The 69,555-nt window shown below is 39.4% G+C and overlaps 7 protein-coding genes and 1 long non-coding RNA gene across 12 annotated transcripts; 4 read left to right on the top strand and 4 right to left on the bottom strand.

Moving 5' to 3' along the window:
• Positions 1-20,167: 20,167 nt before the first annotated feature.
• LOC126602789 (dehydrin Xero 1-like) lies at positions 20,168-21,018 on the top strand (the record flags this gene model as incomplete). The annotated part of the gene is made up of 2 exons (XM_050269658.1): positions 20,168-20,326; positions 20,653-21,018. Coding segments are annotated over 2 exons (477 nt in total), but the record flags the coding sequence as incomplete, so codon positions are not given.
• An 11,385-nt stretch (positions 21,019-32,403) lies between these two features.
• LOC126601662 (uncharacterized) lies at positions 32,404-34,877 on the bottom strand. Its single transcript, XR_007615779.1, has 3 exons — positions 34,442-34,877; positions 34,213-34,341; positions 32,404-33,047 (listed from the first exon to the last, which is right to left on the bottom strand). It is a non-coding gene; the product is annotated as an uncharacterized LOC126601662 (long non-coding RNA).
• Positions 34,878-35,031: 154 nt separating this feature from the next.
• Positions 35,032-36,666, bottom strand: LOC126602788 (uncharacterized). The gene is made up of 5 exons (XM_050269657.1): positions 36,629-36,666; positions 36,429-36,553; positions 36,263-36,344; positions 35,370-35,502; positions 35,032-35,193 (listed from the first exon to the last, which is right to left on the bottom strand). Exons 1-5 carry the CDS (start codon positions 36,664-36,666, stop codon positions 35,032-35,034), a joined length of 540 nt encoding a protein of 179 aa, XP_050125614.1.
• Positions 36,667-39,455: 2,789 nt separating this feature from the next.
• LOC126601655 (pentatricopeptide repeat-containing protein At5g44230) lies at positions 39,456-41,884 on the bottom strand. Its single transcript, XM_050268397.1, has one exon. It carries the CDS (start codon positions 41,837-41,839, stop codon positions 39,884-39,886), a length of 1,956 nt encoding a protein of 651 aa, XP_050124354.1. The 5' UTR covers positions 41,840-41,884; the 3' UTR covers positions 39,456-39,883.
• A 2,758-nt stretch (positions 41,885-44,642) lies between these two features.
• Positions 44,643-48,639, top strand: LOC126601653 (protein FAR1-RELATED SEQUENCE 5-like). Of its 3 annotated transcripts, none has more exons than XM_050268396.1 (3): positions 44,661-44,816; positions 48,073-48,251; positions 48,329-48,639. In XM_050268396.1, exons 2-3 carry the CDS (start codon positions 48,084-48,086, stop codon positions 48,527-48,529), a joined length of 369 nt encoding a protein of 122 aa, XP_050124353.1. In that variant the 5' UTR covers positions 44,661-44,816; positions 48,073-48,083; the 3' UTR covers positions 48,530-48,639. The 3 variants fall into 3 exon arrangements, with proteins under 3 accessions (XP_050124351.1, XP_050124353.1, XP_050124352.1); XM_050268395.1 differs by having other exon boundaries at positions 48,047-48,251; XM_050268394.1 differs by lacking the exons at positions 48,073-48,251; positions 48,329-48,639 and adding an exon at positions 45,378-47,567 and having other exon boundaries at positions 44,643-44,816.
• Positions 48,640-49,130: 491 nt separating this feature from the next.
• Positions 49,131-53,306, bottom strand: LOC126601656 (uncharacterized). Of its 2 annotated transcripts, none has more exons than XM_050268400.1 (7): positions 52,736-53,306; positions 51,341-51,483; positions 50,762-51,033; positions 50,524-50,678; positions 50,052-50,296; positions 49,726-49,788; positions 49,131-49,625 (listed from the first exon to the last, which is right to left on the bottom strand). In XM_050268400.1, the coding sequence occupies exons 1-7, from the start codon at positions 52,983-52,985 to the stop codon at positions 49,368-49,370; spliced, it is 1,386 nt and encodes a 461-aa protein (XP_050124357.1). In that variant the 5' UTR covers positions 52,986-53,306; the 3' UTR covers positions 49,131-49,367. The 2 variants fall into 2 exon arrangements, with proteins under 2 accessions (XP_050124357.1, XP_050124355.1); XM_050268398.1 differs by having other exon boundaries at positions 50,052-50,314; positions 52,736-53,303.
• Positions 53,307-54,345: 1,039 nt separating this feature from the next.
• LOC126601657 (uncharacterized) lies at positions 54,346-59,291 on the top strand. 2 transcript variants are annotated; one of them, XM_050268401.1, is made up of 17 exons: positions 54,346-54,527; positions 54,635-54,726; positions 54,817-54,855; positions 54,983-55,036; positions 55,285-55,359; positions 55,465-55,530; positions 55,681-55,723; positions 56,216-56,261; positions 56,695-56,788; positions 56,878-56,930; positions 57,022-57,106; positions 57,203-57,305; positions 57,384-57,476; positions 57,726-57,792; positions 58,070-58,136; positions 58,259-58,312; positions 58,748-59,291. In XM_050268401.1, exons 1-17 carry the CDS (start codon positions 54,449-54,451, stop codon positions 58,892-58,894), a joined length of 1,257 nt encoding a protein of 418 aa, XP_050124358.1. In that variant the 5' UTR covers positions 54,346-54,448; the 3' UTR covers positions 58,895-59,291. The 2 variants fall into 2 exon arrangements, with proteins under 2 accessions (XP_050124358.1, XP_050124359.1); XM_050268402.1 differs by lacking the exon at positions 55,285-55,359.
• A 1,672-nt stretch (positions 59,292-60,963) lies between these two features.
• On the top strand, positions 60,964-62,898 carry LOC126601658 (peroxidase 72-like). The gene is made up of 4 exons (XM_050268403.1): positions 60,964-61,262; positions 61,342-61,533; positions 61,636-61,801; positions 62,332-62,898. Exons 1-4 carry the CDS (start codon positions 61,038-61,040, stop codon positions 62,742-62,744), a joined length of 996 nt encoding a protein of 331 aa, XP_050124360.1. The 5' UTR covers positions 60,964-61,037; the 3' UTR covers positions 62,745-62,898.
• The last annotated feature ends 6,657 nt before the right edge of the window (positions 62,899-69,555 follow it).

The raw sequence follows: 69,555 nt of genomic DNA, 5'->3' as shown, positions 1-69,555 counted from the left end.
CTATCTTGATCAAGATAGTGTGAAGCTTTTGTGTTGAAGTTTTGTAGGTGAAGCTTTTGTGGGTCAAGCTTTTGTAGGTGAAGCTTTTGGGGGTCAAGCTTTTGTAGGTGAAGCTTTTGTGGGTCAAGCTTTATTGGGCACCATGAATTGATTTTGCTTCACACTATCTTGATCAAGATAGTGTGAAGCTTTTGTAGGTGAAGCTTTTGTGTGGAAGTTTTGTAGGTGAAGTTTTTTGGGTCAAGCTTTTGTGGGTCAAGCTTTTGTAGGTCAAGCTTTTGTGGGTCAAGCTTTTGTAGGTGAAGCTTTTGTGGGTCAAGCTTTTATGGGTCAAGCTTTGTTGGGCACCATGAATTGATTTTGCTTCACACTATCTTGATCAAGATAGTGTGAAACTTTTGTAGGTGAAGCTTTTGTGTGGAAGTTTTGTAGGTGAAGCTTTTGTGGGTGAAATTTTGTGGGTCAAGCTTTTGTAGGTGAAGCTTTTATGGGTCAAGCTTTTGTAGGTCAAGCTTTTATGGGTGAAGCTTTTGTGGGTGAAGCTTTTGTAGGTCAAGCTTTTGTGGGTCAAGCTTTTGTAGGTGAAGCTTTTGTGGGTCAAGCTTTTGTAGGTCAAGCTTTGGAGTTGAAGCTTTGTAGGTGAAGCTTTGGAGTTGAAGCTTTTGTTGGGTACCATGAATTGATTTTTCTTTACACTATCTTGATCAAGATAGTGTGAAGCTTTTGAGAATTTGTAGTTGTCTTCCATTGATGAAGCTTTTGTTGGTGAAGCTTTTGTGTTGAAGCTTTGTTGGTGAAGCTTTGGAGTTGAAGCTTTTTTTTGGGTACCATGAATTGATTTTGCTTCACACTATCTTGATCAAGATAGTGTGAAGCTTTTAAGAATTTGTAGTTGTCCTCCATTGATGAAGCTTTGTTGAATTTGAAAATGTGGGAGAGACAACATATGCAAATTTTTCTTCCACACTGTTGAGCAAGAGATTGTGATGCAAGCCACACCTTGTAGTAGTCGAAGGTTTAAATGAACCATATAAATTGAATTTGCTTCGTACAGTCTTGAATTTGCTTCGAAGGTTTGAGAATTGTAGTTGCCCTCCATTGATGAAGCTTTTGTTGACACCATAAATTAGTTTTGCTTCACACTGTCTTGGTCAAGAGTGTGTAAAGCTTTTGAGAATTGTGGTTGAACTCATTTGATGAAGCTTTTGTTGGCATCATAAATTGGTTTTGCTTCACGCTGTCTTGATCAAGAGTGTGTGAAGCTTTTGAGAATTGTGGTTGCCCTCCATTGATGAAGCTCTTGTTGGCACCATAAATTGGTTTTGCTTCACACTGTCTTGATCAAGAGTGTGTGAAGCTTTTGAGAATTATGGTTGAACTCCTTTGATGAAACTCTTGTTGGCACCATAAATTGGTTTTGCTTCACACTGTCTTGATCAAGAGTGTGTAAAGCTTTTGATAATTGTGGTTGCCCTCCATTGTTGAAGCTCTTGTTGTTGGCACAAATTGGTTTTGCTTCACACTGTCTTGATCAAGAGTGTGTGAAGCTTTTGAGAATTGTGGTTGCCCTCTATTGATGAAGCTCTTGTTGGCTTCATAAATTGGTTTTGCTTCACACTGTCTTGATCAAGAGTGTGTGAAGCTTTTGAGAATTGTGGTTGAACTCCTTTGATGAAGCTCTTGTTGGCACCATAAATTGGTTTTGCTTCACACTATCTTGATCAAGAGTGTGTGAAGCTTTTGAGAATTGTGGTTGCCCTCCATTGATAAAGCTCTTGTTGGCACCATAAATTGGTTTTGCTTTACACTATCTTGATCAAGAATGTGTGAAGCTTTTTACGAGTTGTAGTGTTTGCATTGTTACAGAGGGGAAATGTTTGAAGCAAATGCAAGAGGGCTGAATAGCTTGATCTTCGTATGCCATGCACTGAAGTTGTTGTTGGCTTGCAATAAGACTTTGTTGGTGACTATAACTCTTGTTGGGCATAAGTGCTCCTCTAGTTAAGTTGTCAAGCTTGAGGGTTTTTTATTATTTGTGAATGCTAGGAGTTCACATGTACAAGTTGTACCACTCGTCTTCTAGTAGGTGGAATGAATGGTGAGTTGCTTTCATCATTTGGTTGGTGGTACGAAGGTGAGTTCCGTCTTCCCCTGGTTGGTGGCATGAATGGCAAGTTGCCAAATGATATTAGAGTACGGGTTGTACATTTCATCACCTGGTTGGTGGCATGAAAGAGAGTACAGGTTGTACATTTCATCACCTGGTTGGTGGCATGAAGATGAGTTCCTTCTTCACCTGGTTGGTGTAATGAAAGAGAGTACGGGTTGTACATTTCATCACCTGGTTGGTGGCATGAAGAAGAGTACGGGTTGTACATTTCATCACCTAGTTGGTGGCATAAAGATGAGTTCCTTCTTCACTTGGTTGGTGGCATGAGTAGAAAGTTGCCAAATGATATTAGAGTACGGGTTGTACATTTCATCGCCTGGTTGGTGGCATGAAGGAGAGTACGGGTTGTACATTTCATCACCTGGTTGGTGGCATGAGTGGCAAGTTGCCAAATGCTATTAGAGTACGGGTTGTACATTTCATCACCTATTTGGTGGCATGAAGAAGAGTACGGGTTTTACATTTCATCACCTGGTTGGTGGCATGAAGATGAGTTCCTTCTTCACCTTTCATCACCTGGTTGGTGAGAATAAGGGCAAGGTGTCTAGGCACATTGTAGCAAATGTCAAATGACACAAAATATGTTGAACTCTTTCAAAGCACAGTTGGCTTATGTATGAATGTGTTGGAATGTATAATTGATCGAATATACTGTGAAGCTGTTCATTTATTTGTATAGTCTTGTTGACATATACTTAGACTTTGTTTCATGTTGGAAGCATTCATGTTAAAGCTTTGAACCCGAGTGTTTCATTGCTAGGAATGTAAAAGGATTAGGATCGAGTTGTCTAAATCACCTCTTTATTGAATTTATGCCAAATAATCTTCATTACATAGGATGCCGAACGGCTGAAGCTTAACACTTGTACAATATGAGTTTACTTGTAATAGTACTTCAAGTGATCAGCGTTCCATGGATGGCCAAGGGTCTTGCCATCGGAGCTTCTAAGCTTGTAGGAGCTAAGGCGACTGATGCCAACAACTTCAAACGGTCCATCCCAGTTTAGACTAAGTGTTCCTTCACTTGGGACTCTGTCGCAGAGTAATCTTTTCTTTAATACCCAGTCCCCCACTTTGAAAGAACGAGGTTTGACCCTTGAGTCATAGTAGTTGGAGATGCACTGCTTGTAAGCGACATTCCTCAAGTGAGCCCGGTTTTAGTGTTCCTCGGCTAGATCCAAGTTGAGGGTAAGTTGTTTGTCATTTTCGCTTTGCACGTAGTTCTGGACTTGGAACGTTGCTTGCTCAAGCTCAACTGGGACAACTGCCTCTGTCGAAGATGATGATTGGTAAGCACGATGATGGAGTGTGCTTGGAAGTAAGGGTGAAGTTTTCAAGCAGACATGACCAATGCTAGAGGCAATTTCTCAATGTTCGAGTATCGTGTCTCTGCATCTTGTAAGGCCTTGCTAGTGTAGTAGACATGCCGTTCGACATTACCATTCTTTCGAATGAAAACGGAACTTACTACTGAAGCCGATACCGACAGATAGATAATGAGAGTGTCACCAACCTCAGGTTTGGAGAGCAGAGAGGCTTTACTCATGTAGTCTTTGAGGTTCTTGAATGCCTCAGCACATTCATCAGTCCATGTAATGTACTTCTTACTTCCCTTAAGTGCTTTGAAGAAAGGAGAACATCTGTCTGTGGCCTTAGAGATGAACTTAGTTAAGGCTGCCACCTTGCCAGTGATAGGAGCATATTTATGAAACTTAGTTAGCTTGTTTTCTTGCATTTTCATAGTTTGTTTGTGTTTATTATAGTGTTTTAAGCTATTTTCGTGTGTTTGTAGGTCCATATGACAAAGTTGGCAAGAAAGTGCATTTTGGAGCATTTTTAGGCAGTTTTGGGCACCAAATGGATAACTTTTGAATGGAGCAAGATGGATGGACGAATTTGAAGTTCAAGAGGCTAGGAATGTGTTGAAAAGAGTGAAGAAATAAATCCAAGTCAAGGAAGATAAGAAATCAGCTCAAAAGAAGGAACATTATCCAAAACCTTATCCAACCTTATCTTATCTTATCCTTGCCTAACCTAACCTTATCTTATCCTATCTTATCCAAGTCAATTTGTGACTTAATTCCAACTATTTCTAAGGGATAATTATGCATTTAAACTATATATTTCAAATTCTAGAACCTTTATCCTTCTAGAACCCCTAAATTGGTGCTAAAACATCTTTTCTAGAAGCACCTAAAAATCTGGCCTAGACCCTTTCTAGAAGCCCTAGAACCTGCAATCATTTTCCCTTAGGATTGTGCAATCATTTTCCCTTCAGATTTTGGTGAACCCTAGTCCTTTTCCTTCATGAATTGTGCCAAATACACATTATTTTCCTTCAGAAATTCGTGGGTTTCCCTAGCCCTATAAATACAACCCTTTGTGCAACAATTAAACCACCACCCTCAACCAAAAATCACCTACATCCATCCACCACACCATCCACCACAATCCTCTTGTGCCGCAGCTAAGGAAGGAGAAGAATGAGCCATCTGGAGTGTTTCTAGGTGTATTCTATCTTTGTTTTCAATGTTTAATTCAAGTTATCTTTGTCTAATTGCGAACATGAGGAACTAATTTCTTTATAGTTAGAGGGGAATTCGAAACCATGATTATACTTGCAATATGAATTGATTACTTTCAATTGCGATTTGATAAATTGTGAATGCAATTCGCTTAACTGTTTTACTCAAAACTTATTCTTGTATGTTGATTAAGGTGGCCAACTTAGTTTGCATGCATGAATTTGATGCTAGAATATAAGGGATTTTCACCTAATCGTTATGAACTTATATTCACAAGTAGTGAAGGTTGCCTGTCACGATCGTGTTAAGTGAATTCTTGGCATAAGTTTCATGCAATTCATAGTTACAAGTGCCTCGTCAATGCTTATGATTTTCATAGAACTTAATGATCTTTGCTCGTATCTCTATTATGCAATTCATGTAGGGAACTTGTGGAGAATAATTTGGGTTGTTGTATACAATCATCCAATTCAATGAAATTAGGAAAATCTGAGGGTTAATTAGTGCAATTCATGGTTAATCTGGGGCGTTGAGGTTCATGGTTTATTGAAAAGCAATTGGAGATTGATTTGTATGCAAGTGTGTCATGTGTGGAGAAGGACCTTCTAGCTAGACCATCACCCATCCAATTTCCCAATTTTCGTCCAAAATCTGTTTTAGTCTTTAATTTGTTTGTTTTACTTTATTTTCGTCCAAAACCCAATCCCCATTTACTTTGAAGTGTTAGATTAGTTAAAATCTGTTTTGGTTTGTGTTTTTAAGTGTCTTGAGTCAAGTTAAAACCAATTTTCATCTAAATAATTCCCTAGAGACAGTTTTGAGTCTATTTGGTTGTTTCATGTTGTTTTGAGTCTTTTAAGTTTGTTTGGAGTCTTGTGAGGCTTGTTAAGTGTTTTTAAGTTTATTTTTGTGTTTTTAAGTCAGTTTCAATTAGATTAGCAATCCCTCATAATCCCCGGTCCAGAACGATCCCTACTTATACATATACTACAATTGTCAAAAGAAGGTTTAATTTGTGTGCTTAACTTTTATTGCATCAGCCAGTAAGGCTCTGGATGTCTTTTGAAGTTACCGGTTCCTTCATGTCGAGGATTGCTTTGATCTTCTCGAGATTAGCCTCAATGCCTCGTTGGCTTATCATGAAAACTAAGAATTTGCCAAAGCCTACGCCGAAGGCACATTTGTTGGGGTTCAACCTCATTCGATACCTCTTCAGAATGGTGAAAGGTTCAGATAGGTTAGTAATGTGTTGGTCAGCATGTTTGCTCTTGACTAGCATATCATTAACGTAAACTTCCATGCTCTTCCAAATCTGTTTGGCGAACATTGAATTGACCAGTCTCTGATAAGTCGTTCCTGCATTCTTTAGGCCGAAAGGCATGACTTTATAGCAATATAGTTCTCTGTCAGTAGTGAACGCTGTGTGTTCTTGGTCCGGAGGGTTCATGAGGATTTGGTTGTATCCTGAGTAAGCATCCATAAAGCTCAGAAGTTCATACCTTGCCATAGAGTCTATAAGTTTGTCTATGAGAAGAAGAGGAAAACTATCATTCGGGCATCCTTTGTTTAGGTCGGTGTAATCGATACACATTCTCCACAAGACCTTTTGGAGGATGAGACTTTCCTTAGTCGGATTCTTCTTAACAAGGACAACATTTGCTACTCACGTTGGATAATTGACTTCGCGGACGAAGCCTATGCCTTTGAGTTTTTCAACTTCTGCCTTCATTGCCTCGTACCGTTCAGCGTCATAAGATCTTCGCTTCTGTCTTACTGGCTTGGTCTTGGGGTCAATACTTAAGCGATGACAGATGATATCGGGAGAGATGCCTGGCATGTCCTCGTATGTCCAGGCGAAGACCTCAGTGTTCTCTTGCAAAAAAGAGATCAATGCCAACCGAATGGGTGGTGACAAAGTGGTGCCAATCTTCACCATGCGATCCAAATAATCTTTTGAGATAGAGACCTTCTCTAACTTTTCAGTGGGTTGTGCTTGCTGGGTGAAAAAGTCATCTCGAGGATCGGCGGGTTAGCTTCGTCTGGGCTGGTCTTTATGACTTGGTCATGTATAGAAAGGGTTTCCTTGGGCACAGGCAGGTACTGTTTCTTGACCGAAGTGTTGTAACATGATTGTGCACTAAGTTGATCTCCTATGATGTAAACATTGCCATAGGGGGTTGGAAATTTCATCAACAACATATGTGTAGATACCATGGCCTTGAGATCATTAATACCTGTGCGTCCGAAGATGACATTGTATGCCGTTGGGCAATTAACCACCAGGAAGTTAGTGGTAATGGTAGCTGTGTAAGGGCATGTACCAATGGTGAAAGGTAAGTGTATGCTCCCCAAAGGTTGCACGATATCCCCGGAGAAGCTTATCAGAGGGAAAATCGAGCGATCGAGCAAGTGTTCAGCTACATTAAGTGCCCTGAAAGCTTCAACAAACATGATATTGACCGAAGCCCCCGTGTCTACCTGGATTCGTCGTACTTCAAAGTTGGCTATGTGAGCTTCCACGATCAGTGGGTCGTTGTGAGGGTAGATGATACCTTTTTCTTCCTCAGGGTAGAAACATATTGGATCCCAGTTAGGTTTTGATGCTTACCTCCCCTGATGTCTTCCATGTGAAACACTTGGTGGCCAGACCTTAATGCTCGTTCGCTATTTTTCATGGCCCTGTTGGAAGATTTAGATATGGGTGTGCCACCACTTATGGAATATATCACATTCACCTAGCATTGGTTACGGTTACCCCTTAGAGGGTGAAGGAGGAATTGATCAATTTTTCCTTCACGTGCTAAAGCTTCAATATGATCACGAATGGTGATACACTTCTCGCTATCATGGCTGTTATGCTCGTGGTAGCAGCAAAACGTGCCCGTGTTCTTCGTGGGCTTATAATCCGAGTGCCTTGGCTTTAGCTTCGGTATCAGGTGTGCTATGCTAGGGTTAATGGCCACACATGTGGCGTTCAAAGGTGTGTATGTCTCATACCTTGGGGTAGGGGTTGTCCTGACACGTGATTGACCTACTGTGTTGACTGCCTGATGTCGAGGATTATCATGGCGATACCCTTGGTTATCGCGGTAGTGTCCCTTACTCCTTTTACTAAAATGAGACTGGTGAGGATGAAAATCTTTCCTTTTGCCCTGAGATTGATATGTATGTTGACTTGGCAAAGTATTAAGTAAGGCAGGGGGAGGTACCGCTGCCGTTTGGAAGGTCGAGGTCTTCTCATTTGGTTGGATTTGGCTTCCACTCCCTACTTGCTGATAAGGGGTGGCTGTGGGGGTTTCCCTTGATATATCTTTGCCTCGGCGGAGGCATGGTTGTAAGCCTGTGCCATCACCTCAGAGTAAGTCTTCTAAGTGTTGGCATTGATCATGTACTTGAAGAAACCATCACGTAGGCCTACCGTGAAGGCCTTGAGGGCGGTCTTGTCATCTGCCTCAGCGCAGTGAGAATACTCATGGCTGAAACGACTGGCATACTCTCATAGTGACTCGTCTAGCTTCTGGCGAATAGTGTACAAGTCATCTGTAGAATACCAACGATCGGTCTGGAAGATGTGTGAAGAAATAAACAGTTTCCTCAGTTTCTCAAATGAGTCTACTGTCTCAGGTGGAAGACGGCAATACCAGTTTAGAGCTCCGCCAGAGAAGGTGGAGGGGAAGATAAGACATCGCTATTCGTCGGTGTGCATCTGATATGCCATAGTGGACTCAAAAAGGTTAATGTGTTCAATTGGGTCTTCCCTTCCAGTATAGAGTTGTAAACCAAGCTTTTGTTTGGTCTTTGCTTGAAGAGGGGGTGTCGATGATCCTCCTTATGAGAGGGCCAGGCCTGGGTTGGTTCCAGTCAGGTATCTCGGCTTGACGTTTGGCCTTCAACTTGTTTACTTCCTCAATGAGCCGTAAGACAAGGGGGTCCTAAGTAGAGTCATGTACCACTAGGATTTTCTTTCGTAAGTCTCCATTGCCTCTTGGAAGTAGGAAAGTTTGAGCAAGGGCATGTGATTTTTCCATGGACTCGCCGTACTGACTTCTAGGGTGAATTTGTTGGAATACCTCATAATCCCATGTACCTTCATGTTCATCTGGGACCTGTCTTTCCTTCCCTAGATTAGCAGCTGGCCTGGGTTGTGGGAGGGGACCGAGTCTTTCAGAAACCCTTGGGTCATTGATCTTCGAGCATATGTGGAGGGGATTCTCTCGACGTTGCTTTAGGAAGTCTCGGCAGTCACGATAAACGGCTTTCGATCCTTGCAACCCTTCCGCAAGAAGGTCTTCCTCCACTTCTCCTACTTCGGGTCAAAACAGCTGGGTTGAGAGAAGTCTCATATTGATCAATGTTTTGATGATTAGCTCGTTCCTCATTAGGGATACCCATGTCGAAGGAAGGTGACCTTCCGTGTTAGGGGGCACCCAGATGATGGTTGATATCCATAGGGGCAACGAGCTCGCATGTCTTAGTACGCCTAGTTTTGTGGAACGTCTCAAAGAGCTTCTCATACTGCTCATGGAGGACTTCATTCTTCATTGCTATCTTGTTATTCTGAGCTTCTAGCTCATCGACTTTAGCTTGAAGAGCAACCCTTTTTCCTTTATTTTTTCTTTGCTTCGCACTAGGTGCAAGAGGAGTGTCATTCTGTGTGTTGTAGCTTCCTTCGCTCCCCATGTTGGAGAATGATGCCTAGTCAAAAGAGAGTGTACGAATGGTAGAAACCAGCTTGACAAAGCTGAAGAGAGTGGGAATAAATGTCGTTTCCCACAGACGGCGCCAAATGTTGATGCACAAAACCAGAGGTCTTGGAACAACTAACTCCGACCGTGAATCTGCATGAAATGTAAATAACACAAGATGTATCGTGGTTCACCCCAAGGTTTGGGCTACGTCTACACTAATTGTATTTCTCTAACTGTATGTATGGATTACAAGGGTGAGGAGGAGTCCCCTAGAGAATGAGAGTGTTGTTGTGTTTGTGAGGGTATTGCCCTCTGTTGGGTTTTTCTCCGTCCCCTTTGTGAGGGGGGGAAGAGTCGTCTTTTATAGAACAAAGGGCTCCTCCTTTTACATAATCATATGGGCTGGGTAATGAGGCCCAATGTATCAAAGTCTGAGGACCATTATGTGTGGTACCAACAAACTACATGTCAAGTATGGTTTTGATACTTTGACTTGTCAGCTAGCACCTTCACCTTATGCTAATTGTGAACACTGCAAAAATTTTAGGGAAATACCCCAAAATGGGACAATTTCTTAATCTTGAGAAAGAAATAGAACAAACTGGCCTGCACACCACGTACAAAACCGAAATTACTAAAATACCCACATATAAATGGGTTATTCCTCCCATTTCTGACTCCTCTCTCACTACTCTCTCTCCCTTCCTTTCTCTCTCTTCTCTCACTTTCTCTCTCTCTACTCTCTCCCTTCCTCAGATCTTTGAGCTTCGATTTCGAAAAGATAGAAGTCCAAAGAGAAGTGAGATGAGTGAGCTGGGTTTTGGGTTCACCTCATACCCCTGATTTCGAACAAAGTGATGTGTGAGAGAGAGAGAGGTGAGAAGAGTGAGTTGCCATATTTTTTGTTTTGGCTGAAAATTTCCATTTTTTCCAGCGACTGAAGCTTCGGCAGGCATATTTAGGTAGGGTGTTTAGTTCCAAATTCCTTCATCAATGATTTATGGAATAAATGGGTTGTTTGTAAGATGAATTAATACTTAGAAGTTAATTAGGGTTTGTGTTTCATGTTAGGGCATATGGGTTGTGGATTAAATTTCACGTTTTGACGTGCTACAAGATTGGGATGGAACAATTTCTAGTTCAAGTGTTCACTTGTAGAAATTTGTGTGAAATTTTGTCCGTAATGTGCATATGGTGTGCATGGCTACACCTTAATATAAGAAGCGGGCAAACCTGTTGACACGCCCGACCCTGATATTCTCCAACATACCAATGTAGGCATGTGCTGGCCGACACCCGAAGGTGACGAATTCATAATAGGATGCATGACAACTAAAAACAAATAACCGACATAAATAAAACTTGTAAATTTAATTATAATGAGTGTGCAATTGTGGAACGTGTTCAGAGCATATAACTAATTCGAGACACTAAAAAGGAATAATATAAAATTGAATAAACAAAGGAATGGATCATACACCGAGAGGATTCGAAGATGTCGACAATGAAGTGTCTTGATGCCAGGATTATACGCCTCGATTCTAAGTCCTGAGGTGGCACAAAACAAAACATAAGTGGACCAAGTTGATATATAAGTAATACTAAAACAGTTATTCTTCAACGTAATAACCCCCAAAGTTTAAGAAAACTTAATAGTATAATATGTAATAAGTTTTCCGAAAACCCTAGCATGCCATAAAACTTCATAAAACATATATCATATATAGTGTGCTTAGTAGTGGTATCAGTATCGCCCGAAGGCATATAGAACACTTCATTCGCCCGAAGGCATATAGAACACTTCATTCGCCCGAAGGCATATAGAACTCTTCATTCACTTGAAGACCTTCATTCACTTGAAGGCCTTCATTAGCCCATAGGCCCTTACAGCACCCAACCAAAGCCATATATAGATATCATTTGCCCCGTAGGCATATAGTGACCACTAGATAAGCACAAAAATTATTGAATATAATCTTTCCAAAATATATCTTATAGAGCTCAATAGCTCAAACATCATATCATAAATCATGTTCATAAATATCTCAGTGAAAGTAAATCCAGTTGTTTGGGCCCGAAAAATACTGTTTTGGGCCAAGTTAGATCTTTTCCGGCCCAATGTGGGATAGGCCGAGTTTAGATTCATCCTCGACCCAGAAGTTGTAAACAGGTGTCATTAGAAGATATTCAGCCCATGGGTCGCGCGGTCGAAATGGGCCATATCCTATTGGAAAGTGGAATGTGGACGAATCCTGTTATGAGAGGGAGTCTCGACGGGATCAGGATGCTAAGATTGAATACGATTTGATAATGAGTTGTGTTCAAAGTCCTAGTAGGAATAGGATTGGTCGAGATAAAGTTGGATCATGAGAAGGTGTTCTATTCTAATCGGAGAGCAAATGAGATTCAATACAGGTTGGCTGTTATAAATAGGGAGGGAAGACATCGAAACAAGCACCTTCAATTCAACACACAAAACTGCCCTGAGCAAACTCTCTAAACAACTTTTAGATTTTTTTATTTTCTCTTTTGCCGACACATCTTCAGTTGGCATAAACAGCACTGTGGAGGCAACCGGTGATATCTTCAGTTGGCATAAACAGCACTGTAACCGTAGAATCAGCCGATCTCGCAACATCTTCAGTTGGCATAAACAGCACTACGTCGAGGCCGACTGGTTACCTATCCAAGTCTCGGTCGAGAAGGATTTTTGAATCCTTGTTGGTCGAGGTTATATCATCAGCCTTCTCGGCGAAGTGAGGTGTTACGAGTTATTACATTCGGCACATTGGAAGCCGAATTTGATATTGAACTTCGCTAAGTTAGCAGCCTTGTCTTCAGGCTCTAGAACTCGAAGGCCGAGACAAGTTCTTTCTTCGGCCCAGTCGCAAGATCAAGAAGTCAGCATCGCACCCAACGCGACATCAACATATTTTACTCCTCGGCCGAGCTCAGCCGCCGAGTTGGCACGCCCCGCACACAACCGAAAGACGTAGTTAGCTCATAGATTACTCGGCCTGTGCGCCAAGTAGGTTTGGTAGTTTTTAGGGTCAACATTTTGGCACGCCTAATGGGACCTAGTGCTAAAACTACGAAGTTTATGCCAATTGAGACACGATCGGTTAAAAAGAAAACAACTATGGGAAAATCAACAATCGATTTGCCAATTCAAAACATAGGACAAAATGTATCACATGCATATAATCCCCTTAACGCTATGACACCTGAGTCCACAAGCGCGACTCGCCGAGAAAATTGAGTTGGTCTCGGCGATCAACTTCGCAGTCTAGAAATCCCTAACAAAAACACCTATGTTATCAATAAAGGGATAGTAGAAGACTGTGATGAGGATGGTGGTTAAGGCTCTAATCCACCAACAAGATCGTTTCTTCAAAGACAACTTGACGAACAATCTCGGACGGTTGAACAGACATTTAGTCAAGGAATCGATAAATTGCACGACGTGATACGCAGTACCAGTGAGACGCAAACCGAATTGCTTGAAATACTGGTTAGCAAGGTCTACGACGACATGTCCTTCGATTTTTCCTGGTAATTACCACAAAAAAATAATCTGTTACCAATAGTACAGGCCGAGCCAATCCCTGCTCAGCTCAAGCCAATTGACTTAGAAAAAAGAGGAGGATCGAGTAGCAGGTCAGATAGATCCGACCAGAAAGTGAAAGCAACATCTGACGATATGACCGAGGTCCAGCGGATGATTGATTCGGCCATGAAAAAGAGGCTGAAGTTCCCTAAATTCATCCATCCATATCCAGCTTACGTGGAAATGTTCGAATATCCTAAAGGTTTCAAAATTCCAGATTTTAGCCTTTTCGCTAGAGAATCGTCTTTATCATCATTAGAACATGTGGCTCGTTTCACCACGCAATGCGGAGATGTTAACAGTGATTTTCACAAGTTGCGACTGTTCAATTTTTCATTGACAGGCTCAGCATTTGCCTGGTATATCAATCTCCCACCTAATTCCAACCAAAGCTGGGAGGAGTTGGTCGAGAAATTTCACGAGCAATTATATCGGCTAGGGATGGAAATGTCAGTTTCTTCATTGGCGAGGATGGCTCAAGCATTTGATGAGTCACCAATGGATTATCTTACCAGATTTAAATCGGCTAGGAATTGGTGCCGAGTACCTTTCCCCGAAGTTGAGTTTGTTAGACTTGCTTTGAACGGACTCGATGTAGATTACAAAAAGAAATTCTTGGGGGTAAACTTTCGGGATATGTATGAATTAGCCTAGCATGTCGAGCAATATGATTATTTGCTCCGAGAAGAGAAAATATCGAAATCCACGTCCCGAGGGATAATTTACAAAAATCCCATGGTCAGTTATGCATCGACCGAAGACGAAGAGTCTCAATACGTCAGCGTGGACGCGGCCGAGATAGTAATAGATAAACCATACGTTTGCAAGGCATTGACTCAAATTAATCCCAATGAGGTCAAAACTCGCTTGGCCACTGAAGAAACAGCGAAGATATCAAAAGTTTATACCTTTGATATCACCAATGCCGAAGTAATTTTTGATCAATTGCTATCAGCAAAGATCATCAAACTTCAACCAGGGCATAACATTCCCAAGGCCGAAGAACTTAAAGGAAAGACATATTGCAAATATCATAATTTGACCAAGCATGCCACAAACAATTGTGTCATATTTCGTGATGATATCCAGAGCTGGATTAACAAAGGCAAGTTAAAGTTTCTTGACAAATGCATGACAGTTGATACGGATCCAATCCCTTCAGCAACAGTTGGCATGGTAGACTCCCGTTTGCCCAAGAGCAAAAGGAAGGAGAAGGTCGAGTGTGCCCCAGTACAACACATCCTAAAGCAAAGCTTCCAGCCTCGACTCAAGATCGACCTATTTTCCAACGCGCCACCTACCGAGCTCTCAAGACCGATCATAGTTAAATCCATGTCAAACTACAGCGAAGAAGAAAATGGCGGGCCAATAGTACAACACATCCTAAAGAAAGGTTCCCAACCTCGACTCAAGATCAACCTTGTTGGTGCACAAAACCGGAGGAGTCTTGGAACAACGTAAATTCTACCATGAATCTCCAACAAAGTAAATAACACAAGATATATTGTGGTTCACCCCAATGTTTGGGCTACGTCCACACTGATATTGCATTTCTCTGAGAGGATTGTGAGGGAGAGAGCCTCTGTATGTGAGGATGAGCATCTCTGAATGTGAGAGTAAGGCTCTAGGGATCTCAGGCCTAAGAATTGGCCTCTCTTAATGAGGAGACTAAGGGGTCCTTTTATAGACTAAGGGTTCCTCACTTATTACATATTTTCCCCTTTATTTATTACATAATTACATTTGAGTCATCCGAGTATTTATACGAGATCTAAATACGGATGCCCTAAGTATGGTACAAACAATAGTCCCCCAAGTCTTCAGTCAAGAGAGTCTTTTGGCTAGAAACTTGAAATCCAGTTCATGTGTGGGCCGAAGTAACTAGATGTTGTCTTGAACTGATGCTCGATATGAAACGGTGCTTAATCTGAAATGATGCTCAACTAGAAGTAGCACATGTTGCGAGGTTGCTCGGTTTGTGGCTTATGTTGCATTGGTTGGCTCGGCTTGTGGCATTGAAGGTAAGGGAGTCCCTTTTACAGAATAAGGGCTCGCTTCTCAATACATAAGTGATGGGCTAAGAGTTGATGCTCGCGGCGAGGCGGTTGCTCAACAGGCGGCGATGCTCTCTAATGATGGTGAGGAAATCCCTTTTATAGAATAAGGGCTCGTTCCTCAATACATAAGTGATGGGCTAGAGTTGATGCTCGCGGTGAAGCGATTGCTCAGCAGGTGGCGATGCTTTCTAATGATGGTGAGGGAGTCCTTTTTATAGAATAAGGGCTCACTCCTCAATACATAAGTGATGGGCTAGAGTTGATGCTCGCGACGAGGCGGTTGCTCAGCAGGCGGCGATGCCCTCTAATGAAGGTGAGGGAGTCCCTTTTATAGAATAAGGGCTCGCTCCTCGATACATAAGTGATGGGCTAGAGTTAATGCTCTCGGTGAGGCGGTTGCTCAGTAGGCGGCGATGCTCTCTAATAATGGTGAGGGAGTCCCTTTTATAAAATAAGGGTTCGCTCCTTAATACATAAGTGATGGGCTAGAATGATGTTTGCGGCGAGGCGGTTGCTCAGCTGGCGGCGATGCTCTCTAATGAAGGTGAGGGAGTCCCTTTTATAAAATAAGGGTTCGCTTCTCAGTACATGAATAATGGGTGCTCTCTAATGAAAGTGAGGGAGTCCCTTTTATAAAATAAGGGTTCGCTCCTCAGTACATAAGTGATGGGCAAAGTCCCCCAAGTATTTTTCATGAGACCCAGTTGAGGCCCAATATATGGTACATAATGTAGTCCCCCAAGTCATCAGTCAAGAAAGTCTTTTGGCTGGAGACTTGAAAATTCAATCCATGTATAGGCCGAAGTGGCGGTTGTTCAGAGGCGGTATTTGTATACCCTGCACTAAAGCTTTGTAAGTGAAGCTTTGCAAGTGAAGTTTTGAAGCTGGAGCTTTTGTAAATGAAGCTTTTGAAGCTGGAGCTCTGTAAATGAAGCTTTCAAAGCTGATTGACATAAGTGATGCTCATGAATGTTTGATTGACATGAGTGATGCTCATGGATGTTAACATGAGCGATACTCATGAATGTTGACATGAGTGATGCTCATGAATGTTGACATGAGTGATGCTCATGAATGTTGACATGAATGATGGTCATGAATGTTGACATAAATGATGGTCATGAATGTATGTATGATTGACATGAGTGATGCTCATGAATGTTTATGTATGATTGACATAAGTGATGCTCATGTATAATTTTAGAGTACTGGACGTACTTTTGATCACCTGGTTAGTGATAATAGCGACAGGCTGCCAAATAATTTTTAGAGTACAGGGCGTACTTTTGATCACCTGATTGGTGATAATAGCGGCGGGCTGCCAAATAATTTTTTATAGTACTCGGCGTACTTTTGATCACCTGGTTGATGATAATAGCGGCAAGGTGCCGAATAAATTTGGAAGTACTGGGCGTACTTTTGATCACCTGATTTGTGATAATAGCGGCAGGGTGCCGAATAAATTTAGAGCCATAAGGCCTGGCTCTTTTGGGCATATGGGCCTTCGCCCTCCACATAACATTGCAGCCCATTATTTTGGGCTTGCCTTTTTTTTTATTTTTATTATTATTACCCTATGATGGGGTTTATACAGATGTCTCCGAAAGATAAGAAAAATAAATCACACCATTCAAAAACAAGAAAAGTAAATTACATCATTCTGGTGGGGTGTTTATTCCTTGCTTTTGCAGTGTGATGTTTATTCCTTGCTTTTGCTTTCTGCTTTGCAGGCTTTTTCTACTTTGCTTTCGCTTTTGTTTCCCATTGCGCCTTTCTCTTTTGCTTTTATGCCGCAGCTCACTTGATTACTTTTGCTTTTCCTCCGCACCTTTGTTGCTTTTTCCTTGCTTGAACTGACGAATATGACTCATTGGTGACAGCTTACACATCTCTCTTTTGCTTTTGTCCTTCTTTTTTAAATTATTCTGTTGCCGCTCCTCTTGCTGCTGAATCCCACCAGAGAACGACTTTTGGCTTGTTTGAAAACGACCACTGCATCCCTGAAGCCAGGTCATCGTAGAGCATCTTGGCTAACAGGCCGCCATTGTTTATCATTTTCACGGAAGAAGACAAGGGTTTTATGATAGACTGGTGCTCCTGCAACCAACAACTATCTCTCTCTGCAAATACAGAACACTTGGTTTAGTAACCTGTTGCAATGCGGCAGCACAGGTAAAAATGGACTCAGCTTGTGAAGCTTCCCAAGCAGCTCAGATAGATATTTTTCTTTCTCGGCGGCAACGAGAGCAGCGGAGGAGGAGGTGGAGCAAAGGCCAGAGAGGTGAGGGGAGTGAAGTGCCGATGGTGACGACGAGTACACCATGTACCTTCCACCGCCCGATGATGACGTCATTTCCATAGCGACTCTCAGATGTCCGATCGTCTTCTCCTTCTTCTGGTCGTCTGAGGGATCTCTCTTTGTGTGTAGGTCAGAGGCTGGCTGGCGGGACGATCGTTACTGGGCACTTCAGGTTCAAACTCCATGGGCAAACCCAAGAACCCATTGAACCTATCAAATGTGACATGTGCAGCGTGTCACACATTGGTTGGCCATTGCAGACAGGAACTGAGCAGATTGGGTTGGGCTTGAGTAACTAACACGCCCAACTAGCGCCTAGCGGATTTTAGAACATTGACTAAAACAAAAAAGAACAAGGGCATTTTAGTAATCATATTGATTTTTATTTCGATTTAAGTGAATTAATAAACAACTTATATAAACTCAATTTTATTTCTACTCCAATTTTAGAACATTTAAGTAAACAGCTTCAGCATGAATCTGATTCTTACTCTTCCTTTATTTAATTCTTCGTCAATCCAATTCTTATTATTTTTTAGGTAAACATGCCACAAATCTTCAAGTTCACAGACGCAGTGAAGTGTCTCGAGCTCTTCATCTCCACGACAAGACGTAGTAGGACTCGCTTTCAAATTTCCAAATTTTCGCTCCCTTTGCTTTCCTTTTTTCTCACATTTTTATTGTATTTATTTGCTTATAAAAAAGTCACATGAAATCAGTGGCGGAGCCAAGATCTTACATCACGGGGGGACTTTCACAAATATGAAACTTTATTTTTTAATGCCTAAAATACGAGATAGATTGGTTGTATTTCGATTTATTTATCTCAACTCAAAAAAATATCATACCGCATCAACCATTAGGTTAATATGCAAGATAGGAGTAGATTACCCATACCGCATCAACCATATAGTCACATAATCCAACTAATATTTAAGAGCATATGGACTAGAAGTTCAAGCCAACAAAGAAAAATATCAGCCAACATTCTTAGAGTAAGTGATAAATCCTGACAATTAGATTCAATTACCGCGGTCAAAAACTTCGACCTAAATTAATCTCCTCTGCCCAAAGATGAACGTGAAGTAATTAACAAGTTGAAGAAGCTACATCATTATAACTAGAATAAGAGAATCCCAAATTCATGAATTTCAAGATTGCAACTAAATTTACCAGAAATAAAAGGAGGTTATGCTATATCTTATACATAAAAAAGGAAAAAAAATTGCAGGATAGGCCCATGACTGCCCTTGTCCTTTAGTGGCTCTGCCACGGCATGAAATATTAATTTTGCTTAATTGTGACTTTTTAAACAAAATAGATTAAACAATAGAAAATTTAGAGAAAAGAGAAATCCTATTCCGAACAAGGTTGACACTGACTCATCTCATCAAAGCCATGAATATTCGGAAGAGATTTTCTTCGGATCTCTCCTACCAAAGTTCATAAATTAATTAATTCGAATTTTTGAAATTTAATCTAACGGTTACAAATAGAGGGCTCATTTAAAAGTTATAATAATTTTAGCCGTTTGATCAAATTTTAAGAATCCGGACTAATTGATTGTTGAGCTTTGGTGGAAGAGATCTAGAGTCTTGAATATTCTATGCCGACATGAACATACATTTTTCCCTTGCACACACCGCCACGTTTCTCAGTAGTCAACGTGTTGACAGGGCACCGAAGTCACTATTCACGTACGTGTAACAAGTAAGAACCCCACTGTGACATGCATGACTGTTCATTTGCCTACATAAACTGATCCAAACTTTTAACTCCATAATCCATCAAATCCGATCAAATTACATTCAAAATTTTCAAATAAAAAGAAACGGTTTCATTGTGTTTATTGAAAAATAGCACATTACCATAACCAGTTCGGGCCACCACCGACCAATGCCCACAGAAACCCGACCCAGGCAACCGACGAGTACGGCACCCCAATGGGTCCCCGAGTGGACAAGTACGGAAACCCTCTTGGTCATCACAGTGCTAATTAGATCTGGCATTTTTCATCTGACTCGTTAACCCGACTTGACTTGATCCGTTAAAATTAGTATTCGGGTGAGTGATAAACGGGTTCGGTGGTTAACGAGTCAACCTGTTAATCATCCGTTAAATAACGGATCATTTTGGGTGAATTCGTAAAACCCGTTAACACCCGTTAGTTGTGCTCCTTCCCTTCTGTTCTGGTTATCTCCCTATCTTCTTCCCCAAAAAATTTTACTGAACTCCACTACTCTCTCTCTGGTAAGCTCCGATTCCCTTCCACCTCTTCTTTGAATCAGTCACACCTGCTAGCCAATGGAACCACCTCGGCCATAGGAGTTGACAAGGGCGTTTGGATTGGAGACATTCTGCCGATAGGACACGTAGGGTTCAACCGCAGCCATGGATCAACGCACTTGAGGTGGAAGAGGTGTCTACAATCTGAATTCTTGATGTTCTTGCCTTCTTGGTTGCTCCAATGACTTCCAGGCCAAGAGGATCCGAGTTCTTGAGCTTTCCTGCAGGCAATTTCCTAATTCCTTTCTTCTTATTCCTTTTTTTTTAATTTTTAAGTGTTTTTAAACGTTATAATTCTTAATTATTGGTTGAATTAAGAGCAGCAGGAGGCAGAGGAGTCTTTTTGCAGATTGGATGAACTATTAAAAAAAAATTGTTAACGGGTGTAACGGATGATCCGTTTGCTTAATTGGTTAAGTTCGGATGATCCGTTAACTTAATGGGTTGGATTTGGATGATCCGTTAACTTAATGGGTTGGATTTGGATGACCCGTTAAATTAATGGGTCAGATTGAACCCAACTCAAACCCAATAAATCCGATCCGTTTACAGGTCTAGTGCTAATACTAGCATCACTCCTTCCATCGCCAGAGAATACAGTGCTCAAGACACGGTTGGTCACGATTATGGCAGGAAAGAGCACCATGGTGCCACTGGCATGCTTCATCGCTCTTGCAGCTCAAGCTCGAGCTCTGTAAGTAGTCTCTTTTCCCCATATAAAAATGCGACACTAATTTTACATAAGATTTTGTTATTTGTACCATTATTTTGTTGTCTAAAAAGATAACAACCTAGCCAAAAGGGTTAGACTTAATTGGCCACATTATTTTCACACAAGGGAACGTGTGTGTGAAATCCTAATACAATTATTGTTTATTTGTATCATCTCAAATTAGTATATTTTTAGGGAGGTGGTATTCCTAATATTTCAAGAGACAAAAAAAATTTACCTTGAAACTGTTTAACTTATATTTTCTCCTGGAATTTATATATGTTGGGTATGTAATTATTGTGGTGCAGTCATCTGAGGATGATGGGCTTGGTGGGAGGAGGAAGAAGGGGCTGAAACAGAAGATAAAGGAGAAGCTCCCAGGTTCAACCACAACTGACACAACATACGACACCACCTACCCCGGAAGGCACTACCAGGAGAAGGGAATGAAGGACAAGAACAAGGACAAGCTGCTGGAGGGCCACAAGGATGACCCCTACTACTCAACACCACATACCACTTCGACCACCAGTACTTACGGCGTCACCACTTACATGGAGGAGCACCACGAAAAGAAGGGGATTATGGACAAGATCAATGAGAAGCTTCCTAGCGGACAGCACTAGCGATTATAATATTATTCCTGTAATATAAGTCAATTATAGTATAATGTAGTGGTTTAGCGTTGTTAATCATGTAATAAGCTATAGTAGTGCCTAATATCAGAGTGTGCAAGGAATAAGACTACAAAATAATAAGAATATTATTAAACAAACTGAGAATGCCGAAACGGCTACAAAATTTCAAGAGGCTACATCGTGACTAACATATTCACGACCGAACAACAAGCACGCTATTTATAATAAGCTAAACCTGACTCTAATGCTAACAGGCTAAGCTTAAGAAACCAAACATTAAAGTAAACATAAATGCTAATAGTTTTCAACATCCTCGTCAAACTCATGGCGGTATACGACATGGGTTTGCAAACAAGCAGATGCGGACGAGCTCTGTTAGATGGACTGGTAAGTGTGGATGCAAATTTCTTCCTTCTTGATCTTGGACAAAATTGCACCTACAAAACAATTAACACCTTAGGTCAAGGCTAAGAGCCTCACGTGCCCACGATGAATGGGGGGGCTTTGGCCGAAGAACCTTCGATGCCAAAGTTAGAATTTAGAGAGAAAAAAGTGTTTGGGAATTCTATAGGATTTTAGCAAGAGTGTTGGATTGGTCTTTTGGTGAAAATGGGAGCCTATTTGTAGGGATAGGGTGTAACTTATGGTTTAATGTGTGATTTAATGGATTAGGAAATTAGTCCATTAATTGGTTAATCAACACATTTTGGTATAAATATTTTGGGGGTTATGTGATTTATGTGGAATATTTTGTAAGTTATGGAATGATTACCTTGTGAAAAATATAGGATTAGGATGGATGAAATAATTTTGAATTTGTTACCTATTTTGGGCACTTCTGTTTTGATTGACGGATGAGGGTCCGTTGCTAGCGTGTAGGAATCCCGGTATGCCTTAAAGGTATTTTTGTCCTTTTTACCCAAAAATTCACGTGTCGTCTTGTGATTATTTTTTGCTCCACAAATGCCCCCACACCTGTTGGGCTGCTCGTAGGAAAGGGCAGCAGGTGTAGAGATCTTCTTGCTTTATGAAACATAGGACTGCTTCCTTTTTTTTATGTAGATTCCCTCTTTAATAGGAAATTAGATCCTTCTAGGAAAGGGAAATAAATTTCTCTCAAAGTCTATTTAAGTCCACCTTAAGTGGGTTATTAAATCAACTTTGGAGAGTGATTTACTCTACCCTACAAGAGAGAGAGAGCTTAGAGGATATTTGTTCCCCTTCCTCTAGCAATCTTCTACATCTTGCCCGTGCCGCACCGATGTAAGAAAAAATAAAATTTTATTTTCTTCTTCTTGGATAGTGTTGTCGTGGAGCAGCAATCAGGGTGGTGCACGTCGACTATCAAGGGCCAGGAGTCAACTTGGTATGGGCCAAGGAGGTGTTGTGGCAGGGACCACTGCTTTAGGTTGCTCAACTTGGCTACAGCCATGGGCAGCTTGTACGATTAGGACCTCAGATTAAAGCGCTGAAATGTGGTGCTAGGTGAGCCGCATGGCTTATGTCATTTGGGCTCTTGGACCTAACACGGGCCAGGCCGACAATTGAGAGAAATGAGGAGGTGGCGGGCCTTACGAGCTGCTAGAATGTTGGGTATACAGGCCTCCTGCCTGCTGGAATGATAGGTTGAGCTCCCCTACTGAGTACCGTGAATGGCGTTGGCTGCTTAGTTCTTTTTGCTGGGAGAAAAGTGGACTGCTCTCGAAAGATGAGGTAAAGAAGATCAAGGCGGATGCATTGGCTCGTCTGATCGCTGTTGTGGAGCTAACTATGAATGAAGGTGGAAATAAGATATCTTCCCCGCCTGCTCAAGGGATGCCGGTTAAGAAAAACTGAAGACTTCCTCCGCTGCTCATGAGGGTCTGCCTGCTGCTGAGATGCTTATGATTGACATAACTTCTTCCAATGGGAAGAAAAAAATGAGGCTGCTAGATCTGTGCCTATGGCGCCTGCCATGTCAAGAATGGCTAGTATGATTGCTGATAGGATTGCTCAGCGTAAAGGTCCTGTCATGTCCCCAATGCCGAAGTCTGTACCAAGATGTCTGTTGAGAGCTAAGTTCGGTTCACCTTTGGAGAGGCTTGCTACTATGAATAGCAATAAGGTGGACTCTATTGCTAAAGTGGCGCCAAGGCCCACTCCCTTTACTGCTGAAACTGATTCGCCTGCTAGGAAAGATAAGACTGTTCGCGTGGGCAGCTATGAGAAATCCACTAAGCTTGCTTCTGAAGAGGCTGCTGAGATCTGTATGCTTTTGAAACTAAATCTGCTTGAAGACATAGAGCTTATGCCAAGTTTGTTGATGGCGGTAGAAAGGTTGTTTGCCCAAGTTCCTTTGCGAAGCACACGACCCAATATAGAAGGACTGCTCTGTTTGCTATGATGCATATATAGCAAGGCTGCCAAGGAGGTGGCGAAGACTATGGCAGCTGAAGCTTATTCCTCAGCCGAAGAGATCAAGAGGTTGGATCATGAGCTTGTTACTTTGAAGGGTCTAATATTTCTGCCTCCACTTCTCTGCAGTTTGAAACCGCTCACCACGAGATCGTTAACTTGAAGACTAAGCTTGACGCGATCCAAGTTAAGTATGAAAGTGCAGAGAAGGAGATTGGATATTACATACCTCATATTCAAGATCCTGAGTTTGCAATTTATGAGCTTTGTTTCACTGCTTATGCAAATGATGAAGAGTTGATTGTTGCTTATAATCAAGTGATCCACTTCAAGAGAATCGTCGATAAGCTTAAACCCTAAATGTTGGAACTTCAAGGTGTACTGAAGATCAACGAAAGTTTGAAAAAGGAAGTGGATGAGCTTCTCTATTTCTCCGGAAGACTTGCTTGCTTTTACTTTTGAGGCTTGCATTGGGGAAGTAGTTGGAGAAGTTAGTGCCCAGGCTGGGGCAGCCGGGGGTAAAGCGCATGATAATGCCGCTGCTAAGAAAGTCGCAGCTGCTGAAGGTGTGGTGACCGAGTAGTCGTGGGATGACTAAGCTGCTGTAGTCTTCTAGGTAGCCTTTAGGATTTTATTTGTTTTTCCTTATAGCTCTTATTTTGCTTGAACTCTTTTGGCCTTTGCTAATTGTTTATACACATGCTTCCTTTGCTTTTCTTCATCTTCGCTTATTTTGTTCATACCCTAACCTTTAAACTTGATAGACCAGTGGCAGGCATGCTATTTTTTTATAAGCAGACAAGCTCGCGTAGCCTATGCAGCCGTAGATGTTGGTATAGAACTTTGCAAAGTTGTTAGCCTTAGGGTTGGCAGCCGAATGCCTTACTTACAGAAGCAGACAAGTTTGCGTAACCACTAGACTATTAACATTGGCTTTCTCCAATTCCGTAGGTTGCGTAGCAAGTATCACAACACTTTAGGACTTGGTGTAGGTTGTTCCGCGCTTGGCAGAGGTGAAGTTTATCAACCATGTAGCATGTCGGCAGTGGATAAAACTTCGTATATACATGCTAGCTTGTTTAACCTTTCACAAGAATGTGCGGCTATATAAGTCTAGCGTGGTTTTACTGCTCGAAGGGCAAGCCGTAGGCAGTCTTCCGAAAATCGTAGACTACCTTAGTGCACTCAGTAGTAGCTTTAGGGTTCTAGGGCAACCGTCTGTAGGGCGTACTGCGTAATATGCCCCCTCCGTCTCTAGGGCCCGGTTCCCCACGGATTAGGCCAAGAGACTCAAAATCCTTCAGTTAGCTAAGCCTCGAAAAAGACCATTATGGCTACTTCTAGGAATCCCGGCGCAAGCCATTATGCATCTAGTTATACTAGGGTAACCAGGCTAATCCACGTTTGGATATTCGGAGTGTAAAGTGTATCCTCCCCTCTTGGAGAGCTGACCCATATGGGTGTCGGGGAATTGGTTTACCCTCTCGCACTAGAGAGCAATTAGTTTACCCTCTCGCACTGGAGAGCATGGTTGGTCCCTCGAAGGGCGCAATTCCTGCGATGAGTCCCTAAAAAGGGCGCAGTCTTCTTTTGAAGTGCATGAGTGATCAGTTGTTGTAAGTATGCAGCCGAGCCAATTTGTGATTACTTCTGAATTCCCCATTGAAAAACGAATGAAACGAACGAGAACTTAGCTGTAAAGTAGGAACTGCATAACAATTGGATAGTCATCGGCTTGTGAGGTGGTGCCCGTCGAGCTGCTTGAGTCTTCGGGCTTTGATGTAGCGGGAGGTCACACATGGTACTTCCTCAGATTGTAGGCGTACCACTGCTTTTCGATCTTTTTGTCGTTTCATGGTGGCAAGGGTGTAATTACTCTTGTTGCCTACTCTGTTGATCTTGTACTGACCTTTCCATATGGGATCCATCTTTTTAGAGCCTTTTCTGTGGGCAGTGATAAAGGATTTTCTTATGACTAGATCTTCAGGCTAGAACTACCGGAACTTGGCCTTTTTGTTGTAGTTGAAAATGAGTTGTTGGTAGGCTGCAATGCAAGTGATGGTCTGCTCGCGTTTCTCCTCTGCCAAACCTAAGCTTGTGGCCATCTCTTTACTATTCTGCTCAATGCTTGGTAGTAGAGCGATGATAATTGGCTTAATGACATTGGGATAAATGATTGCTTCTTAGCCAAATGCCAAAGAGAAAGAAGTCTCACCGGTTGCTCGTCTTTTAGTGGTGCGATATGCTCATAGACATCCGGGGAGTTCGTCTGGCCATTTTCCCTTCTTATTGGTGAAGGATTTCTTGAGGCAGTCAAAGATTGTTTTTTTTGGATACTTCGGCTTGCTCATTGCCTTGAGGATATATTGCCATGGACATGTGCTGCTTAATGCCATACTTTTGGAAGAACTTCGCCAAATCTCTGCCCATGAATTGCAGGCCGTTGTGGGTGACGATGGACTGAGGGATGCCAAAACGGCAAATGATATTCTTTCATTTGAAGCGCTCTATGTCCGTCTGAATCGTGGTTGTCATGGGCTCTGCTTCTACCCATTTGGTGAAGTAGTCGGTTGCCACGATCATCATGTCTCTGCCCCTAGTAGTAGGTGGCATAGATCTTACCAGGTCAATTTCCCACTGCATGAACGGCCAATGACTCATCTGCGGGTGTAGTTTGCTAGCAGGCAGTGCTGGTACCAGCTTGTAGCGTTAGCAGCGGTCGCACTTTTGTGCTAATTCCTTAGCATTTTGGTGCATGGTAGGCCAATAGTAGCCTGTGTTAAGAGCCCTTTGTGCCAAATTTCGACCTCCGAAGTGATTTCCACAAATGTTTTCGTGGATTGAGTTTAGAACCTTTAAGTTATCAGGAAGCACTCAGCAGCGGAGACGTGATCTGGTGCAGGATCTTCAAATGAGAATGTCATTCCACATGTAGAAGCGTGCCGCTTTGATTTAGAGTTTCCTAGACTCCAATCTTTCGGTGGGGAGTGTGCCGTTGACCAGGTAGTCTATAATAGAACTTTGCCAGTTGGGAGTTACACTAACTTGTGACACTTTGGCTACCAGCTCCGTCTTTATGCTTAACTCAAGCTGTCTGGCTAGTGATTAACTGGGAATCAGAATGAATTGTGAGCTTTTTCACCGCCAAGTCTTTTGCCATTCGGGGGCCTGCTAGTAAGGTTTAGTACTCTGCTTTTTTGTTGTTTGATGCTTTGAAGTCTAGAGTGATTGCTTGCTCGAGCATCTAACCGTCTAGGGTAACAAAGACTACACCTGTACTCAAACCTTTGGATGCACTGTCGACATGCAAATGCCAGAAGTCTCTATCGGGTGGAGCAGGCGTGGCTAATGAGTGCTCGACTACCTCCAGGGCATTGTTGGGCCATTATGTTGCATCGTGAATGCGTGGTAGGGAGTCGTGGAGCTGGGGCCATGTTACATGTAGTGCTCAACTACCGGTATTGGACCACTCTAGAGCTAAATTATGTATCAATGGTCAGCTGGGGCCATGTGACACGTAGCAGGAGGTGGTGCTCAACTGCCAGTACATGTTGCTTCTATGTAGAATCTTTTGGGGCGACGAGGACAAAACTTGTTTCCGAGTGTGTCCTTCCAATGTTCGTCTGCCCTTGGCGTGTCTTTTGAGCCGAGTTGTTACGTTCGTCATAAAACTTTGCATCCGCCAGAGTCTACACCTTTATCGTCACGTGTCTGGATTGGGTGGAATAGTGCATCATAAGGATGACTGCATGTGTTTGAAGGTAAAACTTGAGCTTCCGGGTTGTAACACCTATCACCAAAGTTAACTTTTGAATTTCTAATAGCATCGAGGTTAGCTTTTGAACTGTAGAATACAGGTAGTCGGGCCCCCAGCTCTTCTCGTATGATGATAGAGTTTATTGCTGCTTTAGATACCGTCAAACATATGAATAAGTCCTCCGCTGCTTCCGGTTTAGATAGTAGAGGTGATGTCAGGTACTTCTTCAAGTCCTTGAATGTGCATTGGCAAGCCTCGTCCTAAAGTGCATGCTTCTCTGCCAGAACGAAAAAGTTAGCCAGAGTTAGATCTTCTTTCATAATCAATTTTTCGAATAGCGGGTGGTCTGCTGGAAGTCCTTTTTGAAAGGCTGCTCTAGCTATCGAGTCGTTACATCCGACTATTCTTGCTTTCTCTGCTTTGAACCTCTTCACATAGTCGCGAAACGACTCTTTTGGGTTCTTCTTGACGTTAAACAAATGGTTAGACTTCTTTTTTATTGAGCGATAGGATGAATATTCTTTGGTGAAAACCAAAGAAAGTTCGTCAAAACTCCGAATAGATTGTGGCGATAGGGTGTGGAACCAATATTGTGCATCGCCTTGTAAAGTGGTGGCGAATATCTTGCACATGAGATCATTGTTATTTCGATATAGGATCATTGCTCTTCAGTGGTGTTTTAAGTGTCTCTCCAGGTCTTCATCCTTTTTGAAAGATGTGAAATGTGGTATGCTAAACTCGTGTAGAGGCTCTGCCTACTCGATCTCGTCTGTGAAGGGTGACCTGCTTATGTTGGTCATGTTCTGTCGTAGTGCCTCGTCGGTGACCTTATTGCGTTAGAAATTATGCAATTGCTTGGTCAAGAGTTTCTCTACTTCTTCCTGAATTTGCCTTTGTTAGGGGTAGCGGAGCTCTCAGCTGCCCACAGCCGTAACTTGCTGGTCTAGGTTGCTCTTTCATGTGTTTGGCTCGTCTATGCCGCGGATGCGGTGCATGTGGTGTGTTCCTAGCAGGCGAGCGAGTTCTTCGCAGGCTGCCTGTTGAACTTGAGCCGGATTAAGTGACTACTTCTCTCCGTTCATCTTGTTGCCTACTCCAATGTAAGGTGGAGGATGTTCCTTGCAGGCTTAGCCGCGAATGAACACTTCGCCTGGAAGGTTGCTCATGTTGACTATCGGAGTGTAACCCCAACCGTGAATGTATGCTCGTCCGTGGGCCTAGTCAAGAGTGCACGCTCCTCTGCGCGCTAAGACAGGAGTATACGCTATCTCGGGGGCCCAATCGGGAGTGTACACTGCTCGAACACTTGGTTCATGGCTGCTTGCAGGGACACTGCTGGAGAGGTTCTTTGTCTGCCTTTGTCCTACTTTGGAACACCTCATCTGGGGCACGTTGCATCTCGGTGCGCTGCAAGAACTGGTTCACTAAGGTCGTCTGTTGTGTGAGGGCGCTGGTCAACTCTATGACTTGTCGAGACAAGTGTTGTTCTCCATTTAGGTTGGAATAGCTTGGAGGGAATGCATCTCCTTGAGCAGTGGAAGTGTGGTAGACTCCGGGTGTGAGATTTAAGTTGGGAAATGTCAAACCCGCATAAGAATGTGGTGAAAATGCTCCATGTTCAATCGTCGGTCTGAAAATTTAGAGCCGAGACGATTGAACTAATCTTGAATCGATTCGAGCCACTTGGAAGGCCACGAGAGCAGACTGGGCCGCGGAAGCAGGTTGGGCCACGAGAGTAGGCTGCTCGGTGAGAGCAGGCTGGGCCGCGATAGTGGACTGCTCGGTGAGAGCAGGCTGGGCCGCAAGAGTGGGCTGCTTGGCGGAAGTAAGCTGCTCGGTTCCCGGGCCACGAAAGTGGGCTGCTCGGCGGAAGCAAGCTGCTCGGAATGTGATGCACATGGGTGCGAGGCTTGGGCTCTGCTTGGCAATGCATTGAGTTCACGTTGGGCTTGGAGTGACATGGCTTGGGCCATAGCTTTGGTGCCGTGAGCCTTGGATGGCATGACTTGGGCCATGGTAGCGGTGCCATGAACCTCGCCGCAGGTAATGGTGACCGTGGTGGCCACCGCGGTGGTTGCCATAGTGGAGCCCGGTAGCGATGGTGCCACTTCTATAATTACATTTAGCCTCGTGGATCGCCATGGTCCCATTTCTTGAATATTTGAATTTTCACTTGTGGAATTTTCTAAATTTCTAGCCATTATATTTTTCTTATACGTTTTATCAAAGAACCTTTGCAAATAAAAAATTCTAATAATAAGAACATATGAAAAATATTCAAATGGACTAGAAAATAGAGAAAAACTTTTTTATGGGAGAGTCTTCTACGAGTATGGATCTCAACTCTCAATGAAAGCACCAATTTGTGGATGCAAATTTCTTCCTCCTTGATCTTGGACAAAATTACACCTACAAAACAATTAACACCTTAGGTCAATGTCAAGAGCCTCACGCGCCCATGATGAATGGGGGAGCTTTGGCCGAAGAACCTCCGATGCCAAAGTTAGAATTTAGAGAGAAAAAGTGTTTGAGAATTCTAGAGAATTTTATCAAGAGTGTTGGACTGATCTTTTGGTGAAAATGGGAGCCTATTTATAAGGATAGGGTGTAACTTATGGTTTAATGTGTGATTTAATGGATTAATTAGGAAATTAATCCATTAATTGGTTAATCAACACTTTTTGGTATAAATATTTTGAGGGTTATGTGATTTATGTGGAATATTTTGTAAGTTATGGAATGATTACCTTGTGAAAAATATAGGATGAGGATGGATGAAATAATTTTGAATTTGTTACCTATTTTGGGCACTTTTGTTTTGATTGACAGATGATTGTCCGTTGCTAGCGCGTAGGAATCCCGGTATGCCTTAAGGGTATTTTTGTCCTCTTTTACCCAAAAATACACGTGTCGCCTTGTGATTATTTTTGTCTCCACAGTAAGTATGCAAATTTGACTTGACTTAACTTGACAGGCGAAATTGACTTAGACTTGATTTGACTGATGAACTGGACTTGATTGGATTGGCAAACTGCCAGCTGATTCTAATTCAGACTGGTTAGTGTTGAGAGAATAGAAAGAACTCGTCATTAAACGAACGAGATTTCCATATCTCAATTGTAGCAACGAATGAACAAACACAAACACCATCACTTATGTGGTCACAATTTCAAACACTCGAGTGCCGGTCACAAAACAATCTCAAACAAGCCAACACCAACAACAAAAGATTTCAACAACAGGCCACATTGCCCATGTGGGCCTCTCAGAAACTCAAAAACTAATAATTTTTCTCCTTGCCCATGCAGGCCTATCTCACTTTTTCTTTTTGTTTTCATTCCAAACATCACGTCTTTTTTTTTTCTTTTTTTTTTTCTTCCTCTTCCTTTCAACCTCTCTTTTTGGGCAATGTTCTCCAGAGAAAACAAATATGAGTGCAGGTATGGGATCTCAATTCTGGGATTTTGGACGCGATGGGATAGCAACGGCGGTGAAGTGCAGATCAAAGCGGCAGCGAGGATGTAGGTATGGTGCGAAGGTAGCACGGTGGTGGGTAGACAAGTTCACAGGTATGGTAGGGAGGTGCAAGTTGTGGACGGAACTGATCAGGTTTCGGTGCAGTGGAGATGGCAAGTACGGTGCGGAACATAAACGGTGGGTTTATCAAATCTGATTTGCAGGAGTTCAAGTGGAGACGAACTCAATCCAAGTGGTTCTCGGGTCAGAGCTTCGTCCAAACGTGCAGGTGACCAGAGACAAATACGGACGGAAGGGAAGAAGCAGAAGGCCGTCAACACAACTGAAAAAATTAAACACGACTTTTTCTTTGCAAACTGTCAAACACAAGTAGACAATCTGAATATGAACAGTAAACGGACACAAGCAAACGGATACCAACCCAAAGCAGATTAAATCCCAAAGGATGAAACCTACTCTGATACCAAATTGAGAATATCAGAGTGTGCGATGAACAAGACTACAAAATAATAAGAATATTATTAAACAAACTGAGAATGTCGAAACGGCTACAAAATTCGAAGAGGTTACATCGTGGCTAACATATTCACGACCGAATACCAAGCATGCTATTTATAATAAGCTAATCCTAACCCTAATGTTAACGGGTTAAGCCCAAGAAACCAAACATTAAAGTAAACCCTAATGCTATTCATACCATGTTTTTGTACCACATTCCTATATCACCTTAGGTGGCATCTGATGCGAACAGCCACATCATTTGAACAATTTGCAAAACCTAAGGAAAGAAAGGAGAAAGACTTCTCGTATACCAAACTTGGTATGAATAGCATTACTCAATACTAATAGTTTCCAACAGTGCAAGCTCAGCACTTCGCAGTGTCGTTTGTCTTTGTGATATGTAACTTTGTCTGTCGTTTATGTTTATATATTTAGCTCAGTACAGTGATTCTGGTTTAATTATTGTTGCAGAATTGGTTTTATAACATCCTACAATTGTGTGTACGGTGTGACAATAACAAGAACATGAACATGTTATTCAGCAACGCCAACAAAGGAAACAAACGACTCTCATCACCATCCAGAGTGGGAGTTGCTCTAAGAGACAAAAGACACAAATCAAAGTCCGTGGCCAGTTTTACAGTGCTGTTAACGGTTAATTCATTTGAAATACAGTGACGGCAAATGCTGGGGGCCTGGCTCTGCCCATTTGAAATACATTTGGCGTATGGAAAAGAGGTCACAAACATGCCTAAAGAAAAGGGGTTATTTTTCGTGGATCATTGATTATTTTTTTATATTTTTATCGATGTGGATCATTGATAAAATTAAGGATGTGTGGATAACACGGTCCTTTTTATTTCACACACATTCTCTTAATTTACGGCCGTTGAATCGACTGATTTAAAGAATATCAAATTATAGAAACTGGCAAAGGGTGTGTGAAAGCACACCCCTTAAATTATCAAATGATAGAAATTGACAAAAGGTGTGTGAAAGCACACCCCTTAAATTAAAGATAGTATTGGTGCAGTTAGACATGTAGGTAATGGAGCTCAATTGATCGAGTTGAACATGCAATCATGTATTGTATTAGATGCAATGTTCATCAACCATCTTCATAAGCATATGATTGAGAGTGAGATCTTTCATAACATAGAAGGAAATCAATATCATTTGCTGGATTGTGATGGCTAGACAAAATTCCCCTTAAAAGATGTGTACATTTTTTACCACGGTCATATTATTCCTTTCAAATCTTAGCACGTGTTTGTCGCTTAATAGTAATGTCACTTATTTGTTGCTTAAAACGGCAACGTCATATGGCGATGTCTTGTGGGGTTAATAATTCCATATTCATTCGAACCAATCCATACGCTCCCATTTTCAATAAGATTCCAGCTAAAAACATACAAATACTGTAATGTGTCTTCATGGTGTCTGGTAACTATGTATGTAAGGGTAAGATCGGTGATTTGATAGCAAAAGCAATAATAATTCCAATATAGAATATTACAAGCAAAGACGCCCGCGCTTTGCTGCGGGTTTTGAAACCGTACTCACAATTTAAAACACCCATCTTCTAATAATTTAGAAGCCAATCAAAGCAATTGAGTGATTGCAATCCAAAGGGGAAATTGCTAAGTTACATTTACATACACTTCCAAAAGTCTCCCACATTGATTAGTCGTTCATTTTGCACCTGTATTTTACTAACTCTATGTTAAAAGTTCTATGTACAACCAAAAAACACAGATCTGAACGACTAAAAGGATGGAGCTTCAAGTCCCAAATATATACAATTTCAAAAATTGCCCACATGGTTCTATTTTTCATGTTGCTTCTCTGTTCTTGGGCAGCTGGGCTCATCAAAAAACATCTTCCATTTGTTCTGTATTGTTACAGAGAACTTCAGTCATCTTTGCACTTGTTCTTGCTGTATATTGAAATTAAATTCTTTGCATAAGAAATATGATAAAAAGAAAAATTAACCTACAAAAATGTAATCCAGTGTGAGAATTGTAAGCAAACCCCTTTCATAAATTAAACTTAACAATGACTGATAGTTTGATATTGGTTAAGGGAGATAGTCAAACTAATGTGCTCGCTACTTTGCTCTTTTAAGTTTGAATGGATCAGAATTATTATCTTTGTAGAAAAAGAACTATACGAACCAAATCTTTTAGAAGCTTTATCAAAATAAACAAAAACACAGAAGAATAAATTCTTATTTTCCTTTTATGGGAAGAGCCAAATGTTTCAGTAGTTAATTGTTAATATTTGTTGTGACCTTTGTGTGAATTCCAAGTTCAATAGTTACTTTTGGAATAAATGGACAAAAAGGAAAATTAACAAATTCTGCCTATTCAGGTTCAACTCTAAACAAATATAAACTTAAGCATTTGGACTTTTTCTTATGTTTTCACTAAGTTGGGAACCTAATAACAAAATTTCATCCCAATAAGAACCAAATCTTTAAGAAACTTTATCAGAATAAACAAAAATAAAGAAGAATAAATTCTTATTTTCCTTTTCTGGGAAGAGCCAAATGTTTCAGTATTTGTTAATTGTTAAAATTTGTTGTGACCTTTGTGTGAATTAACCCAAAATTCAACACACATAAATAGAAATAAAAATTCAGAAACCTTTCCCAACAATTGAAAAGAGTAGGTTTTACGTTCAGAAGTCAAGCCTACAAAGATAAGCATGTTCATTAACTTCATTAACATCCTCCATTTATGACAACCCTATCAAAACCTCACAAAACCATAATATCCCTGGACACCAATCCCACCCACCATTGAAACAATTTGACCAAACCCAAATCAAACTAACCAAATTTTAGCCAACAACTGATCAAAATAACATCGCACAAACCCCAAAAGTTGCACCAATTCCACACATAAGTGTAAACTCGTACGGCAAGCCTATCCAGGTTCAACTCTAAACAAATATAAACTTAAGCATTTGAGCTTTTTCTTATGCTAAGTTGGGAACCTAATAACAAAATTTCATCCCAATAGTCCTAACCACAAAGTAAAACCGTACTTCTGGGACCTAACTAATAGTTAAAGCATTCATAACAAATAGATGTAATGTACCGGGTTTTGGAAGCAGCAAACACTATTTCAGATTTGTTTGGAGACACTTTGTTCCTGAGAGATTTAATGGGAAAATCTTCAATGTTTGAAGCGTTTTGTTCATCTATTTCTTCGGTAATTTCAGTTTCCCTTAAATCCATATAAACAGAAGAGGGATTAATACATTAGTAAATATCAGGTCATTTGAAAATATAGATACAAATGAAATAGTTACTTTGAAAACTCTTACCTTTTTTGTTTTTTTCTATTCTCAGAGCTGAAGAGACTCTTCCGAATTGAACTTTTTGTATATGATGTGACAATAGTAGGTAAAATGGTGGAAGAGATAGGTTTTAACTCTTTATCAAAAAGTGGTGGGGTAGATGAAAAATTCTGAGTTGTCGTATCTTCCTCCTCAAATTCAGCCAATGATTCATAAGAAGCTTTGGAACTTGATTGAACAGCTTGTATTTTGTCGTCGAAAATCGCTTGGATCAAAAGATCATTTCTGTTGAAATCATTTTTCAAATTTCCAAATCGAAGTTGAAAAATTTTGATCTGCCCTTGACATTGGAGAATTGCATATGGTAGCTCTTGTTGATCAGTAAACCCTTTTTCGACAACTAAATCATAACATGAAGTTCCAAATAAACGTTCAGCCGGTTTACCAATGATGATAGCATTGGTCTCATCGTTGGCGTCTTCGAGGATTAAATTTACTTTGAACCTAAGTATATGAAGAACAATATTTCAGTACAAAGATTATGAAATTAGTTGTAAACATTTGGTTTACCAAATGAGGGTACTTAAATATTATGAAATTAGTTATAAACATTTGGCTTACCAGGGAAGGGGAATTTGAACATTGTGCTTTACACAAATTAGCATGTCATTATTTTCATCCTTTCTAAGTTGTTTGTAGCAGCATGGACATGCTTTGTACCACCAGCCAGCATGCGTGTCAAAACGTGTAACAGCTGCTCTACATAAGACTGAAGTGTTCTGAAATATATGTACAGACAGTAATTAATATATGGATCTCTAATAATGATATATACTTAACTAATGTATCATATATCATATGAGGAATATAATTTATTTAACAATAAACGATGCGTATTAGTATCACAGCAGGTGCACATATCTGATTTCTAAAACATTGAGAAAAATTTGTTTACCTTATACAAATCTGGATCCAAAATATTCAAATCCTGAACAGACATTTTTTCAGCGTTTTCTAATTGTTCTGATCCCATTAATTGCCTTGCTGATGTTGACAACATTTTTACAGAATGAGCCGGACCAACAAAGCTGCATATATTTTTGTATTAAAATAAAATCGAATAAGAATCTAAACCATGAAGGGATACTAAGCATTTATCAATTGAAAAAGAAAATTTCACATATTATACCATCAGAAATTTGCAAGAATAATTTTCATACTTCTATAGATTTATTGCATCACCATGTAATGCATATACAAACATGGCTTGTGTTTCTAAAGTGTGGTCTCTCAAAAGTTTGTCCAAATGTATATGCAGATGTTGTTATGGCAGACTAAAATGAACACGTTCTTATGAGAGATTTTTTTTACGGATAAGGGGAAAAAAAAAGATCATGAATTTTAATAAAACAAAATATTTTGACCTTAAAGGGAGACAAATTCCACCTCATCTACTGTACAGCAACAACAACAATGAGTTGTATACATCATTTTTTAAACAATTCTAATCAACTTGATAAACCTTTCCAAGTTTGCATATAGCTTGCATAAGTTTACAATATTACAAAAACAGGTATGCTAGTTTGTAATGTACAATTTTAGGTAGTTGTAGCAAATTATTTAATCAAACTTACACTCAAAAAAGCTAGATCATAGCCTTTTTAATTATAGAAACATGTAAACTAAAAGAAATATAAAAACATTGTATTCCCAGATGTGTTTAATTGAAATAACAGTTTCATATTTATATGCATACCATTAGTAAACAGGTATATCCATATTTTTTCTCTCATACTCAATTTCAACATGAAAAAAATATTTTCAACAATTTGAAATATAGGAACTGACATTGCTTTGTAAGGTGCTGCCTCAGGAATGTCTGGATTGATGAAAATCATTGTGGAAATACTGCTGTTCAGCACAATATTTTCTAGTTGTTTATAGATGAGGAATTAAATCATTATTTTATATAATAAAAATGAACAATTGAACATAGAACTAAAAAATTTCATACCTCTGAATTGTCTAACTTTAAGGCTTGTAAAAACACCCAAAACTGGTGGTGTCAAGTGTTCCAGAGCTTTGAAATCAAAAGTCTTTGCAGTGTCACCCCACAACGTCAGGTTAACATCTTCTTTCCTAAGTGAATGAATATTACGAAAAAAATTAGTGCAACAATTTTGAGAAATTCAGATGTCTCGACAAATTATTTACCTGATATTTTGCAACTTAACTTCATATATTTTCTCCATTCTCTCATTATTGATCATTCTGTCCTCCAAAGGCTTTACTGCAGTGATGCGTCCCAGAACGTCTCAAAATTTATCCAAAAAGTGTAGTCAGATCTCAAAATGCTTGAAAAATATTGACAAAATGATACTAAATTGATGTTAATTTTTTTTATTATATATATATATATATATATGATTACCTGTGAGAATATCATATTGATCGATGCGAGAAGACAATTGGGAATAATCAAGTAAGTAAAACCGATGTGAGGGAATGTTTGGATGAACACCTGGCAACTCTTCAAAATTTGTTCTTGTATTGAAGCACACTTGCGCCTCATGGGGGACAATTTTGTAGGACAGTTTACAACGACTGGTAGAAAAGCGAGTGATCTCATAAACATGATTAGCTTTAATTTTTGGAGCAACATTCTCATAATCAATTTCTCTCGCAGAGGCTTGAATTGCATCTTTCTACATGATTACAAATAAATTTACAAAATTAGGTAGATAAACATGCACAGTACATCATTTAAATTCAAAAAATATAATCTAATAAAATGATATACATCAGAGCAAAAGTTTGAAATCATAACCACAATTTAAAATTGAAAACCTAAAAAAACAAAATACTTACCATTTCGTCAACCAATATACATTGAAGACCACCAAACGCATTATCCTTTCCTATAACCTTAGGTCTCCAAATTCTGCATACACGGACTCTGATCTTCTTATCAAACTGAAAAGGTGATAAACTTCGGATAGGATCTATCATCATTCCGCTACAAAACTGCAAGTCAATTTACATGACATTAGATGTCAGTCGCTCGGGGCGCTTCGTTTTATAATCTTGATCCACTTTAAAATAAGAGTGGTATACATTATTTATCAATGCAGACATCTAAAATAATAATAAGCAGAAAGAATGAAACAGGGAAATTGAGGACGAAATTGAGCATGAAATAAGCAGAAAGAATGAAACAGCTAAGTTCTAAAATGATAATACTTGCACAATAAATGAAATAGCGGAACGAATCAGCAAGCTATAATTTCAAGGACTACTAAAAGCAAACAGTCACTGTCCTATCGGACCTGTGCCTTATTGAATATAAAATACTATTCATAACATACTCAATTTGTTTTGTTCACATTTTTCTCTATTCATTACATATATGATCTGGTTTTGGTGTGTGTAGTTTCATAATAATCTAGTTTTTGAGATATTTTTTTCACGTAAAACATCATGCTTTCTTGACGTCCAAAACATATAGACTGAGGGCAGGATCAAACCAACTAATTGACAAAAATTAATCTATCATCATTTAGAAGCACATACTCAAATTAACATCTGAGCGCAAATCAATCCAGTTGGACTTGATCATCCGAGGACTTCAAATCCTGCTGTTCAGATATAATCCATTTGTTAAGAGTTGTATGTATATCTATTATATGAAACCAGAAATGATAAATTAAGGACTTTTACTCTGTAATCTATAGTATAACTAATTAGCTTGGAAAGATGGAGAAGAAGGTGAATGCTACCGTGTTTTGTTTTCTGGTGAAAGCTAGCTAGCTGCTTCATCTGCAATTGACTGTAATCAGTGAGATTGATGCACCAAGACTAAAGCAAATAATATGTATTATATGAAACCAGAAATGATAAATTAAGGACTTTTACTCTGTAATCTATAGTATAACTAATTAGCTTGGAAAGATGGAGAAGAAGGTGAATGCTACCGTGTTTTGTTTTCTGGTGAAAGCTAGCTAGCTGCTTCATCTGCAATTGACTGTAATCAGTGAGATTGATGCACCAAGACTAAAGCAAATAATATGGTCAAAATAATACGATATCGAAAAGATGAATTAAGAACAACTTCAATAAAGAAACTAATTGATTCAAAACATAAAATTCTTACAAACCAACACAAACGATACATTTGATTCCCAAGCAGAACCCAGAATCTAAAATCGAAAAAATGGTAAGGAATATTGCGGATTACCGTCGACTTGCTCGAACGCCTTCACCAAGGATTACCGTCGACTTGGTCGATCGCCTTCACCAAGCTCGCGTGATCGTACAGATCACCCTGTAAAGTAAAAAAAAAAAAACAACACACACACACACACATGAAACCAAAAATAATTTCAGGGAAATTGATAGATAATCAAATTTATTTGAAGAGATGAAGAGGTAACCTACTTTACTACAATTTACCTCTACCAAGTTAAATGGATTATACCTATCCAGCCATCTTGCCCGCTCTGATGGAGCAATCTTTCTTCAATTAATCTACCTTCGTTGGGCAACTATGACTGAGTTTTGGGTTGTGGATTTAAGATTTCTCTTTCGGGGAAAGGAGGAGGATTCTAGGTTGGGGAAAGCAAGGAGCAGGGATAAAAAGGAGGGTGCCCAAAAACAGCAAAACGATTTATAGGGTTTGATAGAGGAGCCTGCAGCCAGTTGAAGGAAGATTGAAGCGGTGAAAAGGAAGCAACGAAACCGTGAGAGAAAAAAATTTAAAAGGGAATGAAACTGTGAGAGCAAGATTGAAGCGGTGGAAAGGATGGACAATGAGTCGAAGAGACAGAGGGAAGAAGCTGGGAAAACCCACGCGTCCCATTTTGTTCTCCGTTTGACAGCAAAGCAAATGTTCTCCGTTTGACAGCAAGCAAAAGGGGCAAAGTTGCAATAAAAGAAAAATGGGCGAGGGCAAAATCGGAAATTCACTGTACTATGAATAGTGATTTAGGCGTTTTTCCCTTTTAGTATATATATAATTTCCAGTGCTACGATTGATCAGCTGATGTTTCAAAATTGTACATACAAATTCTCTTATTCCGAAAGGCTGAATTGATACAAAATTTTAACATAAAATAAAAGAGTGGAGATACTCAAATATTCTTCGTATATGAAATGAAATGCCAAGGGCTCCAGCGACGGTTCTGAATTGTCATAGCTGCAAGTCTTCGAGGCTTCATGTACTTCTAATAAATCTCTCAAAACTCTGTTACGTCGTGAAAGCCTCCAATACCACGGCAGCAGACCAGCAAAATCTTTGCTCCAAAATCCAAATGATGGTTGAACTTCGACTGCATTGGCTGTCACGTTTGCCCAAGGAGCAAGAGTAATTTCCCATTGTGTTCCATAAATGCTCATATTGCTTGAAACCGGCCTTCCGCCTTATCAATCATTGCTCTGTAATCTTCTTCCAACAATCTTCATCTGCAGGTTCAATCACCAAAAGTTTCCGCAAGAGCATGTCCCGTTGTGGAAGTGGTGGAATCTCATGTTATCTCTCACGACAATCTCCCTCCCCGTAACTTGGGATGCACCACACATAAACGAATGACAGTCTTCACAAATCCTAATGTTCTTCATAATCTTAATGGTGGAAACAGAATCTGTACTGAGCAATGCATACGCTAAAGCTAGCTTTTCACTATGAGACATTAATATACGCGTCTTTTCATCATCTCCCACAGCATAAGCCGCGGAATCCAGGTTAGGCTGGTAGCCATTAGCCAGTAATCTGTCCAGAAGGTCCTCCAACGTCTTCTTAATCTCGGTGTACTCTGGATGGGTTGTTTCACCTGCACAGAACTCGTGAATTACACCTTTCTTTGTTTCAACCCAACTATATGCAGGTTTCTTTTTCAGACCCTTTTCCCTCATCAACTTCCTCACTCTTGAAACCTCATCCCACCTTCCTGCTGATGCATAAATGTTCGAGAGCACTACATAGTTTCCAATGCTATCAGGTTCAAGCTCAAAAAGATGGTTAGCAGCAATCTGAGCAATGTCGGGATTCCCATGGGTACGACATGCCCCTAGTAGAGCTCCCCACACGCCTCCATGGGCATCTATTGGCATTGTTTCAACAAGGTCAAGAGCTTCTTCCAAGCGCCCAGCTCGACCAAGTAGGTCTACCATGCAAGTGTAATGATCAGCTGTTGGAACAACATCATAGTACTTCTCCATGGTTGCAAATAACTGCCGACCTTGATCAACCATACCAGCATGGCTGCAAGCTGTCAGCACCCCTATAAAAGTAACCTTGTTAGGTCTTATCTCGGTCGTCAACATCTCATGAAATAATTCTATCGCTGCACTTGCACGACCGTGCATTGCAAACCCCAAAATCATTGAGCTATAAGAAAATACGTTTCTTTCCTTCATTCCCTGAAAAACCTTGAATGCATTATCCAAGCTTCCACACTTGGAGTACATATCTATCAATGCAGAACCCACAAGAACATTTTCAGTAGGCCCAAAACCAGATTTCTCAGCAATGTCCCGAACCCAATTAGCATATTTAGACGCACCTAATTGTGCACAAGCCGAAATGAGACCAGCCAATGTAATCTCATCAGTTCCTACACCAGCACACTGCATTCTCTCAAAGCAATCCAACGCCTCTCTCGGATGGGCATTCTGAGCATAACCGTTAACCATGGCAGTCCAAGCCACCATATCTTTTGCAGGCAACCCCTCAAACAACTCCCGAGCTGATTCCATATCCCCAACCTTGGTATAAGCAACAATCAACTCAGTCCAAGAAACAACATCCCTCTCAGGCATTTCATCAAACACCTTGCGCCCACACTCCAAAAACCCACATTTCACATACATATCGATCATAGTGTTCCCCACATACAAATCCGCCACGAACCCACCAACTAAAATCGTGTGGGCATGAATCTGCCGCCCCAAATTCACATCAAGCACATCCCCACAGGCCTTAAAAAGCGCCGAGAACGTAAACGACACCGGCCCAACACCCGATTTCCTCATACAAGTATAAAAATTCAGCGATTCCGAAACAGGTCCTTGGATACTGTACCCGCGGATCATAGCCGTCCAGAGAAACGGGTTTGGGTACTTGATCTGTCGGAAGACTAGGAGCGGATACGCGTCCATGGGGACGTCGAGCTTCGTGAGCGTGCGGATGAGCTTGGTGAGAACGTAGCAGCATTGGCCGAGGCCGTGGAGGAGGAGGTGACCGTGAACCGCTTTGACTTGGCGGAGGCCGGCGCATCCATCTAGAACGGCGACGAGTTTGTGCTCCAAGAGCTTCCGCCTCTGCTGAAACTCCGAGAAGATTTCGGCCGGATGTGGTCTGTGCTGGTGAAGCTGGGAAGGTAGAAGCTTGTGAATTGGGACTGTTGAGAATTTGCGAGAAAGATTTTGCATTGGACTATCCGAGCCCTCCTGCTGCTGCGCGCGACTCTGAGAAATGCATACTCCAGCCTTGCTGGTTGCTCGGGCGTCAGGCGAGGAGAAAGGGCCCTCGGGCCGGTGGGAGCAAATCCAGCGGGGAAGGGCCCGAGTGAGGGTGGGAGGTCGAGCGAAGGGGGGGTGGGGAGTCGACGGGCCTGTGGCCGAGGGTTTTGTAATTTTTTATTTTTTTTGTGTTAGAGAGAGAGAGAGAGATAGCTTTTGTAATTTTTTATTATTTAAACAAACATAAAAAACTATTATTTTTATTGCTTATTGCCAGGGGGAGGGTTCCAAGGGTGGAGATGTAAATGGCAATTACTGTTCATTAATGGTAATTACTATTCATTTAAGGCAGTTACTGCTCAATAGGGTGGATTGAATAGTGGATTGCCAGGGGGGAGGGCTCTATGGGTGGAGTTGCTCCCGCTACCCAGATAAGACGCTGCGTTTCATGAAAAGTAGAGAATGATTTTCTGACGATTGGATCGGAATTGAACTTTTATCTCTAGGGGTTAATTACACATACAGCCTTTTGAAGTTTATCGCGTTTTCACAAAACCCTTCGGGTATGTTTGTTTGGGCTCGTTAGGTTTCACTAGACTAGATTAGCTTACTACTCCGTGTTTGGTTTGATCTGGGACTATATTTAATGGGATTAAGTCGGACTTGTTCCGACTAAAGGCTTCGCTACGTTGTCTTAGCTAGGACCCCTGAAAAGGATGGGATTGCTAATCCTGGCTCTCTAATATCTGCATCGTTTGCGATCTGCAAGCATGCATCGCCAAATCCTGTCGTCTCGCTGATCTCCATCATCCCGCAAACCCATCACCAAATATTGTCGTCTTGCCGATCTCCTTCGTCTCACGAACCCAACTTCCTCTTTGCTTCAAATTGATTTCTCTCCCTCTTATGAAACCCAATGAACCCACAACCCATATTGCCCTTTTTGCTTCAAGGAGGAATACCTAGCTGGATTTGCTTTGGATTTAATCCAACGCCAAGAACTAAGTTGTAATATCAAAGAACTGAAATTTATTTCAGAGTTTCATACTTTGAAGAAGAGAAGAACATAGCAACGTAATTTGAGTGAAAAGGGACAAAAAAGAGGGAGTGGGGAGAGTGACAGTGGGACAAAGAAAGAGAGTAAAAGAGGGAAAGGGCAGGAGGAACATGGGTGGAGAAAAAGAGAGGATATGAGAGAGGATGAAGAGTATAAAAGAATAAATAAATATATTAATATTAAAATATTAATAGATATTGGTTAAATAATATAATATTAAAGTTTGGTTAATTATCCTACTTTTTAGTCCGACACTGCACCAAACACTTCACTAAATTAATTCAGCTTAGTCTAATCTAAGCCAGTCCAGTTTAATCCCTAAAGTTAGTTCCGTCCGAGATAGTCCGGTACAACAAACGCACCCGAAGGTTTTGAACATATCACTAATATTCTTTAGGGGTGTGATATCCACACACCCCTTTTTACTTCTCCCACACCTTTTTGGTTTTCGGCCGTCGGATCGGATGAATTGAAAAAGATCAACGGACAGAAATTAATAAGGGGTGTGTGAGAAGTAAAAAATTGTGTGTAGATAGCACACCCCTATTCTTTATTGCGTTCTCACAAAACTCCTTAAGTTTTGAACATATTTATGTTCACTAATATTCTTTGTTGCGTTCTCACAAAACTCCTTAGGTTTTAAACATATCACTAATATTCTTTGATGTTTTAAAATTATTTCCCAAAACCCTACACCTCTTTCGTTAAAGTTCTGTTAATTTAATGCTGATATCAACAAATTAATTTTGAAATGGCAAAATTAACCTTTTATAGCCATTTCAATTAAAAATATGATATCACACTTGTAACCAAACATCTCGATTCACCAATCTCCTACATTCTATAGACTTTTAACCAAACACCCAAATTTATAATTTTCACGGTTCGATCTTGATTCAAAGTTGAAGAAAAATAATTTATTGTTTTTTTTTTAATTTTTTGTGTCGTTTTAGTTTTTCTTTCACTATTGAATTAAAATTGAATGGTAAATGATCCCAATTTCTTTAAAGATGGAATAATAATTTGTCAAATACCGGACAAAAGTTCGATCAGTAGCTAGAAAGATTAAGTTGTACAACACATTGCCCTACAAAACATTACGAACAAGTTTATAAACAAGCTTTTGACATGGGGTCTATTTAATGAGAAAACGTTTGGGATGATATGCCAAACCTCGACTATGTCATTACTACCACATTTTTCACAAAATTACGAGAATCCATCTCAAGTCTTAAACAGGTTTATAGTGAAATAAAATCACCTAATCCCCTCTACCTTTAAAATGTGGCATATTTGTCGATTTGCTAATTAATTATCCATCTAAAATTTTCTAATTAGTCAATTCTTCTTGAACTTTAATTTTAATTGAATACTTCTCTGAACTTTTATAAATAGTCAATTCTTTCCTGATGCTGGATTTTAAATTTTTTTTTATCTATTTTAATCACAAAACATGATAATTTTATTGAGACAACAAGAAAGAAAAATTAGATGGATGGCAATTCGTTAGTTTAAGGGAACTTTAACGAAAAGCACCCGGTACTGTTCACTTTAACGAAAAACCATATTTTTACACTAAAAAGTCAATCATGGTACTATTCACTTTACCCTTTATTTTGTCCTTATCATTAAAACTCAAAGTTTTCAAGCCCTTTTCATTAGTTTCCTTTTAGTTTAAACCCGCCATAACGAAAACTAACAAAGATAAGCCCAAAACGCAGCGTTGTGTTCATCTCTATAGAGCATAGACAAATGTCTTGGAACAGCGAGTCGATGACAGCACTCCTCAGTCCTCGGTCAGTCCCAAACTCCAACGTCCTCTTCTCTATTCCCGACGACCCGAATTCCCGTTCACAGCCGCGTAGCCTCCCTCAAACGGCGCCGTATCAGGTAACTCCTCTCTCATCTCTCGGTTTTTTTCTGATATGATTACTGGTGTTGGATTGATGGGTACTTCGTTTATGAAACTTGATGCTAATTTGTCATTATATATTGATTGATAATTTCGCAGAAAATGAATTCTAATTGCTTAAAAAAAATTGGGGAAACTCTGAATTTTGTAAATGTTGCATTTGCGCTCGCACTTGATATTTCTTGGGTCTGTTTTTTCTTTTTCTTATTTATTTTTTTAATTGATTTGATTTGTTGTGCTGAAGTTTTGAACTTTGCTTCCTCTAATTACGTAAATACAATTTCTTGATCTGGGTTTTGTTTTAGATTTTTGGATTTAAAATGTAGTATATGAATCTTAACTTTGGGTAAAAAAATAAAGCACATAACATAAATTTGGCTGTTTAGTTTTAGGTAATTTACAGGCTGAGGCTAATAAATAAATGTAAATTAAAACTTCTGTTTGCAGATATACGATGCCAATTTTCATGCTTACATACGAGATGTGGATTTTTCTATTTTCTGAATACAAGTATTGAAGAATGTGTTGTTTATGATTAGGGAGTTATTTTGGGTAATGGATAACGATTGGCGAGGGAAAGTATTAGAGAAAAATGACAAGGAAGAAATATTTGAAGCGATTGATGAACTAAAAGTGGGGATGGAGGTGAGTAATGAAGCTGAAGCTTACAATCTATGCAACATATATGCCTTTAAGAAAGGTTTTAGTATCCGTAAAGGGAATATTCGAAGAGATTCCCACAATAATGTCCGGCAGCGTGACTTTTTTTGTTCAAAAGAAGGGTTTCAACCAGATGAAGATTTGTGTGAAGTGAAGAAGGTGAGAAGACTAGACACTAGAACAGGCTGTAAGGCTATGATTCGATTCACTGTGGACAATGGCGTGTGGAAGATCAGTCACCTCAACCCAGATCATAATCATGAGTTTGCTAGGCCTGAAGAAAGACAGTTTCTACGATCAGGTAGACATATACCAGGTGTGCGCGCAGCACTCATTAGCTCTATGGTTGATGGGAGTCCAAAACCAACACAATCGTATTCCCTCTTGGGAAAAGAATCTGGCAGCACTGAGAATGTTGGGTCCACTAATAAGGGTTGTCATAATTGTTTGCAAAGGAAGAATGAAGAAATGTTAGAAGGACGGGATGGACAAAGTTTATTAAACTATTTTAGGCATAAACAGGCGGAGGATCCAAACTTTTTTTACAGTGTTCAAGTGGACCAATTTAACCGGGCGACCAATTTTTTCTGGAGAGATAGTAGATCAAAGTTGGATTATGATTGCTTTGGAGATGCTGTATGCTTTGACACCTCATTTCGAACCAGGAAATACAATCTCATTTGTGCTCCCTTTGTGGGAGTTAATCACCACTGCAAGAATGTCTTATTTGGTTGTGCTTTTATGTCGGATGTGAGTGCTGACTCAATTACTTGGTTGCTGGAAACATTTATGGTGTCAATGGGAAATAAACAACCGAAAACTATATTCACAGATGAGGATATTGCAATGGGAAATGCCATGGTGAGTATTCTTCCTGAGACACGCCATCGACTATGCATATGGCACATCTCTAAGAACGCTGCACAGTATCTTGGATCTCATAGTACTAATCCTGAGTTCAAGGAGCACTTTAACAAATGCTTTCATGATTGTCTCACTGAAGCTGAATTTGAAGCTACGTGGAATGACATGATTATTAAGTTCAACCTTGAAGGTAATGCGTGGCTGAAAAAGTTATATTCACTTCGGGAAAAATGGTGCCCTGCTTTTAGCTTAGATACTTACACAGCGAATATTAGATCCCCCCATAGAGGCGAGAGCATAACTGGTACTTTTCATCAAGTTTCTACAAAAACAATGGATCTCATTGGTCTTGTCCACCATTACGAGAAAAAAACAAGAGTGCTGTGCACAGCAGAGTTGGAGGAGGATTTTCGTTGTAAAAATGGTACGCCTCATCTTAGAGTAAATAGTGGTATCTTTAAGCATGCATCTGCTGAGTACACTGTCAAAATGTATTCATACTTTGAAAATGAGCTTATGAGTATCTTTGCTGTGAGGATGATAGAAGTTGGTAATGATGGCAACCAATATATTTACGAAGCAATCGAAGAAGGTAATCAAAGAGCCTACATGATTGACTACAACTCCACTACTGCCATGGTTTCGTGTTCTTGTAAGTTATTTGAATCCATGGGGATTTTGTGCCGGCATTCCCTAAAAGTTTTGGACTTAAAAAACTTCACTTGCTTACCACCCCAATACATAATGAAGAGATGGACGAAAGGGGCAAAGAAAAGGGTTGCAGTGAGTGGCGATTCATTTGAGTCGTCGTACAAAACGGGGAAATCTTCCCAGTCGTCACGGCTAAGTTCATTGATGCATGAAGCAAATAATGTTTTCAGTGTAGCTGCATTATGTGATTCGGGAACAAGAATCGTCAGACAAAAGTTAGAGGAAGCGATCAAGTTACTTGAAAGTGATGAGGTAACCACTTCCATGGTGGGAAATTTGAGCAAAGTAGATGACTAATTTGTTCGTGATGTGCTTGATAAGTGAAGGTAGTTGGGCGAAACCGGAAAGAGAGAATGTGTAAGGTTTTGCTGTTTTGTGCCAAAGATTGCATTTGTGTAAGATGTTGGAAACTTGAGTTTTCTATTTTGTTCTTGTTTGGCAGAAGATGTAATATAGATTCTCTCTTTTAAGTAAGCATATCATTTGGTCTCTGAGATTATGTTTTTTCTCTGATAATTTGGTTCTGCTGTAATCTTTTCCTTTTGGACTCTTATTGCTTCAACCTTTGAAATGATACAATTTTAGTTAGATGAAATGGAGGAAAAATAAGCATCTCAAGACTTGGGTTGTTGCTTCAATACAAGTGATAACTGAGGCGTGGGGGTGGTGGGTGGGAAGCTCTAATCGGATACAAATCTCGAGTATAAGAGTGAATGTTCTTAACCATTTTTTTTTTCTTTTCGAATGAGCGTCATTTATTTAACAAATAAAATACTACATTCGAAAAGGCTTAACACATTTCCACCACTGTGATAAAAGATCATTTGCGCTTACAAATTCTTATAAAATATAGAACGAGAGGGACACTCAATATGAGTTACATGTTCTGTAGTTTTATTTTTATTTTTAATTTGTAACCGGTTTTATATATTTACCCACTTTCTTTCTGGTGGTACATTTTTAAACCTAACAGATTGATATTTTGGGTTTTGGAAAAAGAGAGTGGCAACATGTTTGGGACAGCGATCAGGTGCATTGCTCGGAAGCCAAAACCTCCGATGAAACCCATAGAGCTCAACACCCCACCTGAGCAAACTCAGACCATCACCAGGGCCATCTTCGACATCGTCAAGGAGCACGGTCCTCTCACCATTTCCGAAACCTGGGATCACGTCAAGGTAATCTCCGACCCCCTTCGCAGTGATTTTGATACGCGCACCAAGTGTTTGATGAAATGATTGAACGGTGTTTTCAGGAAGTTGGGTTGAGAGGATTGACGAGCAAGAGGCACATGAAGATAATGCTGAGGTGGATGAGGGAGAGGCAGAAGCTCAGATTGATATGCAACCATGTAGGGGCTCAGAAGCAGTTTCTGTACACCACTTGGTTTACAAAGCACAACTTCAGGCAGAAGCCAAAGCCAGGAAGTGATTCTTCACAGCCCAAGTCCCCTTGAAGTCTTGTGGATTTTCTTACTAGCTCAGTAGCTTTGTTCTGAGTTGTAATAAAAAAAAAATTGAATTGTTTTGCTACAATGGAAAACTTAATCTAAGTTATTAGTTGTAATTTTTTTTTTTTTACTTTTTAACATGTCTGTGATTCTTAATTTTACTTTTAATCCAAGCAATTTTTGTAAACAAGAAGATTCGAACTCCAATGCATAGGAAAACACATCCACTCTAACTAATATGGCTCAGCGGGCTCGAACTCAATAAATCCCTAATTTTAGTAGTTCAAGGTGAACCGGCAAATACCAAAATGGAAGGATAAGTAAAAGCAAAGCTTTGCTCAGGATGTTCGTTTAAAAAACTCAACAAATAAAAAGCCGGCAAAACCACGGAAAACTTGCCTATACCCGTTTAATGAAACGAGCCTCTCACATTTGCTATATCATAAGAGAGGCATGTGAGCCATATGTAAAACACCCGTTTCATGAAACGAGTGTAGGCAAGTTTTTTTATTTTTCGACAAATCATTCAAAAAGATGCTAAGGGTTAACATGTACAAATGCTCATAATGCATTAAGAAACCCATAACAAGAGAGTTAGCACGAAGCATTTCAACGAGATGCCAATATTTCCAATCCCATGCTATAACAAAATCGATCATGTCTTTCATGTCGACCTTTTGAACAAAAGCAACTACTAGCTTGATGTCTTAATACGTACATAAATGTACAGCCCTATTGGAAAATAGAAAAGAGAACCCCGAGGGACGATTATGTCGCCATAAAAGGAAAATCGACCTACTAATCTAGGGTAGTTCATCTTCAAAAGGAGGAGAATAGAGTATGTTTATGAATCTGAGTGGCTCTTCGACTTGCGCAATACTTCCTTCAGAACTGCAGCAATTCTAATTGCCATGTGGTGTTCTAGGAACCTTTCTTTGACCCTTCCGTATCCTCTCTTCCCCATTGTAAGCCTCCTCTCAACGTGAGTGGCGAGTTTTACCATATTTTTCGCAAGAGGAGTGATCCCTTCTTTCCCAATAGGATGCAACAAGCCTGTTGTTCCGTTCACTACAATCTCTGTTGTGCCACCTGCCGCTGTTCCCTGGAAATAAATAAAAAATGTCAATTACACGAGTCAACAAGATCAGCAACCCCGGTATTAGATATTACGCAAAATAACAAGAGGAAGGTTGGTTCATTACCAATACTGGCAGCTGAAATGCCATGGCTTCAATAGTTATCCTACCAAAGCATTCTCCCCGTGCCTATTTGGAAGGGTAAAAAGATATTACAAAATGAAAACGAATATATTAGTAAGATCAATGCCTTAGGGTGAGACTTGCTAGAGAAAGACAGCAATGCCATTGCCTTTGTATGCATTTTATGATTTATTTGTTCGGCTAATTGGGAACTTGTTGACATTAAAAACTATGATTTAGAATTCTATATGCATCAGAAGTTCTATCTGCCACTTTTGGTGCAAACAAGATATCAAATGCATTTTGTAAACGGAAAATGTTTCTAATACCTGAGAATTTTGAACAAGGACATCAATTGCAGCCAGATATGGAGCTACAGTCAGAGTTTTGTCTACAAAATGAACACGATCTTGAATTTTCTTCATCGCTACAAAGTTACGTAACTCACGCTCAAACTTGGTATGAGCAGTCATGTCACTCCCCACAATTACAGCATGCATTCTCGGCAGTTGCAGCTTCTTCTCTTGGATCATTCGCAAGCTTTCATAAAAGGAACGCAAAAACAAATCCTGGCCTTTTCCACGTGAAACGCCTATAGTCATGAAGTGTACTTTAGTGCTCACTGTGTGTGCATAAACTAACCAGAACACTACTTTCTATTTTTTATTTCCCAACGGAAATTAACACAAATTTCACAAGCATACAACAAGATAAAGATAAAAAGCAAATAAACTGGTGAATTCATGGTGAAGCATTATAACCAAATTCATTCAAACCACCAAAACAGATCAAAATACATACTGTTTATGATGGCAAATACAAGATCTTCTCTTCGCACTCCAAGAGACTCCCGGACATGCTCACGCAAAACCTTCTTTGCTATACCGTCCTCAGCAACTTCCATAAGTTCCTTGCTGTTTCCAAGGTGAACGACAAAGGTCTCGGGCATTTTAATACTGCAGAGAGAAAATGATTGCAAATAGTAAACCAAAATTTGATATAAAATAAAAAAGAAAAAGGACAAATATATGAAGCCTACCCCAAACGCTCTCGAGTCCTATTCTCCCAATATCCTGCTGTTACATGTGAATCTATCATAGAACCTGCAACAAGTGGGAGATGCTTAACATAATCCAATTTGAAATAATGGCCACGCATTTCATGAATCCACCACAACACTTTCGGGAGAACACTGGGAACATTTTCCCTAAGAACAACATCCAACCATTTCCCAGAAACCGCAGTGTTCAATACAACCAAATCAGCTTTGAGAGCTGTATTTACAACTTCTTGGCCATTTTCAGAGAGGACCTAGAGATGTATAAAAAAAAGTATTAGACATCTGCAGAAGTTACAGAAATCTAACCTATCAGAAACAAGAAATGGCACACAGAAGACCAAAGCCAGACAAGGCCATAATACAGATCAAATCAAATAGGGAGATAGATTTAATTAGCATAGTTTCCTTTGCAAGTGGCCAATATAGTATGGTTGATCAACAGAATGCTTACGAAGATCATGAAATATTGAGATAATAAAGATAGCTACGTAAAACAAAGACGACAACTAGACTGCAAAAGAAGCGTCCAAAATAATCTCTTAAAAGTGAATTTTGTACCTGCACTCCTCGGTCCAACATCTTATGCCCCAAGCTGTATGTCGTTGCATCTGTATCTGACGATTTCATGGTTGTAACCCAACAAACTTCAGTGCCAACTCCTCTCAATAAAAATGCTAGCTCCATCAACAACAAAGGTCCACCTGGAAGAATGTTCAATATATCATCCCATCAGCAGAGTTTGTAAAATATAAAGAGCAGAAATTGGTTGGAAACAATATACTCTTCATCCAAATATATGGCTAAGGAGGAAGGTAGCTTTCGTGAGTTGTGCTCGAACATGCATACTACTCCATTTATTTCAATATGCCGACAAGTGCATGTAAATATAACAGAAAGAATGTATCCGACATTAATAAAAGTTTGTCTGTTGACGCCTGACAAAATATTGACTCAATAAGTTATTGAAGCAAGGAGAGTCTCTCAACTGAAAAAGAAAAAAAAAAAAAAGAGCATTCTTCAAATGACACATTGTACTACAAAATGCTTGGAATTATTTCACCATTACGTGCAATTATACTAAATGCAGTCAATAAGCGTTGACAACTCAAAAACAAGATTATCCCAATAAATAGGTTAATATTCAAAAGACGACAAATATTTTCATGTTGAGTAGTAATATAATGCTTAGATTTGGCAGAATTTTTGTTCTTTTTTTGTTGTTAACTGAAAGCAAAGCACACATCAGTACATAACTGATTTGTGGGCCTATGGCCTCTGGACAAATAATTCATATAACCCTGCTTATCCGGTTATTGAATTATATAAGTTACAAAGTAATACGCGAATATTAGAACAATACAGATGCCGTGTTAGAAGAATCAATAATAGCAGAGAAAGTAAGGTACTCCATTCTTCCGTTCCATAATCTTGATATCACACAAATCCCGAATGAAATCATAGATTAAACTCGAACAAAATGGAAAGGCATGCAACTGCACCAGGCCGTGTTTCCAAATTCACAAACAAATTAAATTCGACGAGATGAAAAATATAACAAAAAGCATTAACACGCTAAGGAACAAGCTGGCTGGTATTGCTTCACCCATCTCCATAAATACTAGATTAAAAGAGGAAATTTAAAGTAATGAGGCACAGGAAAGAACTTAATGTTAAATGGGTTATTGAAAACCATTCAGTAGTCCGAAAACCAGTTAACTTAATGCTCACAGATTCCACTAAAGAAGAGTGGTATCTTTCATCTAAAGCTGCTAACTTTTCTATGTTTGTATAATCTAAACAAGTCATTAAAAACTTAACACAACTAATTAAGCTAATCGGTGAGCTGATGAAGATGTAATCAATAAATTTACACACAACAAATATCAAAAATGCATTAAACTTAATTAAATTCATAAAAAATAATAAATAAAATAATGGCGACAGAGACATTACCAGAAAGAGAAAGCTCGTGGGAGACCAACAGCACTAGCTTGGACTTCATGAAGCTGAGGGGGCTAGGACTGGTTCCAATGGGCGCACCCAACGGAACCCTCTTATCGACGACGTCAAGGCCGCTGCGATCGCAGGTGTCGAAGGCGGCTCTGATGAAGAAGGCGATCACGGTGGAGGCGGAGAGCATGACGAGGAAAGCCAGAAGCCACCGCTTCTGCGCCGCGACCCACCCGACCGAGTGCTTGGCCATCGCTAGGGTTTGAAGGGTCCGTCAGGCGTCAGTACGAGTCCCGGCGGCATAATTCTAGGGTTAGGATTTTCGACTGCGGCCGGTGGGGTTCGTACATTTGGCTCACTGCGATCGAGTACACTCGTAAATAACAATAATCTCAAGGCTTTTTTCGAAGCTCTGATGGATTTAGGCGCTCAAATTTTGTGGAATTAATGGGAAAGTTTGAAGCTTTAATCGTAATTCTTCTGTTCGGTTGTGTTTGAGGTTGAGAGCTGCAGCTTCTCTCTGCGTGTGCGAGTGTTCGGAGGCCTTTCTGTTTCTGTTTTTTTTTTTTTGGAATTTCCAATACATTTTTTCTTTTTTGCTTTTTTGTTTTAGGTATTTGGGGAATATGATATGACATTTTGGAATATGGTTTATTGCGACTTTTTCTTTTTTGGGTTTTTTTTTTTAGTTTTCCCCTTTTCTTTTCAATTTTGAACACTTGTTTTTTTTCACTTTTCTCTTTTTTTTCTTTTTCTTCTTTTACTTTTGAAAAATAGTAAAATTTTCTCTACCCTTTTCTGGTATGCACAGTACTTAGGTGGACCCCTATTGACCATGTTATTGTCCGTTTAGTTGTAATTAACGGAAATTGAAATTAATTATTTTTTTAATTACTATTTTGAAGATAATTATCTAAAAAAATTAATGAAACTAGAGACATAGTTTATTTATCAAATATGTGTTAAACAAATAATGATAAGTGACATCAAATCGTCGTATAAATTGTCATTTATGAATGACTAAGCAACAATTAATTTAAATGATGATTTTAAATGGTGATTAATAAGGTGGTTGTCATAATCACTTTTGTCAATAATAATTAAATGGAAAATAAAAACAAAGGGAGTCTCACACAATATCATAAAAAAAAATTTGACAAGCGTTATTATCTACGCTAAGGGATGAAGGAGTGGGTTAAGTCTTACAATAGGTGAGCCATAATAACATGGTTCAAATTCGCTTTTGACGAAAATAAAACCTAAAACTTTTTACTTTCAAATAAAATAGAATACCTGTAGACCTTTGTAACTCATTATCAATTCACTTTCTACCCATTATATCCTTGCATTATTTCCAAAAAATTTAAGCTTGCTCTTTACTATTTTACAAAAATCCAAACTTTAATTTCTCTTCGATTCAACTCGTCGTCAATTCCGCAATCACCTCAAACACATGCATGGGAAAATTTGAAATAGGTCTAATTTTATAGGCTTACTTTTGAAATATTTCCAATTTTTAATGATTTTTAACTTTTAAAATAGGTTTAATTTTTAGTTACATTGACTCATATCAAAAGACCCATCCCTATTTTGGGCAAGGATCCATTATTTATTTTATCAATCGGGTCTAACACGTCACCACTCACGGCCCAATAGTGTACGAGTAGAGCCTTCGTCCCCTTGGCGCCGGTACCAACAGACAGCACCTCCCGAGCAATGCAGAGCCGACGACGCCGTTTCGACTCACCTTCTTCTCCTTCTTCCTCGTATCGCACTTTTCTTGCCCTACTTACAGGTCGGTTGCCAATTTCCAATCCGCCATGTTTTCGATAATTAACGGCGGCCTTGCTTTGTCAATTCCGCCCCTTGCTTTGCCAATTTCAATTTTTTTTTTTTTGACAGTTCTTGCATCGCAAGCACTTCAAGCTTCTGCAGTTGTAGTACCGCGATCCAATTGCTACGTTTTCGATAACACTAGCCGCCTTGTCGATTTTGTATCCTAATTAGTATTAAACAGCGTTGATTATGCTTAATTATGATTTTTTGATGAAATGACGTGTTAATTTTCTTAATCTGTTAATTAGAGCGGCTGGATTGGGCATCCGTTTGAGTACGACGGAGGGGTAATTCCAAATTTCCAATTTCATTCTGTTGCATATATATAATCATGTGTTTTGTAGTGTTACTGTAATAGTTCATATTTGTAATCCAGAAGGTGTCGGTTTTAAGTTTGTTGTTTCGATGAATCAGGAAACCGACTTGGTGATTCGGTTTTGCAAAGATGTGGAGACTAGATCACAAACGGTAGTCCATATATCCACCATCTTCTCAAGTACTTTACCATTGCCGTTTTATTCTTATTTTTACTAATTATCTGGTTAATTTACCGAGTAAGACATTCGATAATCCATAATGTAACCGGTCCTGTATACGCTTGTTCTGTATCCGTAAGCTTCACAGCTGCATTTGCTATTAAGTTGCCACTTTGGTTAGATAAGAGTAATTTCAGTTGGTGTTCGGTTCGACATACAAGTGCCCTCATTGTAATGCAGGGATATGTAGATTTCGGTCGATTTGATAAGTACAACAACTTTGTTTCTGGTTCAGGACACGTAAACTATGTTCAAGTGAGATTTTGCTTTTGGTTGTAAACAGTACTTGAGTTCAGTTCCTTTCATGTTGTAGGGAAGCTGAGTTTTCATAAATAATGTCTCACTTCTGGATATATGTAGGGGTTTTACAATGGAGACCTGGCAAATTGCGAGACCAGTTATGATAAACAGGGACGAACAGCTCAGGTTGGTTTACACTGGAAAACTTTCCCACCCTCTAGCATCTTCTTTATTCTCAGAGGTTTAAATTTTTTAAGAAATTGTTACTTTGCAATCACCGTCAGTTTACTTCTCATGATTCTGTTTTTTTTTTCTTTTTTTGTTCTGTAAGTTCAGGTAAACATTATATGTGGAAGTTGTTTAAATGGACAATGCAAAGGTTTGTGTACCTTTCATTTCTACGTTCGTGCATGGTCGCCACATATACTAGGAAATGATAGTGTCCTTTTCGAGTATATGGAGATCTGTAATCTTGCACAATATTTGAAATGTATTTGGTTGAATGCTCAGTCGATAAAGTTTATACGGTTACCCTTAACAAATTGGAATACTTGTGATTAAAGGAGGCTTCTGATAAGAAAGGTGGTGAGAATTAGAAGTCCAGGCGAACATAGAGGAGGAAAAATCTGAGTTTCCGGATTACGATTTAAAGTATGACTAGTAGGACTTCCTCACAATTTTTACAAATGGGAAACAGTTTCTGATGGTTTCATTGAGAAAGCGAACACTAGAGTGGGAGGAAGAGAGAAAGTCGTAGGAAACTCCAACTAGCTTTCACAAACCTCACATTTCATACTTAATTAAACCATTGACAGACTTTAGGACATTTGCTGTAATTTAAGGCTGATTTATTATTATCATTTGTTTTCAGGTGGACTTGGATGCATCTGCAATGTCACTTACGAGTCAACTTGCAGGTATTTTGAAACGTTCTTTGGTTTCCACTTTTGTGGCATTAATATAGAAATGTAGTGTTAAAATATTTGTTAATTTAGCTAATCAGTACATCCATGTTGCCAATCCAACACATACTGCATGTTGAATTTTAGCTTAAGAACGAATATGTATCTTTCTTTTGATTCTTGGTAACTCCTTTTTCTAATAATTCCTTCAAATCATGTATTCCTGCATTTGGTTCACATTTATTGGGTCGTCATTACGCCTGAGGGAGCGTGTTTGTGTGTATTGTGTTTATATTTTGGGCCCGTTTCCAATCAGCTTAAGCTTCTTGGATCAAGGATCACTTTATAGTTTGATTTGCACTAAGAAATTTGAGACGGTCTTTCCAGAAAATATTTGCAATGAGATGATCAGGTTCCCTAGTTATGTTTCTATTTCAAAATGTTGCAGAGTTTTTCTAGAGCTGGCCATTCCATGTGAGAAACCAGGACCCCGTGTATTTAAGGGCTTCACTGTAGGTTTCCATCCACGGTCATGGGAGCTTGTAAGAATGATGTCATTCTCCCAGAGGTATATTAATTTGTTGATGCAAAAGTAAATCATATACTGAATGAATTCTTTATGTACTTGCAGGTTTATGATGGCATGACCCAAATAGGCTATGAAAAATCTCACCATGAGTTTAGGTATGGGATGAGTCATTTAACATCCCCTCCCCCTAACCCAGAAAAGGAAAAGTAGTCTCAATCAATCTGACCTATAAAGTGCATTTTGCAGCTTTGGGACCGAGCAGAGACATGTAACCCTTTATATGACTGCAATTGCTTCCCTTTCCACTTTGGTGCAAAGACCTATTATTAAGGTACTCGACTTCCTTACACTTCGATGCATGCAAAACCTTTTATAATTAAATAAAATGGTCAAATTATATGTGCTTTGTTTGATTAAATATTTGCAGGTCTTACCAGAAAGTGGCCTGGAGTTTAAGTTATCAGGGTCGGGAGCAACTGGGAGCGCGCCTACAACTTTGTCACCGACAATGTTAAATGTTGAATGGAGATGTAAGGGTATCTTTACTGCAGTGGGTGTTGATATCCCTTAATGATAAAGTCTTCTTAATTCCTATTTGTATTTTTCAGGCGAAAGGGCACGTGATACTCCATATGAAGTGAATATCACTATCCCAGTGGAGGGTTATGAGCCCATCCAGTTTTTTCTTGCCAAAATGTGTGGTAAGCTCGTATTGCTGTCTCCTAAGAATCCCCTGTTTCAACTTCAAACAATGGAGAAACATAACCAATCTTAATAGAAAAGGTTCTGGAGATGCAATTTAGTAAATTGTGTTAAAGCAATACTTCTTGCGCTAGAACTTGCTGGTGAAATGTAATTGGCTGATTGAGTGTGTAAATTTGTTGAAAATTTGACACCGATAGTTGTTTGCAATAATATCAACTGAAAGAGCTTGGTTTGCTCAATTGCAGAACATAGGCAGGAGAAAAGTGGAGAGAGTACGACGGGATGGGCTACATTTGGAGTGTTGTCCTGCATGTAAGCCAGTTCGTACTGAAAAATATCCATGCTAAAAATAGTTATTGCATGCTGAAATTCGATAACAAAACATGTGATCTGAGCACCTGTATCATATGCCGTATTGATTGGCAACAAACAGATTATCTAATCTTAATTTTACATGTAGGCTCAAGTTATCAGTAAATTATAACTCAAGTATCGATCTCTACCTTTTATTAGGGAAAAGTTATATATCAATCCAGTATTTCTGTATTTTTAGCTGAATTTGATGTTTGAACGATCTGTGTTGGATCAGATTCACTGTATCATCAACACTGTTTTGTTGTGGAGGGTTTATTTACAAGACTCGAGTTGAACAGAAGGTAGACCTTATTCCTTTGGCTTCAGTGTCTTGGATGGTTTTGTAATTTCCAGTTTTTCATCATAAGGCTCAATTGGTATATCTTCAATTATATATTTAATATTTACGCTTGATCACATGCAGCGTGGGATAGACGCATTGCCAGGCATGACAATTCTATCTGCTTGTTTAGAAACTGTAAGTATACATCACTAGCATTAAGATTTATGTTACATGCCTCGGATTTAGCAAATGACCAATATTTGGTTGCCTTATGACTTATGCATGAAAGGCTTACGAATTTAAACTACCTTTGAGGCCGAAATATGATATTATTTAGTCAGAGATATTCTTATGATGATGAATACCAAAACATGTTGCGGACCATTACTTAGGTAAACGTATAGGTTTTACATTGACAATCATCATACTTTCTTCTGATTGTTAAGACAGCAATTTCCCTGCATTATTCTAGACCATTTTTATGAGACTCAAATTCTTAGGAACAAATAGACCCTGCAAGATGCTTTAGTTTTAAATTGTAGAGAAACCTTACAAAGCAACTGAGCTTGATCAGTGCCCATATCCTCTGTATACTTTCTAATGGTTCTTAATTTGGGGATACAAAAATAGGTGAGTGACACAGGGCAAAACTACACCCGACACGAAGATCTTAATACTGCCTTTGCCAGTGAAGCCTCTTGGGAACGTTCTCCTTCTCCTGCTCCTCCAACTAAAGGAACATCGAAGTCGAATGGAAGCAGATACGGTGCAATTTGAACGTTATGACCCTGTGAATATCAGCTAACTTGTACCAGTATCACACACGAGGGGTTTGAAGTTTTACTGCAACATGTTTGTCTTTCAACAGAGACCAAATTTTCATATCATGGTAATATTGTAATTCAAATGAATTCATTTCATATCTGTTTTTTAATCAACGATTATCGTTCATGAGATTTGAAATCAGGATCTCGTCTAGCAAGTCAAAGACTGACAGCGGCTAGACCACATACGCTTGTTCGTTAATATGTCACGTGCAATGTTAGGGATATTCTGGCTATATGTAATGGCATATGCTTTATTTAGGCTTGTGAGATGTCAATTGCAAATTTGCGATTAAGGGAGGCTTATTGGAGTAGTTATCCTACCCTGCCTACAAATATTACTTTTGTCATTGATTGGACCGTCCAGATTTAACCTAATATTCCCGTTATCATATGCTTTGGAATTTGGATTAGTCTCACTTTTTCTAATATGCCAAAACACGTGTAACAAGAAAACACGTTGAACGCAGGACAACAATTTATCTATGAAATATTCAATATTATATTATTGATCCTAATTGTCAAAAAGCCACGAGGATAAAAGCGTGACGAATAACGGAAAGGATTAATGATTAACCAAATAAAGCAATCAATGTCAATTCATGAAATAGTAGGGGGAGCAAAAGGAAACAAGAATACAAGACATGAACGTTAGGGTTTTTGTTTTTTTTTATATTGGATACAAGCATATATTCGAGGAGGCAGAAATTGAACACATGGCCTCTGGTGCAGATATTATAGAAACGTTTTCTTGTTTAGCAGATGACCAATGAATGCATAATCGTTCACTCTTGGATTTGATATCAAAGGTGAAATATAAATGAATGTGTTTTTAGTATTTTAATTTCAACCATTGATGTATTAAACCGAATAGTGGATGACCATAGACACGCAAAAATTAACATTTTGACCCACTTACGACTACATAACCTCAGATGCAGAAATTGAGGCACTAAACAACTAGAACTACAACTCCGTAAACTTTTATCAACGTGAAAGAGGGAGGAAAAAGATTCCAAGGTTCTGGAGACCTTTTACAGACATTGACAAAATCAGAAACTTCGAGTGATGTAGTTTTGGGGAACAATGTGGTCTTGTCAAACAGAGTAGTTGAGTCTCTTCTTTGTCATCACAAAACAATTAACAACTTTTGTCCCACATGGAACCCCTAGTCAATCACCGCTGTAATCCAATAACATGGTTCGTGTAACTTACGTGACAAGAATTACCCAACAAAATTTTACAGTTCAATTTAAAATTTATACTAGTTTCAATCAAAGAATGTTTCGAAGGAAATAAGTTTTGGCAGGACTGCCTAATTAAAACAATTTTTACAGAGCTAAAGTATAAAGAATTCGTTGTTTTTGCGAGAAGTACCCTATAAATGATGTGATCAACACCCATACTGAAGTATTTCTTGTTTTGAAGATGTAAAAGATGCAAAGCTCCTAGTGGAGTGAGAGGGTTAATTGTTTCTTTCTAATACTTGCATGTCATTCTAGCTGAATTTTCGGAATTCAAGATCTAGAACGATTTATATGGTATACATGTTGACATACTATAATAATGTGAATATTTGATTGACATTATAACCAGTCAATTTTAAAAATCTAGTCGTCCGTTCATATTGCAACATGTGAGTTGGTTATACCACGTGATTGTATTCCAATACAGCACAATAAGTTTTTCGAGATCTGATGGTTTTGCAATCAATTAGTGTAAATATAGTACTGATGGTGAACAAAGGCCAGGTCCATATATTCACACTTTTTCTCTGTCTAGCAAACTTGCATTGTGAGTCAAAAAGATTTGTTCCTCTAAAATAAGCTTAGACCTACTAACTAATTATCATCTTAATTAGAAACGCATTTACCATAATTATGATTTAGTCAATTTCCCAAAAGCATGAAAGCTACATACCAACTCCCACCTTCTCTTTTGATCCTGTCTACAAACTCCAGTCTCTCTTTCTCTCTCTCTCTCTCTCTCTCTCTCTCCACAAATCTCCTCTATAAGTGTCATCAATCCACCCAAAGGATTCAGCAAACCAAAATATTCAAATTTCAAGTCTTTCTTCTTCTCCAAGAAACTACATCATGGCTCAGTCTATGAGCTTCCTTTTAGCCCTTTCTCTTCTTGCATTATTTCCACCATGTTTCTGTGACAAAACTCCTGGCGGGTATCTCTACGCACAGTTCTATGACCACTCCTGCCCCAGAGCAAAACAGATTGTCAAGTCCGTTGTTGCAAAAGCCGTTGCAAGAGAAGCCCGAATGGCGGCTTCTTTGCTCAGACTGCATTTCCATGACTGTTTCGTGAAGGTCTCCGATCACAAAAACTTCTAATTACACATTTTATGTGACCAGGCACTTATAAATTGTGTTGCTAACTACTTTGCAGGGTTGTGATGCATCAATTCTGCTGGACAGTAGCCAGAACATAATCTCCGAAAAGAGGTCTGTCCCGAACCAGAATTCAGCACGAGGGTTCGAAGTGATCGACGAAATCAAGTCTGCATTGGAGAAGGAGTGCCCCAGCACTGTGTCTTGTGCTGACATTTTGGCTCTTGCTGCTAGAGACTCAACTGTTCTGGTAAGTGCTTCTGCAAGTTTTAGCTTTTTTTTTGTATGTTGCATGGTGTGTGACAAAAGCCTAAACTCTATGCTGACTGTCAATTGTTGCATAATATTTCAGACCGGGGGGCCAAGCTGGGAGGTGCCACTAGGAAGAAGAGATTCAATTGGAGCAAGTTTGAGTGGCTCCAACAACAACATCCCAGCCCCAAACAACACATTCCAAACCATTCTCACCAAGTTCAAGTTGAAAAAGCTCAACATTATCGATCTTGTTGCACTGTCTGGTAAATTTTTTCCCAACACAGTATTTTATATGTGACTACATTGTTTTGCAAAATATGGGTGTGGGTCCACTATGGAACCCGATCGAGCATCGATATTGATCTCCAACTGAACCTGAGAGGATAAAGTAAGAGAATTTCACATGGGTGGACTATAATTTTTCCTTTTACCATCTGTATTGGCTGAGTGATTGACTTAGTTTCAGTATCGTTAGGGTGGAGTGAGCCAATTTTTACTATGGTGGATAAGGTTAATTTCACCAAATGGATGAACTTTATAAGAATAGCACCAACAATTCATTTACCCAATTTTTGCATTATGTTGGAGCCCACCTAGGTTTGCTAGGTTGTGTTAAATCTACCAAACGGATTTAGATGTTTGTTTATATCTGAAAAGACTTTGATGCTATTAGTAATCACCAACTTTTAATTTGTATCTAGCCACACAACTCCAACATGCAAAATCATAAAATTACCAAAATATGTGGGTTCTATCTCAAAAGACTTTGGTGCCCTAAACTTTGCTTATGCAGGAAGCCACACCATTGGAAATGCCAGGTGCACCACCTTCAGGCAGAGGCTGTACAACCAGTCCGGCAACGGCCTGGCCGATTCCACCCTCGACCAGTCCTACGCCGCCCAGCTTCGAACCCGGTGCCCGAGATCCGGCGGGGACCAGAACCTGTTCTTCCTGGACTTTGTGAGCCCCACAAAGTTCGACAACAGCTACTTCAAGAACTTGCTGGCCTCCAAGGGACTTCTGAACTCGGACGAAGTTCTGGTCACGAAAAGTGAGGTGTCGAAGAAGTTGGTGCATCAGTATGCAGAGAACAACAAGCTTTTCTTTGAGCAGTTTGCGAAGTCCATGGTTAAGATGGGGAATCTTTCTCCGCTTACTGGGTCGACGGGAGAGATTAGGAAGAGGTGCAGGAAAGTTAACTCTTAGTTATGATTAAGGGTGAATAATTTTTGTACGCAGTTTGTGTTTTTTGTGTGTGTGTGTGTGTGTATTTTGTGCTTTCAAGGATAAATAGTGGGCATCCCATGATGTAATTTAGTGTTGGTGTATTTTAATGGAGATTGCACTTACTTTTCTTACATTTGTCAAACTTCTTTAATTCATTTGGCTTTTTGGAAATTTACTTTAGTAGCTAGACACATTTTAATTGTCTTTTTTTTCTTTTTTTTGGTAAGGTTGTCTTTGTTTTTTTGCTTACAACGAAATATATATATATATATATATATATATATATATATATATATATTTTTTTTTTTTTTCTAATTGTCTCTCTCTAAACCATTGGATCGAACTTAAAGATATGAACTGAGTGCCATTTGATGAGTAACTGAGAACAAGGGAGAGGGATATGAAAAGGATGAAGTAATGAAAGAGGAAGTCATTGCTAGTAGTAACGACTTGTCACGATCCATTGGTTCATATAGAATCTGTCACATCCTGGCCTGGGCCACCACATCCCTATCTAAACCATTGGATCGAACTTAAAGATATGAACTGCCATTTGATGAGTAACTAAGAACAAAAGAGAGAGATATGAAAAGGATGAAGTAATGAAAGAGGATGTCATTGCTAGTAGTAATGACTTGTCACAATCCATCGGTTCACATCCCGGCCCGGGCCACCATCACATCCCAGGCTCGACTCCACCGTAGCACGATATTGTCCGCTTTGGGCCCGAGCATGCCCTCACGGTTTTGTTTCTGAGAACTCAGACAAGAACTTCCCGGTGGGTCACCTATCATGGGATTACTCTCGCGCGAACTCACTTAACTTCGGAGTTCTGATGGAACCCGAAGCCAGTAAGCTCCCAAAAAGCCTCGTGTTAGGTAGAGATAAGAATATACATATAAGGCTTACAAGATCCATTCTCCTGGACGATGTGGGATGTTACAATCCACCCCCCTTAGGGGACCGACGTCATCGTCGGCACATTTCCGGCCAAGGATTAGCTCTTAAACCAAATTGTCACATCCTCGCCCAGGCCCCCACCACATCTTGGACTCGACTCTGCTGTAACACGATATTATCCGTTTTGGGCCCCAACCACGCCTTCATGATTTTGTTTCTAAGAACTCACACGAGAACTTCCCAATGGGTTACCCATCCTAGGAATGTTCTCGTGCGAACTCGCTTAACTCCGAAATTCCGATGGAACCCGAAGCCAGTGAGCTCCCAAAATGCCTTGTGCTAGGTGGAAATGGGAATATACATATAAGGCTTACTGGATCCACTCCCCTGGGCAATGTGGGATGTTACAGAATCCATATCCTAGGTGTACTAAAAAAATATTATTTTCGCTAAGCTTATATTATAAAATAAAGTGAAAGGGTTCACCTCGAAACCAAGTGGGTTCTAACTAATAGCTAAGTCCTGTCCAAACTGCATGAGATAGTTGCCCATCATACAGCTCATCAACTTCACTTGCCTCCCATATTCTAGGAGCCTAAACTATGTGATTGAATAAATCCCCCTCTATCTGTTGCAGGTCGAGGATTACTTCACCTTTTTCAAACTCTAATTCATATTGTTCATAGAGAAATCTCTTATCAATGATAGAACACAATCATCCCAACAAGGAGATTTACAATCACATCCTATTAGACCCTGGTTCATTGGTCAGCCTTTTGCACTTGCGACCTGAACCAACTAAAGTAGAAGTTAAGGTCAAGATGTTCCCCAAAATGGCAGAAAGATCTAAGCCAACCTCGAAATTACAGAGTTGGTTGGAATCGTCAGCAATTCCTTCCTCAAAGAACGACGAAGGTTCATAATGAGAGGCTATTCTAAATGCAGCAAGCAACGCAGAATCAAAAAAGGTTTTTATTATTTGAGAAACATGTACCCCGTGGTCGAGTCCATATATATGTCAGCAACTTTAGCTTAATAACTTAGTTTAGTTTTTATGTTTCATATTTGTACCGCTTAGATCGGGTTTGTGTTGTCTAGGCGATCTATTGTGGCCTCGCGGTTTATGATGGTTTTTATGAGGGTCTCGATGCTTGGTTTGTCATGTCTTTTGTTTTTTGTGACAAATCTACTTCGGGACACTCTTAGTCCTAGTGGTCTATTATGGAAACCAATAGGGGTTTAAAATTATAGGTGTTCTGTACGAATCATTTTTGAATCATGAAATTGGTCATTATAGAATATGTACTCCTCTTACACCTCTTGTACTTGTTGTTCTTAGTAATGGAACACTCTATTGTTCTGTAAAAAAAAAAGTCTTTGAACACTTATTTTATGAAATTAGGTCAAATTTAACGATCAAATATGTATCGACATTAAATGCCTATAGGTACTCAAGAAAAATCGCATCTAATGAGGTTCATGAGTTAGGACTAAAGAATTGATAGGCATGAGGCTTGAGGTCGATTAAGATTTTAAGATAAAAACTCACATTAAACAATTTAATGCACTGCATAAATTTCATAAAAAAGCCCAAACAAAAAGAAAAGAGAAAAACTTTGGTCGGATATTTGAAACACATTAATATTATGCGTACTACATACCTCGAGTTAGTATAATTTATCAAAACATAAATGAATAAGCATTGCCATAGTGCTTGACCATGCAAGATTAGGATGTGAACATGATATTATCACGAGTAACTTTATTTTGTTCGGTTTTCTATAACTATATATCTACTCATCAACGTGACAATTAAATACTACATTATAATAGACACAATTGTATAAAATTAGGTATTCAGACCAACATTTTTCTTTGACCAATCTTTCAAGCATGCATTTTGAGGGTTAGTATTGGTATGTTTTGAATCATTGTAAAGTAGAAAGTGAATTACAAAGTTTTTTTGTGTTGAACGTCTGCAATTTATTAATAAAAAAATATCATTTTTGTATAGATAATACGTCGATTTCTGGCATTAGTGAATTGCACGATTGTGGTTATAGGGAGCTTAAAATATCTTTGTGAGTCTTCCCCGGCACCCTATGTTTTTGAATCATTGCAAAGTAGAAAGTGAATGACAAAGTTTTTTTGTGTTGAACGTCTGCAATTTATTAATAAAAAAATATCATTTTTGTATAGATAATACGTCGATTTCTAGCATTAGTGAATTGCACGATTGTGGTTATAGGGAGCTTAAAATATCTTTGTGAGTCTTCCCTGGCACCCAGAAAAGTGGACTGTTGTGACGAAGCCACCAATTGATCATTTGTTTTTAAAATAAGAAAAATTAATCCACTACTTATTTAAAATCAATAAAACTAATAAAAATGGTTTGAAAACTTAGAGTTTTATTGATAATGACAAAATAAATGATAAAGTGAATAGTATCATTCAAAATTGACTTTTTAGTGAAAAAATGTGGTTTTTCGTTAAAGTGAACAACACCGGGAGCTTTTCATTAAAATTACCAAATCAAGAAAACTAATGAAAAGAACTTGAAAATAGGAGTGGTATTGGTACGATTACCGTACCAAAACTTATGTACCAATTACCATACCAAACTTTTTGTATGACAAAATCTATTACCATTATCATGCCAAACTTTTAATATACCAAATTTCGGCATGCCAAATAGTTCGGTTAGCATGGTATGGTAATGGTAATTACCACTTTGTTTTGGGCCATTCTTTTTGGCCAAAATTTGAATTTTTTTTTTAACCCAATTCAAGGCCCAAACGTGTTTTGGCCACTCTCTTTGGGTTTCTAAAACTTTTTAAATTTAATTATGAGAATTTTATAAAGATTCATTTAAGAAACAAGAAGTAAATAGATGGAAGAATTGCCGAAAGAACCCAACATCCCTAAAAAAAAGTACAAAGATTCATAAATTTCATCTCTACATTCTTTAAAATTGTACAAAAATTAACTTGATAGACGAAGCCAGGGAGAAAGACATCCCAATTTGATGAAGGAGAAGATGAGATGGACTGCGAAGAGAGAAATAGTTGCTGGAACGGGAGCAACATAGATGAAGCCAATGGCTAGATGAGTGAAAAGATGAAGAGTTGCAGCTTAAGAAGGCTTATGTTTTTTTATTGGGAAAATAGATGTTAGAGGGTGAGATGATTGGATAAATGACTAGGAAAAAATATAAAGTGCATATATAATGATAATAATACCTAATTATATATATAAATGAATAAATAAATGATATAATATTAATAGTAGTGGTACGGTACGGTATACCACTTGTAATGGTTTTGAATACCATTATCGTACCGAAAATGTATAGTACGGTACAAATATCGTACCATTACCAATGGTGCAAATTTTTTTGGCACAACTTTGGTATGGTATGGTTGGTATGGTAATTTGGCAAAAAATTCACCCCTAACCACTCTCGTATCCACTTCTTTCTCCATCACCACCCCCATTCGAAATTTGAACAACAAGAAAAACAATCTCTGTAATAAAATTATAATTTGGTACCAAATTCTAAATTAACTACAATATGATTGGTAGTTTAAAATTGGGAATCTTAACGAAACACTTATGATACTGTTCACTCTTAACGTTAAGGACATTTTTACCTTGCAAAGTTACTCTTAGTACTATTCACTTACTCCTGGTACTGTTCATTTACATTTTCATTTTGTCATTTTCATTAAAACTATAACTTGAGTACTTGTGCCTAATTTTTGAGGACTTTTCATTAGTTTTCCTTTAAAAATTAGGCATAAGAAATGACGTATGAAAGCGTCATCTTAAACAAAAATGCTACTTTTACCACTTATTTATACTATAATTTGTATCATTTTCTAATAGAAAATGATTCACATGCGTTGGCGAGTCCTACTTTTATTAAAGAGAATACAAATAATAGTAAAAATACGTGATAAATGTAGCATTATATGTCTTGTCCAAATTTATTAAGAGTAGACATGTCACATCCCGTCCCGGATCCACCACATCCCGGGCTCGTTCCACCACCGTAGCACAATATTGTCCGTTTTGGGCTTACCATTTCCTCACGGTCAAGGAAGAAAATATCGGAAATATCGGTAGTCCGAAAACACGGAAATATCGATGGAAATATCGGTAAAATATCGATATCGATAAAAATTACATGGAAACCACGGAAATTGTAAGAAAAACTTGGAAATTTTAATTGAAACTTTGCAAGATGTTTATTTAGTCAATTATCTATTAGTTTATCACAAAAAATTGGAAGGAAATGCATTGCATGATGGATTTAACATTATCAAGTTGATTATATAGCGAGCTGACAAACATTGTGAGTATAGAAAATATGTAGTAATTAATGAAAGAAGTTTAAACACACCATAATCATTTATATATAATGAATTATGTACCATTCAAACAACGAGGAGTGTGCCAATGCTCTTAATCAGGTTGGATAGACCTGAAGTCGTTGCTAGAGATGTGATTTAGGTATAAAGTTACTTAGCATTGTATCGCATTCATCCAAACAACTAACTTTCTCATGTTCGTACCTAATCACATGTTCAATTGATTTTGGTCACATGTTTAGGAAACATGATTCAATTAACTCATATTCGAGGACAAAAAATCATTAGTGTGAACATAGAAAAGAAGAAATTCTTGGATAGTTGGACTATCAAAACTTGTTTACCAAGTAAATGGCAAGAGAAAGGTTATATAAAGTTTCTAACAAGCAATCCTAAGATTTTATTCTTCGTCATAATTATAAGCCACTTTGTGAAACCCCACCCCAAAATATTTTGTAAATTCGCATTTTTCCCCCAAAAGGTTTATTAAATTTTGCATTTTAGTCCCCTATCTTCATCCAATCAAAATCTCATTTTCAGATTTTCTAAACTTGTCCTCCTATCATTGCTTGCCACGTGGCAAGCACTCACCTATCTCTCTCTTCTCCCCGTACCAACTCTCATTTCTCTCTCTCAAGTCTCAGCTAACTTACATCTCTCTCTCGCCGATCGAACCCACACCCACACACCGAGGTACCAGAGCCACCCCGACGACGGCGCAGCAGCACCACCACACGCAAAGAGACTCTCAAAACTCTCATCTCTCTCCGTCCTTTCTCTCTGCAGTCTACACCGAGAGTCCGAGAGTCCGAGATTCACACATGCTTCAGGAATACACCCACCTCGGCTTTCTCCCTCTCCTTCTCGTCTCTGCAACTCGGCGAACGCAGGAACCCTCCGACGAGTTTCTTGAATTTCTCCGGTTAGGTAAGCTTCGGGTTTACCTCTTTCTGTTGAATCTGTTATAGATTGAAGCTTAGATGTGAAATTGAAGTTCTATCTCGTGTTTTTGCAAGGTTTTTGGGATGAAATCGGCTCGGGAATAGGCACACCCATCTCCGGCCTTCTTCTCCGATGTGCACAGATCCGAAATTTTACGAAAATATCGATAATATCGATAATATCGCGATATTTTCGATAATATCGCGATATTATCACGAAAACCATTTGGATAGTGATAAAAATATCGATCTCCTTAAAAACCGATAATATCGGCGAAATATCGCCGATATTATCGATTTTTTCTTCCATGCTCACGGTTTTGTTTTTGGGAACTCACGAGCAACTTCCCAGTGGGTCACCCATCCTGGGAGTGCTCTGGCCTAGGGGTGGGCAAACGGGTACAGGAACCACAGGTCGGGGCGGGTACAGGCCGGTTCTTAATTTTGTAAAAATAGATCAGGGCGGGTCGGGCCGAGTAATTGAAGTATTCGATTCGGGCCGGTTCCAAAAGTGTAGGAACCGCGGGTACCCGAACCAGCCCGTGTGTGTTACAATGGATGGACGAGATTTAAGATACA

The sequence above is a fragment of the Malus sylvestris genome, chromosome 15, assembly GCF_916048215.2.
Source record: "Malus sylvestris chromosome 15, drMalSylv7.2, whole genome shotgun sequence".
Taxonomy (NCBI): domain Eukaryota; kingdom Viridiplantae; phylum Streptophyta; class Magnoliopsida; order Rosales; family Rosaceae; genus Malus; species Malus sylvestris.
This window is presented reverse-complemented; position numbering and strand designations above follow the sequence as displayed.

What these genes read in the sequence shown, in the direction of transcription:
- LOC126601658 (XM_050268403.1), top strand. Translation starts at nt 61,038, where the DNA reads ATGGCTCAGTCTATGAGCTTCCTTTTAGCCCTTTCTCTTCTTGCATTA. An exon ending in TCCATGACTGTTTCGTGAAG is followed by an intron (nt 61,263 to 61,341) that starts GTCTCCGATCAC and finishes ACTACTTTGCAG; the next exon opens with GGTTGTGATGCATCAATTCT. An exon ending in CGATCTTGTTGCACTGTCTG is followed by an intron (nt 61,802 to 62,331) that starts GTAAATTTTTTC and finishes TTGCTTATGCAG; the next exon opens with GAAGCCACACCATTGGAAAT.
- LOC126601653 (XM_050268394.1), top strand. Translation starts at nt 45,394, where the DNA reads ATGGATAACGATTGGCGAGGGAAAGTATTAGAGAAAAATGACAAGGAA.
- LOC126601656 (XM_050268398.1), bottom strand. Translation starts at nt 52,985, where the DNA reads ATGGCCAAGCACTCGGTCGGGTGGGTCGCGGCGCAGAAGCGGTGGCTT. An exon ending in CCACGAGCTTTCTCTTTCTG is followed by an intron (nt 51,484 to 52,735) that starts GTAATGTCTCTG and finishes ACATTCTTCCAG; the next exon opens with GTGGACCTTTGTTGTTGATG. An exon ending in TGTTGGACCGAGGAGTGCAG is followed by an intron (nt 51,034 to 51,340) that starts GTACAAAATTCA and finishes ATACATCTCTAG; the next exon opens with GTCCTCTCTGAAAATGGCCA.
- LOC126601657 (XM_050268401.1), top strand. Translation starts at nt 54,449, where the DNA reads ATGCAGAGCCGACGACGCCGTTTCGACTCACCTTCTTCTCCTTCTTCC. An exon ending in CTAGCCGCCTTGTCGATTTT is followed by an intron (nt 54,727 to 54,816) that starts GTATCCTAATTA and finishes TCTGTTAATTAG; the next exon opens with AGCGGCTGGATTGGGCATCC. An exon ending in GTTAAATGTTGAATGGAGAT is followed by an intron (nt 57,306 to 57,383) that starts GTAAGGGTATCT and finishes TGTATTTTTCAG; the next exon opens with GCGAAAGGGCACGTGATACT.
- LOC126602788 (XM_050269657.1), bottom strand. Translation starts at nt 36,666, where the DNA reads ATGGAGAAAATATATGAAGTTAAGTTGCAAAATATCAG. An exon ending in GCAGCACCTTACAAAGCAAT is followed by an intron (nt 35,503 to 36,262) that starts GTCAGTTCCTAT and finishes AAATATATGCAG; the next exon opens with CTTTGTTGGTCCGGCTCATT. An exon ending in TGGATCCAGATTTGTATAAG is followed by an intron (nt 35,194 to 35,369) that starts GTAAACAAATTT and finishes CATATATTTCAG; the next exon opens with AACACTTCAGTCTTATGTAG.
- LOC126601655 (XM_050268397.1), bottom strand. Translation starts at nt 41,839, where the DNA reads ATGCAAAATCTTTCTCGCAAATTCTCAACAGTCCCAATTCACAAGCTT.